The sequence below is a fragment of the Cryptomeria japonica genome, chromosome 4 (assembly GCF_030272615.1).
Source record: "Cryptomeria japonica chromosome 4, Sugi_1.0, whole genome shotgun sequence".
NCBI classification, from domain to species: Eukaryota; Viridiplantae; Streptophyta; class Pinopsida; order Cupressales; family Cupressaceae; genus Cryptomeria; species Cryptomeria japonica.
The window spans coordinates 640422731-640494819 of NC_081408.1; positions in this window are offsets into that span (position 1 = coordinate 640422731).

A 72089-nucleotide genomic window follows, 5' to 3' on the forward strand; every position below is an offset into this window, starting at 1 on the left:
TTCTTTTTAAAGTTTTCTTTTTAACAAATATGCAATGAACTAGATGGAGGAGTAAGTTGATGGTTTTGTTATCTCTAATCTTCACTATTATTTTCATCAATTAGTGAGCTAGGGTTTGAAAAAAATTTAGTGCCCAAAAATTATAAAATATTGAAATGAGAATATTGGAAATAGACATTCTATTCAATTTATTTAGTTGAAATCTAAAAATACCACCTTTGGATGCTAGACATTATGGTATTATTGTGTTGGTGATTTGATTGGCTTGAAAATGCATCCATGTTATTCCTTGCTCATATTTTTCTGCTAAAGATAAAGGGGATTAGGATCAAATGAGATTGATCTCTTTTTTATGTATATTTTGTGATAGTCATAATGTGAGCATATTATTATTCCTTCAAATTATTATTTTGTAGTGACTATCCTAAGATTGGTAATTACCAATTGATAATGTGAATGTTTTATAACATGAACTTGTTGAACCCAAGGCAGGATTGAGAGGGGGGTGACTTAGTCTAAAATCAAAATTAATGTGAAACATAAACAATTAAACAACCACATACATTGAACACATGAGCACCAATATTTTCTACATGGAAAACCCAAATAGGGAAATGCCATAGTGAGCACTTACCAACAAAAATATATCCACTATGTATATATCAAATTACAATGAAAAGAGTTCACTTCTCTAAACCTGCAAACCAAGGCTAACTTCTTTTGAGGGAAGATACAAAAGAGGACTTGAAAACCTGAAGCTAACTATAATAGGGTAAGATAAAAATGCTATGAAAGGAAGTATCTCCTGATCATGGAGTTTTCCTTGAACTTTGCATCAAGCAACCAACATCAGCACACACAACTCAAACCTCAAATAATAACACTCTATCTCATATCTTTGTCAATGTAGTCTTAATAAAACTTACATATCATTCAAACACAACTCTTCTTCTCTTCTATTTATCAAACCTTGCTGACTATCTTCACATCACACATCTATAATCCAAACCTTGTCTCATACTTAACTCAATCTCATTCATCCTTATATACAAGATAGATCATCAAAGCTTGAACCAAGTTAACCTGAGATAAAATAAACCTTCTAGACCAAAAACACACATGTTGATCCACTCCAAGAGAAAGAGGGCAACAAAACACATCTTCCAAAGATCAATTCATTGATCTGTAATCAATAAAACATAACAAACAACATATCAACATGATACCCATCCATATAAGTAATTAACAATGAAAACATATCCTCCAATGCAAATAAATCAAATCCGAATTTCCACATGCTATGGTGAGACTCTATAACACATGAAAAATCTTCCACAAATCATATCCAAATCTAAGGATAGGTCTAACATAGAATATCTCAACTAGCTATGAATAATGCCACAATACTCAAAGAACACAATGATATTTATAGACCACAAAATGTTGGCATGATTGGCGTAACTGATGCCGATGGAGAATGTTGATGAACCGGTAAAGGAATATTGGTAATGATATAGAAATGAACAGATTAAGATTATTGTCTTAATGACTTTGATCAGTTATTTATATTGTCATTGATGGCAAAATATTTTTTCTATGTTTATTTTGTCATCTAAGTCTTTTTGGTCTATTGGAAATGCCTTACTGGTAATGAAGACAGTGACCTGGTAATTAAGACTTTAACTAATAAATGTGGAAATATTTTGATTGGTTCTGGTGATTGGTAATGAGTCGAGTGTTGAGGTTTGGAACATGTATTTATGTCATTTTAATATATATTTGACCAAAATTGTCTCATGCTTTGATTATCGAAAATCATGTTTATCATTTCTTTTATTTTCTGTAGAGTTTAAGAAGGGTTTAAGAACTGGTATTCAATTATTATAATTCGTAATCATTTTGAGTTCCGCGATGTATTACATTATGTTTATAAGTTGGTGATGACGTGGCTGAAATTGTGTGAAGTGTTTGAATGATGTTTTGGCATTAAAGAGAAAAAATCTTGGGAATGTGCAAAGTGTTTAGTGGAATGAGCTAAGGGTTTGAAAGTGTATCATATTGAGGTGCAATGATCATTCAACGGATATATTTGATGATCTGGAATGAGTTGTAATGATCTATGATGATCTATGTTGTAAATTCATTTGAATTTTGTGATATATCTAGGGTTTTGTAACTGACTAAGAAGTAAAGGTTATTTAGAACGATATAGTTGATGTTTGTTGTGTCAGTGAATTGAGGAAAGAGTGTGAAGCCAAACCAATGTGTTGTATCTACACGAGTATAGAAGATTGGAGCTAAATTGGATTTGAGCAAGCAAGCAATTAGTGTTATTTTAAGATCATTCATGTGTTGTTTCCTAATAGTTGTAGCAGTCAAAATCCCTTTACCAGATAGGTTTTAATAGGGAAAAGCTCCTAATAGGGATCATCATAGAAATCCCTTCACTAGGTGACTCCTAACAGGATCTTCTCCTAACAAGGAATCATTGTAAGCTCCTAACTAGGCTAGGTTCCTAACAAGGTGCATTCTAAAAGAGTACACAATTTTTGTGGGTACCAATTCCCACTGTGGTTTTCCCTATTTGGGTTTCCACATGAAAATTTTAGTGTCCTTGCGGTGAATGTTTTTGATGTGTTGATTTGATTTACTTTCAGTTTATGCATGTTGATGAACACTTAATGAGCACGTCTAATAAATTAGTTTAATAGTTGGATATCAGTGATTACCGATAATGGTAAATAGTTTATTACTAGTTTGTGATTGATTTGGTGAATTTTTATCAGTTTAAGTATAAGTTAAGAATTGTTGTTAATAATGATTCACCCGGCCTCTCAGTATATTGAATCCTCTTAGATTAACAATTGGTATCAGAGCATTAGGTCCTCTGTGTGTAGAATCTTAACAACTTGAGGAAAAGATCCTAAGAAGGATGATGAAGAAGGAGGGTCCCAAGTTTACCAAGGACAAGTATCAATGACAAATAAGTATGTGGATTCTACTATGAGTCCCATGACACCTGATGAGCTTAAGGAGCTGCAAGAAAACATCCAGGCACTTGAAGCAATTGTAAGTACTTTGTCTGACTATGAGTATATATATGTTCATGGATTAGAGACTACATTTGAAGTATGGGAGAAGTTAGGTTTGATTTATGGAGGTGATGAACATGTACAAAGGGCTAAGGAAGAAAGTCTTAGAGGTAAATTTGATTATTTGAGAATGGTTGATGGTGAGAATATAGCACAATATGGACAAAGGAATAAGGAAGTTATAGGTGGTATTAAGAGTGTTGGAGGTAAAGTTGAAGAATATATTGTTGTTAGCAAGATGCTTAGAACTCTCTTACCACAATATGCTATTAGGGTATCTGTAATACAAGAGTTGAGATTTATTTCTAATGATAAAGTTACTATTGATTCTCTTATTGGTAAATTGACTGCATTTGAATTAAACATCTTTGATAATAGTGTTTCTAAGCCATCTAAATCTGCTTTTAAGGCTTCTGTAACCAATGCATCTATGAAGAAAGGAAAGGATATTTGTCATAATCATGATTGTTGGTCTAGTCATGGTGGTAGAAGAGGAGATGCTGATGATGAAGATCATTTGATGGAACTTGAGGCACTATTGGCTAAAGATTGCCTAGAGGCATCAATAAGTAAAAAGGTAAACTTCCTCTGAAGTGTTTTTCCTACAATAAGATTAGACACATTGCTACAATTTGTCCTAATAGTGGTAAAAAAGGAAAAGTTTAGGAAATATGAAGGAAAAGTAAAGAAACATTGCTATGTTGCAGTGGATGAAGGTGTGACAGATGAGGAATCTAAGGAAGAGGAAAATGAAGAAATTGTCTTTGTTGCTGTGAAGAAAGATTTGATTGATGAAAAAGATTTGGTATCACACATGGATAGCAGTGATGAATGGATAAAAGATAGTGGTTGCTCACACCACATGGCCGATGATAGAAACAAGTTCTTATCCCTTGAAGAATTTGATGGGGGTGTGGTAAAGTTTGGTAACAACTCACTCGACATTGTTAAAGGTAAACGATCTATCTCATTGAATGAAAAAAGTAATGCAAATGATGTCTATTGGGTAGATGTATTAAAACACAACTTACTAAGTGTTGGACAATTAAATGATAAAGGATATCTTCTTGAATTTAAGAGTGAAGTGTGCAAGATCCTTGGAAGTAAAGTAGAGTTGATTGCTATTGGAAAATAGACTAAAGGTAATATTTTTTATACCAATGTGAATAGTTGTTTGGTGACTAAGGTTGAAGATAGTTGGTTATGGCACAAGAGGTTTTATCATGTGAAATTTGACAATTTGATAAATGTTAGCAAATCAAGTATTGTGAGAGGTATGCCCCAACTTGTGAAATCAAACAATGTATTGTGTAAGGATTGTCAGATGGGTAAGATGAGTTTTGTATCTTTTATGAGAATTTTTTTTCTTCAAAGCATATCCTTGATTTAGTTCATACTGGTCTATGTGGTCCTATGAGGACTAGAATCTATTATAGTGATAAGTACTTTATGACTTTTACTAACAATTTTTTAAAGATGATGTGGACAATTTTTTTGAGAGAAAAGTCTGAGGATTTTAGTAAATTCAAGGCATTTATAAAGCTTTAGTTGAAAAGGAAACCAAGAGGAGTTTGAAATGTCTGAGATCTAATCGGGGAGGTGAGTTCACTTATGATGAGTATGTGAAGTTTTATAATGAAAAAGGAATTAAGAGGCAAATGTCAGCACCCAAAAATCCACAACAAAATGGAATTGCTGAGAGAAGGAACAAGATAATTGTGGAAACTACTAGAATAATGTTGATACAAGGTGCAATACCTAAGATGTTCTGGAGGGAAGCAGTTAGTACACCTATTTATACTTTGAACTGGGTAATTAAGAAAGGTAATGATAAAACACCTTATGAACTTTGGAATGGTAAGATTCCTAATGTCAGCTACTTTAAAATTTTTGGGAGTCAATGTTTTATTAAGAGATGATGTTACTGGAAAATTTGATACTAAGTGTGATGAAGGAATATTTCTTGGATACTCTACCAAGAGTAAAACATTCAAATGTTATAACAAGAGAACTAAGAAGATAGTTGAAAGTGTAAAGGTTAAGGATGATGGATTCTCTGAGAAAGTTGATGAGACCTGTAGATCTGATCCTAAAAATGATGAAGAAAACCTTGTTTTTATAGAACCGGAAGTGTAGAAGAATGATGAACATAACAATGTAGAAATATGTGCTCTATCGGTAAATGAAGAAAGCGATGAAGAAGATGATGAACATGAAGCAGAAGGCACAATACTGGAACCAGCAATGCCCAAGGTATATCAGATTAAATAATTCAGAAGAACAAATTATAGGAGATAAGAATGTTGGTGTATGGACTAGAAGGAAAATTAGAGAAAACTCTTGTCTGATTTCTACTATTGAGCCTAAAATAGTAAGAGAAGCATTGAAGCATGATGATTGTATTAATGCTATGAATGAGGAATTGGATCAAATAGAGAAAAACAAGACATGGACACTTGTTCCCAGACCAAAAGACAAGAATGTTATAGGTATAAAATGGGTTTTTAGAAACAAGTTAAATGAAGATAGCAAGGTTGTAAGGAATAAAGGAAGAATTGTTTGAAAAGGTTATGCACAAGAAGAAGGAGAAGACTATGGTGAAACCTTTGCACTAGTGGCAAGACTGGAAGGTGTAAGAATGTAGCTTGCCTTTGCTACTTTTAAAGGATTTAAGGTATATCAGATGGATGTTAAATCAACTTTTCTGAATGGTATCCTGGAAGAAGAAGTATACATAGAACAACAAAATGGATTTGCATTAAGTGAAGATGAAGATATGGTTTGGAATTTACACAAGGCACTATATGGTTTGAAGTAAGCACCAAGATCATGGTTTGCATACACATTTGATCAAGATAGGATTCTAGCGTACCAGTGAGGACAGTAACATATTTTTAAAGATTGATGGAGACATGATGTTGATGACATAAGTTTTTGTTGATGATATATTTTTTGGTGGTGATGATGATCTATGTATGACTTTTGTTGAGGAAATGAAGAAAGAAATGTAAATTTCTCTTATTGGTGAGATTAATTTTTTTATTGGGTTACAGGTGCAACAACTAGTTGGTGGAATATTTATCTGTCAGACTAAATATGTAAAAGAAGTATTAAATTTTTTTGTCATGGAAGATTGTAAACTAGTTGGTACACCGATGGTGACATGTAAATTAATAATTGTAGTCACATAAATTTGTACACTTAATTAAATGAATACTTAGTATTTATTTGATTATTTAACCATCAATTAATAATTAATTCATCTTAACCCTCTTCTCCTATTAATTAAATAAATTATTCAATTTATTTGATTTAATTCACTTAACCAAATTCAGACCATTAATTAAATAAATAAATCATATTAAATATTCTCTCACATTTAAATAAATTAATATTTATTTAAATTCCCCCAAAATCCCACCTCTCACATTTAAATAAATTAACATTTATTTAAATCACCTTTATCCTCTACCCACTTGCATTTTCCTACAAATGCAAGTTGCACAATTATTTTAAATAAATAATTTATTTAAATCACCTTTATCCTCCACCCACTTGTATTTTCCTACAAAAGCAAGTTGCACAACTATTTTAAATAGATTATTTATTTAAAATCCTATTTATCCTCACCCACTTGAAACCTTTAATGGTTTCCCTTAAAGTCTTCAAACTTGATGGCTTTAAAGTCTTCAAACTTGATGGCTTCCTTCTATAGTATTCTTAAGCCTTTAATGGTTTCCCTTAAAGTCTTCAAACTCGATGGCTTTAAAGTCTTCAAACTTAATGGCTTCCCTTAAAGTCTTCTTAAGACTTTAATGGTTTTCCTTAAAGTCTTCAAGCCTTTAATGGTTTCCCTCAAAGTCTTCAAGCATTTTAATGCTTTATCTTCCTTTTTCTCATTTAAATAAATTAATATTTATTTGAATATTTATCCAAATGCAAATTACACCATTTAATTGAAATAAATGATTTTATTTTAATTGAAAATACCAAAATTTCTCCCACTTGCATTTTCCTACAAAATCCACTTGCATGCCTATACCCCCTTCTAGATTCTTCTAAACCCTTCCTAATTAACCTAATCCATCCCCTAAATATTGTCACATTCCTAAGAAAATTGGAGTCACTTCTCAAAGACTCCAAAGTCTTTGAAAAGCAATTAATGCTTTGTGTGTTCAACAAATTAACCTCTAAAGTCTTCCAAACCACTTATGGCTCTTACATGACCATTAATGGCTAATTCCACTTGCACCCATGGTTAAGGACTTTGACCCCTAACTTAACCCTCATGTAACCCATGTGTCTCTTCAAAGCATTTATTTCTTTGACTAGGGTAACCATCATGTCCCCTCAAGCATTTAATGCTCCTTATCACTCCTCTCAAGCCTCCTCGTGGTGACACTTGTCAACATGGGATTGGGTTGAAAGTCTCACATGGATTGAATATCTTTCAATCCTAACCCTTGTTGAGATTACTCAATCTTAACCCTTCATTTCCCCATTTCTTCTATAAATAGAACCCTTCTCCTCAAGCAAAAGGAAGCATTAGAGTATTGTTGTTATACTGGCATTAGCATAGAGCTTTCTCATAGCATCACTATCTACACTTGCATAGCAATTGCTTATCATATTCAACTATCTTGAATCTCCATATGGCATCCATGGCTTGTGCTAAAAGCTGAGAGCTACACTCATTTGGGACCTGGAGAGGAGAGGAACAAGGGAGGAGCAACTATGAGCATCTTGATTAGCTATTTTATTCTATGTTTATATGCTTTCTATTTCAAACAGATTTTCTAATCCTTTTTGCAGAGCATCAATAATAAACATCAAGTTTCCATAATCCATTAGATATCATCTAGAGTGATTCCAGATTAGATTGTGTATGACTTTTTACATCAACATTTTGGATCACACTCTATGATCGATCATTAGGATGAAATGAGAGCATGTAGAATGAGAAGTTGTATATTGTCTAAATAGGATGATTCACCCTTTGTAGATGAAAAGGAATATAGTTCCATGATTGGTAAGTTGCATTATGTTGTTCATGATAGACCGAATATTGCACATGTTGTTGGATTGGTTGATAGATTTCAGAAAGATCCCAAGGAGACTCACTTGGTAGCAGTGAAAAGGATATTTAGATATTTGAAAGGCATAATGGATTATGGATTATGGTATCCTTATAAAGATGAATTTTCTTTGTAATTGTTTACTGATGCAGATTGGGCAAGCAATGGTGATCGAAAAAGCACTACCGATGGAGCTTTTCTTCTTGTAGGTAGATTGGTTTCTTGGACAAGTAAAAAGAAAACATATGTATTATAGTCAATAGATGAAGCAGAATATGTTGCAAGATCTATGAATTGTACACAGGCAAGCTGGATGATACGTGTTGGAAGGATTTAAGCAAGATATGTTTGAACCGGTGATTATTTATTGTGACAATACTAGTGCTATTAATATTTCAAAAAATCTTGTGTTACATGCAAGAACAAAGCATATAGAATTGAAATATCACTTTCTAAGGGAGAGAGTACATGAGAAGCAAGTTAGAATGGAATATGTGACAAGCAAAGAGCAGTTAGAAAACATCTTCACTAAACCTTTGCCGAAGACAACCTTTGAGTACCTCAAAGGTAAATTAGGGGTTAGACCCCTACATAAGATCAACTAAGACGTATCAATCTAGTGGGCTTAATGAATATTTTCACCGTGGATTGATGAAATGTTGGCTACTTCGCAGCAAGAGCAACTTAGAAGAGATTTGCAGAGATATTGGAGACAATAGCAAGAGGAATGAAGATTGGAGATGGATTTTAACCCTTGAAATTGTTGTCAAAGGGGGAGAAGAGCTATAAGAGAAAGGGGGATAAGTAATATGATTTGGAGGAGAATAATTAGAGCACATGATGTAGTGCAACCAACAGATGAGGTGTAGTAGAAGAAGAGTGAGTGAAGGTAGCAGAGAAGATTATAGTTGATAGTTGAATATGTTGGTGTTACCATTAGTGCCAAAGGGGGAGATTATTGGCAAGATTGGCATAAATGATGTTGATGGAGAATGTTGATGAATCAGTAAAGAATTGTTGGTAATGATATAGTGATGAAGAGATTGAGATTATTGGCTTAATATCTTTAACCAGTTATTTGTATTGTCATTGATAGAAAACTATGTGGCAACTATGTTTTTCATGTTTATTTTCTCATCTAAGTCTTTTTGTGTTAGGATATGAGAACACTGAGATATGGGGGTGAATCAGTGTTCTGCTAGAATCAACAATATTTAACTTTCTAAACCATGCATGTATGTACTAGTAAAAAAATAAGCATATAACAAGAAGCAAATAAACCATCCACATAAATGAACACCATAACAAAAAAAATTTATACATGGAAAACCTTAATGAGGAAAAATCACGGTGGGATTTGTGACCCACAATATCATTTCACTGGCCATATGAAAAGATATTACATAAACAGGGGCTTTCACTTGCAGGAAGGCATACTGCTCATCACTAAAAAGCCTCACTAACTACAAGTTTTTTGCCAAAGTAAATTACTAAAAAATGAACTCAAGAATGCATCTGCTATGCCAGATAGAGTTCTAGTTCTGGTTCTTCTCTATACCAGTTCACAATCTTGAACTATTACCAGTATTACTTCTCCTCCAAGAGTGCTTTCCTAGATATCTATAGATCATTGCATGATACAATGTTCGCATACAAAAATGATCTCCATACATATATTTCGTATCACACAGTTCTGCCATATGTCTATCTTTATACCATCTCTTCAATTCTTAAATTGACCTCACAAACTAACTTATATACCTATTACATATGATATGCCTTATGTCGGCTTACAATACATTTATAAAGAATATTCAATGTCGGCCTCGACAATAGTTACAAAATATTTTACTAAAATAAATCTTTCTTGATGTCGGCTTCCTTAAAGTATTGATGTTGGTGTTGGTGTCAGTGTTGGTGCCAGTGTAGCCCTAAATGCTTCCAATGTTGGTATCTACTGATATATGCCTCCTAGTGTTAGTTTGTGACTTCCATAAAGTCTTGTTGCCTGTTATCTAATCTTGTTACCATCAATGACAACAAAATGAATCCAATGAGTGTCAATTGCCAACATTTTGGTCTACTGGAAATGCCTTACCAGTAATGAAAATAGTGAACATGGAATTAGGACCTTAACCATAAATGTGGAAATGTTTTGATTAGTTCTGGCGATTGGTGATGAGTCAAGTGTTGAGGTTTGGAACATGTATTTTTATCATTGTAATGTATCTTTAATAGGAACCACCTCATGCTTTGATTACTGAAAATCATGTTTATGATTTTTGTTGTATTTTTTGTAAGGTTTAAGAAGGGTTTAAGTGTTGGCAATTTGGAGGAATTGATTATGTGTTGCATTAATGTTTTGTCATTGATGGAAACACTGGTTCTTTTGGTTGTTTACCGGTTTCTAGTTGGTTCCAGTAAAGTGGTTAGATTATGATATTGATCCGATATGTTTTGGTATGGTTTGGTTTGTGGAATTGTTTAAGATCTATCATTCATGCTATTCAAATGTGTATCATGATTAGTTGGCTCAGGATTTGATGACTTGGGAGCTATCATTTATTCTACTAAGCCTTTTGGCTACTGGTAAGGGTTTTACCGATAGAGCTTTGTTGAAGATCTTTTGATGCACATGATAAGTGGTGTTGGTGTGGCTTCTAGATGGATTTTGGGATGATTTTTGTTATCTTGTCCGTGTTCCTGTTGATCGGTGGTGTTGGATTTGGTTTATGGTGACCTATTTTCGGTCTGGTGTTATCTAGGTTATTGACCATTTTATGTAATGTGTTGAAGGATGTTCTTGATGCGTTACCGGTGGGATTTAATGATTGGTTTACAATGTTTTTGGCCTAAGACAACTTGTTTTATCATTTGATTGTGGGTTTATGTTATGAATTTATTATATTGTCTTTTAGGTGGATGACCTAATTGTTTAGGTCCTGGGCTGGTATAAATATGATGTAAGATCTCTTTGTAGATCATAGGAAAAGGTTATGGGATTACTTGTATGAAAATATAGTTGTAATCATATGAAGAAGGTTTGGTCTATCATAGGTGATTGAATTGGGTTGGTAAGAGAGGTTTAAGGCCTTTGGTATTGTTCATAACTAGAACTATTCTCAGGCATAGGAGATGTTATCTTTGTAGTTCATTCAAAATTCCGGATTGTAGTCTATATTTATTTTGTATTTAGTGGGGCTCCTTTTGTGATGAGCAGTGTGCTCTAGGCAGTTGGCCTTCCTACATATGTAGGCCCTTCATATTATAATCACATACTTACTGCATAAGTATTATATGACTGTGGGTAGACTTCCCACCATGGTTTTTCCCATTACCGGGTTTTCAACGTACAAGTCTTGGTGTCATATATTCTAGATGGATGGTAACTATTCTATGACTTATGTTTATGTTTAATTGCTATATCAGTTATTTAGGTATTTGATTTATTCATTCCAGTATCGAGTATGACATTCTATTTATCTCCTCAAATGGAGGTAACAAGGGACATACCTTCATTGTCCGAAATACTCCCAAGAAGAAGGTTGATCTAACCACAACTGGTGAAGACATGCAAATAAGGATGAAGACTAGTGTTGCAAGAAGGAGGAACAATGCAGATCCCAAAGGAAAAGGGAAGATGGGAGAAGAAAGCTTCACTGGAAGCAAGAACATGAGAAGACAACAAAGAAGACCTCCTACTGGTAGAGGACAAGGAAATGTTGTTGGCAATTGACACTCAATTGGTTGGTTTCACTACATTGTCATTGATGGCAACATGGTATTGTGCTTCAGCTTCATGTTTTGGTTCTATGGTTTACCAATAGGCACTTCACAGATATTTCACTGGCATCAGCACCAACATCGGCACCGACTATACTGAAGGATTTCTTTGGTCACCAACAATGCAGGTCGACATGGTTCAACAAAGTTTATCGATATTGGAGGCCGACATATCTTAGATCGAGCATCGACAATTGATTTTATGTAATTATGTTATTTGACCAACATGTAATTTGATATTGTAAATGTCTTTGCAAGCTGACATAAGTCATGTAAATTTGTATAGGGTATATAGGATAGTTTGATAGATCATTCCTTGGATGATAGAGATAGAAGAGATACATGATAGGAGATTATGGATATGTGAATTTAATATGATGCGAAATATATCAGAGAGATCATGTATGTGAGGAAATTCATGTAAGGGTTATTCTGGTAATGGGTTCGGGGTTTCAAACTGGAACAGTCAGAGCTTAAACTGGAACTATATACTAGCATAGAAGATGCTATCTTAGCAATTCACACTTATCCGGATTGTAGTCTATAATTTTATGTAGTTAGTGAGGCTCCTTTTGTGATTGAGGAATGTGCTCTAGGCTGTAAGCCTTCCTGCAAGTGTAGGCCCCTCATATTTTATAATATCTCTTCATATGGCTAGTGAATTGATATTGTGGGTCACAAACACTGTGGTTTTTTCTCTTTGAGGTTTTCCATGTATAAATCTATGTTATGATTCTCATTTATATGATTGGCCTACTAGTTTCTCTACTTCTTTCAATTCTGTATATACTTGTATACCGGTTGGTGTATGTATATTTTAATAAGATAAAAATTATCTTTCCGGTATAACATAGATTCACCCCCCCTCTCAGTCTTATTGGTTTCCAATAATTAGTATCAAAGCCTTGTGCCTCAGAGAAAGTTTAATAGCTTGAGGAAGATCCTGAAATTGGAATCCATAGATATGGCTTTGGAGAAATAGCTTGAGATGGAACTTGAAGAATATGATGTTGAAAGATTAAAGAGGTTAAAGCTACAAGATGAATTAAATTCTACTAAGGAATTCATTCTTGTCCTACAAAAGAGGCTATCATCTATTCAAGCTAGGAGGAAGGAACTTTTGCAAAGTCAAGATGATGAAGAGAAAGATGCACTTAAGGAACAATGTCAGAAATTGAGTTAGAAGAACATGGTTATGAAAAATGAAATGAAAGTTATAACTATGAGGATGTCTAAGGATATTGTGGACAGAAAGAAAAAGGAAGAAAATCTTGTTGTATCCCTGAAGAACAAATTTGAACAATGTGGGAGATTGGTTCATGAGAATGATATGTTCAGAATTGATTTTTTATTAATCCCAGAGTAATGAACAAGATCTTGTGAGACAAATGAAAATTCTAAGAGAGGATTTAACTAGTGCAAGTGAGTATAAAGAAAAATTCAAGATTAGCTCAGCACAGCTAGATGAGTTATTGAAGAGACAAAGGAAGATTGGAGATTCCAGTGGACTTGGATTTGAGCAAGGGAAAAGTTCCAATGCTACTAATGAAGATGAAAACCATAAGGCACTAGTAAGACAATTTAATGCTTATAAATTTAATGGTAGATGTTTTGTTTGCAATAGATTTAGTCACATGGCTAGGCAATGTAGAAACAGAGAAAATCAGAACCCTAATTCTACTCTCGATAAATGTTCTAAATGCAATAATTTTAGTCATAAGAGAGAAGATTTCAAAATGAATGTTAAGGGCTATGCATGTGGAAAATTTGGACATATGGCTAATCAGTGTTGGTCAAGAAATTTTACCAGTTTTAGCAAAGCAATTCAAAAGAACAATGTTACATGTTATGCATGTAATAAGGTTCTACATATTGTTAAGTTTTGTAGAAACAAAAATCCAACGCTTATTAATGGAGAATCAAATGAGAAAGGAAAAGAGAAGGTTAGTGAAATCCGACAAGATCGTACTTGGAGATGGGTTAGGAAGACTGAAGAATAACCATCAAATGTAATGTCCTGGCTACTTATTTGGCAGATTTTGTCATTCTTGCACTAGTAGGTAGCTCATCCAGTAACTAAGGCAGATGCCTTAGGGGTAGGAAAAATTCATGAAGATGTTGCATATACTCTAGATATCGGAGATGATTATATGATATAGATATGTTCTAAGCGAGATATGGTATCTTTCACCAGCAGTCATTTATGTCAATGAAAGATTAGGGTTTTTCTTGGAGATGAAAAGGTTGAATACACTTCATTGTTAATCACCTTGCATTAAGAGCAATTTCAGAGTGATTTTAGAGTGATTAAGAGTGACTAAGTGTGATCAAGGCAATTCAAAGAAATCAGATTTCTTCTTGAGCAATCTGACCAGCGTCTGGAAGAATTTATTGGAGGTTTTTACCGAGAGCGATCAAAAGGTATCTATATTTAACATGGAAGCAGGATCATCATCTATTGATTTATTTGTTGGAAAGCTGACTATAGTAGACATCAAGGACTACCCCAGGCCAATTTTCTAGCAGTATCCACATGTGTCTACCTTGGAAGATTCGGTTGGACAATTTTCTCACGTTCCAAAGGGAATTATTTATGTAGAGGATGTTAGGGCATATATTAACTATCATATCGAGGATTTGGGAACTTTATAAATTAAGGGCATGTATATGAGTAAGCTGATGGGAGAATATGGAAAGATCAAACCGACATTCAAGCATATTGAAGACCTAGGGTTTACCGACATTTTGGATATTCAAAAATTTGAGGATGAGATAATCAAATATGTTCTGAGTAGAGTACATGGGGAATTTAGATGGCTAAATAGACCTTAAAAAATTACCAAGAAATCCATCTAGGAAATCACTAGTTTACCATCAGTTGGGCAACATCCAGACAAGAAGGTTTCAAATAATTTGGTAAGAAAGATCATCGACGCAACATCTGATAAAAGATCCATGAAAGTGAGCATTATCACCGACATCAACATCAAATTTGGTAGCATGGTCATCAGGTATAAGGTAACTCAATCAAATTGATTGAATTTTGTTCCCAGTTCATGCATTTTGGCTGCATACAAAATGATGAGAGAGAATATAAAATTAGATCTACGTGGTTGGACGCTTGATGACATGTTGATAAATCTAGGGAAGATTAAGGGTGAAAAGAAGGGTACATTCTAGTATGACAACTTGATAGTTTTCCTGATGTTATATTTCCTAAATGATACATGTAGTTATGGTAAGAGGCAATGGGCATTTGACATCCCGGTAGGAAGACAATTGAAACAATCAATTGCTGCTTTAGGAAGCTAGAGAGATGACAATGTATGGGGCTATTTTAAAGCATTTCAAAAATCTATGAGGTCTAGGGTAAGGGTACATGAGAATATTGTAGAAAAATATTCTACTAACATATGATTTATGGTAAAGAAGGATGAGACACTCATGGAAGTAGTTAATCTCTGAAAGATTTGGATTGAAGAAATCTTTCAGAGATTAACTGCACAGATTCTTGATGCCTACAGAAAAATGTTGATTGATGTACCAATAGATGAGGCAAAGAAGCCCTATGGTACTGCACATCAAAAAGCTTGGGAGGTTGAAACAGAGTTCAACTAGAAGAAAAGAGAGAAACAGGAAGGAAAGTCAAGCAAATTTGTGCAGAAGGTCACAAAGGACATCAAAGAACTAATTGATGATGTCCCGAAGAAAGGCAGATAGAGGAAGCATCTTGACATTCATATTGAGCCTATTAATAAAAAATCAAAATTTGAGGATGGCCTACCATTGGCATTTAAGAGGGTTGTTAGGAATAAACCAAAGGAAACAAAGGCAGAAGCTAAGAAGCAATTAGTTAGGAAGGTTACAATTGTTAGGACCTGTAGGCAACTGAGAGGGGGGAGGGGGTGAATCAGTTGTCTAATAATTTCATCCCAATCATAACTTAATAAAACTTGATACTTAATACCAGTAAACCAAACTTAATGTCAGCTAATAGATTAACAGTTAATATTAATACCGGTGAAGCTTAATGCATGAAACAAAAAGAGAAACAACATCCACAACACATAACACAAAGATTTGTACGTGGAAACCCTGTAAGTGGAAAAACCACGATGGGAAACCTTACCCACAATTAGATGATACTACTACAAATAGTATGTGTGTATAAATGGGGTCTGCACATGCAAAAAGGCCAGCTGCCTAGAGCTCACTACTCAATCACAAGAAGGGAGTCACACTGACTACAATTGGATGATTAAATCCAATGATAATGTACTACTCAAAGTAGCATCTCCAATGCTACATTTAGCATCAGTTAAGCTTTGATTATCTTCTTTAAACCTTCTTTGAATCTTCAAATGATGTATGCGTGAGTAGCTTTGATTATATTCGCATATACTGAATATCACAATCTTACCATGCCATATTACATTCCAATTCTTAATCTCACAAGTGAGATCTTACATATATACCAAAACCTAAGACCAAATGTGTAGGTTGGCTTACTAAGAATATTACAATAAAATCAATTACAAGTAAGTCAAGATGCGATGCATCATGTCAACTCAACATCAATACTGATTGATTAAACCATCTCCATAATGTGTCATGATGATCTGGAATAAATGCATGTTGGTCCATAACCTAGACCAATTTATTGGTAATAGAAAATGTGTCAACCCAATTAGACCAATAACCAAATCAGCAAAACCAAGTGTCCAAACCATGTCTTCGACATCTCCAAATGATAACAAGTCATCCTCTGTGCCGGTGAACAATATAACCTGTCGGTGAACCAATTACTAGTGAATGTGCATAAGTCACTGAACTTGCCAGTGAACATAACCAAAGATCTTCAGAAAGATAAGTGTTGATAAGTGTTGTCATCAATGAAAAAACCAATGCAACATATCCATAATACCAACAACGATCAAATTACCAACACAAAAGAAAGAACCTAAAGCTACACCTACAGATACATTTGGTACTGCAAAAAGGAAGAAGAAGGATGACACTGATTCAGATAAGGTTCCACCAAAAAATTGTACATAATTAGTAGATGAAATCACTAAAGATGGCATGTTAAAGAATATTCAATTTTACTATGATCACTTAGAGGAGGATGAACGAAGAGAGGTAGAGGAAGCAGTCCTATTATACTTGGATATTTATAAGAAAGCCTTAATAGAAATAGAAAATCAAATAATGGCTGAATTGTATAACATGCTATATCCTAGAAGACTGTTAGCTATGCAATAGGATAAACACATTAAAATTCAAGAGCTATTATCTATCTATGTTACTATTGCTCTTGATGAAATGGAAAAGACACTTGAGGCAGAAGCCAAAAAAAATTTCAATAGAAAACATTCAATAACTACTCTGATGCTAGGAAGAGTAAATGAAATAATAAAGTGATGCAGAGATTGGCAACTAGAAGGTTAGAATACCCAAAATCACCCCTCTATGCCTTGTCCAAGGCCTAATACAACCCCACAACTAGGGTTCTAAACACACTAATGACAACCAATCACCTATTGCACTTCCTAGGGAGGTTTTGGAGTGTTTCACACCTAGGAAAACTCTCCCAAACCTTCCAATCAAGTTTGGAAGTCACCTTTGTGCACTTGGGTCAAGAAACCCCTATTTAAGCCTAGTTCTAGTAGCCTTGGGAGACCGGTATTTCTGACCTTATTCAAAATTCTTTCAAAACACCCTTAGAAAAGTTTGTATATTTGAGTACCCTTTTTGGGCTTACATCCAATTCCAAGAGTTTGAGGATTGACTCAGCTCCAACACCCTAAGAACCTATTGTGGACACAAACCTAATAGGCCTCATTAGGCTTGTTTTCCAAAGCAACCACTCAAGAATGGGCTTGCAAAAATAAAACAATCACTTGGACAAATTCCCCTATCCTATAATGGACCAAATAAATCATCAAAATGGTCTCCAAACACTCCCTTGGTGACTGTTTTCTCTTTCCTCCTTGTAGCCTAGACTAAACACGTTGCCTTATTTAACCTAGGGCTTGGTGGTAACCACACCAACCTTCACTCCCTAATTCCACCATTTTTGGAATATCAATGTAAATTCCCCTAAATTGCATTTTCCAAGAGGCTGTTGAATTCCATAAAGGAATTTGCAAGTTAGGGCCACATCTTGGATGAAACCCTATGAATCAGGGTTTTTAATGATGATTTTTTGTAAATTGATCATTGCTCACTCCAGATGATGCCAAATGGAGTCAAAAAACTTGCATTAGAACTTGCAATTGGGCCACAATACAGCTAGTTCAAAATTCCATGCAATCAAATCCTTTATTAGACCACACTTTACGGAAAACAACAAGAATCAGGCAAAATCTGAGTTTTCTTATTACGTAATTCACCAGATCTTCACATACCTCATCCAACACCAACATGGGTGATCTCAAAGGCCTAAATAGTCCCTCTCCCAATGGCTATAACTTTTTTCAAATGGTTATAGCCATTGGAACCTCTTTTCCATAATCGGTGGAAATGTTGCTTATCAACTTTTTACAATTTTGCAATTTTGATGTTTTTGAAGTACCAAAGTCCCCAATAGACTTTGTAGACCTATCCTAGGCCTAAAAATCCTAAAGACAACCTATCAACATTCTTCCTACACTACATGAACTTCATGGCCTAATTTGGTCTCTAGGTTTATAAATGACCTTAGAGCCAATTGGCCTTACAAATGGGTTCCTTACTACATCAAGAGGATCCAAACTGATCCAACACACCAACCTGGGATCTAAGACCTATCTAGTATTAAAAAAACCAATGGAATCAAGACGTTTCTTAGCATCTTTTAAAATTTGCTTATCAACTTTTTACAATTTTGCATTTTTGACCTTTTTGAAGTGCCAAAGTCTTCAATAGACTTTGTAGACCTATCCTAGGCCTAAAACTACTCAAGGCAACCTCTCAACATGCTTCCTACACTACATGAACCCCATGGCCTAATTTGGTCGCTAGGTCTATAAATGACCTTAGAGTCAGTTGGCCTTACAAATGGGTTCCTTATTACATCAAGAGGATCTAAACTGATCCAACACACCAACCTAAGATCTAAGACTTATCTAGTATTCAAACAACCAATGGAATCAAGAGGGTTCCTTGCACCATACTCCTAGGGCTAGAAAAAAAATTCAAGTCTCTTGAGTTGGCAAATTTAGAACCTTGCATCCATTCTTCTCCAAGGCCTTCTCTGTCATCCAGGTTGCATCTTCTAAGGGTTTGTCCTTTCATTGGACCAGGTACTCATAGCAGGTATGCCTCCTTGTTTTCTTACTCACCCTCTTGTCAAGTACATGTTCAACTTCAAGCTTAGGATGCTTAGGTAGGTCTTGTAATATCTCTTCCCTGCTGGAATCATCTTGACCTAAAACACACACATCAGTAACTAGACCTTTATATGCATATATCTAAAATATTGAAAGTGTTAGAGAAGCCAATGTTAGGAAGAAGATCAATCTGATAGGCATTGTTGCCACATTTTTGGATGATCTTGAAAGGACCCATCTTCTTCATCATCAACTTGGTGTATTTCTCCTTAGGGAGTCTCTCCTTCTTGAGATGAACCATCACCACATCTCCAACCTTAAACTGTAAATCTTGTCTTTCCCTATCTGCTACATGCTTGTATTTTTTTTAGGTTTGTTCCAACCTATCCTTTACTTGTTGGTGTATATCTCTCATCACTTCTGCAAAGTCTTCTTCTTGTTCACTTCTTCTTTCCAAATCCTTCACTTCTCTCAACTCCAGTACACCTCTAGGGTGTGACCCATACACTATTTCAAAGGGACTATGACGAGTGCTCCTATTCACTGAGTCATTATAAGAGAATTCTTCTTGAGGAAGTATTGAATCCCATGTAGCTCCTTAATCCTTAGTTAGACACCTTAATAGGTTTCCAAGTGACCTATTGATGACCTCAGTATGTCCATCAAATTAGGGATGATAGGCTGAAGTAAATGATAGATTGGTACCCAACCGTCTCCAAAGGGTTCACCAAAATGCCCAATAAACATAGAATCTCTATCTGAGATGATTGATAGTGGAAAACCATGTAACCTTACAACCTCCTTGAAGAATATACCTGCTATGTGAGATGCATCATGTGTGGTTTCACAAGGTAGGAAGTGAGCCATTTTTGAAAACCTATCAACAACTACATAGATGTTGTCATAACCTTGTTTGGTCTTTGGGAGTCCTAATACAAAGTCCATTCTGACCGAATCCCATGGCTTGTTTTGTATAAGAAAAGGGGTATACAAAATTGCATTTGAACTACTACCCATGAACTTTTGACAAATCATACAACCTTCCACATACTTTTGATCTCAATTTGCATCCTAGGCCAGAAGGAGAATCTTCTAACCAATTGAAGGGTCTTGTCAATCCCAAAATGACCTACCAATCCCCCTCAATGCTTCTCTTTCACAATGTTTTCTCTCATGGAGCCTTTAGGGTTGCAAAGATTGCTTCCTTTGAAAAGTAGAACTTCCTGCAAAATGAAGTCTGAGAAATCCTTGTGGTACTTGTCACCCATTTCCTTGCACACTTGGTATGCTTCTTTGAAGTCCTCATCTCCTTGGTACATATCCTTCATGGAACTGATTCCTATGTTCTCCAACTGAACCTCCTTCATTGTCAAGTTCCTCCTGCTAAGGGCATTAACCAACTTATTTGGCACTCCTTTCTTGTGCTTGATGGTGAAAGTGAATGCTTGAAGGCATTCCATCCACTTCATATGTTGGTGGTTCAACTTGTCTTGTGTATTTAAGAAGCTCAGAGCACGATTATCAGTATATACTATAAACTCATTTGGAAACAAATAATGCCTCCATTTCCTCAAAGATTGGACCATTGCATACATCTCCAAGTCATAGGTTGAGTAATTTTGTTTGGATTCATTTAATTTTTCACTAAAGAAGGCTACTGGTCTACCATCTTGACTCAAGACTCCTCATATTTCCTTGTTACTTGCATCACATTTTATGGTGAAGACCTTATGGAAATAAGGTAGAGCCAATATAGGTTGCTCTGCTACCCTTCTTTTCAAATACTCATAGGACTTATCTGGTTCACTAGTCCATACAAACTGACATTTTCTACCCCTCTTTATAGTGTCAATCATAGGTGCACATACACCCCTAAAATTCTTAATAAACTTCCTATATAAGCTTGCAAGACCATTAAAACTCTTTAACTCACTAGCATTTCTATGTGTAGGAAAATTGAGGATTTCTTCCACCTTGGATGGATCCATCTTGAGGCTGCTCTTGGAGACCACAAAACCAAGAAACACCAACTCCTCCTGCAAGAAGACATACTTTTGTGAATTGATCTTCAACTGCTCTTCATCTCTATTCTTGCTAAAAATTAGAATATCATCTAGATACACATCAATGAAATGATTGATAAAGAGTTTCAAGACTTTATTCATGAGTCTCATGAATGTACTGGGAGCATTTTAGAGGCCAAATGGCATAACCGACCACTCATAAAGTTCATTTATTTTGAAGGTTGTCTTCCACTTATCTCCCTTTCTTATCCTAATTTTATGGTAGCCACTTTTCACATCCACCTTGGAATAGTACTTGGCTCCTGCTAGACAGTCCATCAAGTCTTCTATCTGAGGCATAGGGAACCTATACCTGATTGTGATCTTATTTATGACTCTTGAATCCGTACATAATCTCCATGTACCTTCTTTCTCTGGGGCCAATAGTGCAGGGATAGCACAAGGGCTAATTATCTTCCTTATGAACCCTTTCTCTAGCATCTCATGTACTTACCTTGTAAGTTCTTCATTCTGATTAGGGGTCAATTTGTATGCTATTTTTTTGGGCAATGTAGATCCTAGTATGAGGTCAATGCAGTGATTTACATCTCTGAAAGGTGGTAGGGTCTCTAGTTTTCTTCCTGCATCTATACCGTTGTATCTTTCCAACAACTCTTTCACCTCTCGAGGACCTCCAATCCTCTCTTGCACCTTGTCTTCTTCTTTCTTCCTCACTTCTTCTCTTGGATTCACCACTATGGAAAAGAATGGGGTATCCTTCTCTTTGATTGTTTGCATAAACTCCTCCTTACCTACTAATATGACACTAGTCACAACATGATTGTTTTTACCATCATCCAGTAGTGGGGTCATAATGTATTGCACACCATCTTTGGTCAACTTGTAGACATTTTTCTTCCCATCATGCTTTGAGTCTACATCATATTTCCATGGCCTTCCTAGGAGAAAATGGAAAGCATCCATCTCTACGACATCACACAAAATCTTGTCTCTATATTCACCTATCTGAAAGTCCACCCAAACTTGTTCACTTACCAAGGCTTGCTTCTCTTTTCTCAACCAGGAGACATTGTAGGGGTAAGAGTGATGGAGTTTCTTCAATCAAAATTTTTCAACCATCTCTATTGAAGCGAGATTATCAGTTGACCCTGAGTCCATAATGAATCTGCATACCTTTCCACTTACCTTGCAAGTAGTTATAAACAATGCCTTCCTCTGTGGTAGCTCCTTGACAATTGGTACCTTCAAGAGGGTCCTTTTGAACATTAGACACTCCCCTTGCTCTAGATCTACATGCCTTGAAGGTGATTTCACACTTTGTTTGTCTTCCTCTTCTTCCAAATGAACTCTTCTTTGTCCAACTTAACTGTTAGAACCTTTCTTTTCCAAACATCTGAATGATTGGTGGCCAACTTGATTACATGTGAAGCATCTTTTGGTGAACATATTAGTTCCTCTACCTCCAAATCTACCTTGGCCATTTGGTCTTCTTCCTCTGAAACTACCCCTATGGCTTAGTTCTCCTTTTAGTTCATAATTACATGACTCTCCTTATGGTTTAGGAGATGTTCCTCTTCCACCAAATCTACCCCTTCCTCTAAAATTTCCTCCTCTTCCTCTACCTTGTTGCTCTCCCTTTCTTCTGAACTTTTCTTCAATTGTTAATGCCATTTGATAGCATTTATGAAGTGTCTTAGGATTGAAGAGACTTAGTTCATCTTGAATTGCATACTTGAGGCCATTCATGTATCTTACCAATTTTTGCTTCTCATTCTCTGGCACCCTTTCTCTTAGGTATAGTTTGCAAAACTCCTTTGTGCATCCACTCACATCCAAATCCTTTTGTCTTAGGCTGTGCAACTTCTTGTGCATTGTCACTTCATAATCCTCAGGTACAAATTTCTTTTTAACCTCTGCAACCATCCTCTTCCATGATGAGATGGGGTTATTCCCTTCTTCTACTCTGTCATTTTGCAAGAAGTTCCACCAACTAAGGGTAGATCCCTTCATCTTAGACTTAGAAGTATTCATATTTTGGTTCTTAGGCACATCTTCACACTAAAAGTGGCTCTCTAAGGCCTCCAACCAATCCAATGACTTCCTCTGGGTTCATCTTCCCAATGAACATAGGTAGGCTTGCTTTTTCGTCTCTGCTACCTACTCTCTCAAGAGCTTCGAGGAAACTTCTATGATTTGCAGGTATCCTCTCTCTTGCCTAAAAAAGGGCATCTTCATCATTACCTTCTTCTTCTTCATTAGAGTCTCCTTCTTTCTTTTCCATCTTACCCTTCAATTTATCCAATTATTTTCTCATCTATTTGTTTGTTGCTACCCGCTCTCTTACCATCTTGGCCAATTTAGCGTTGGTCATCCTTCTCCTATCACTAGTGTCTTCTCCTTTTGACATATTTTCAACCTTCTTCTTCTACCCTCAAGAACCTTCTTGGCTCTAATACCACCTGATGTAGAGATTGGAAACTAGAAGGTTAGAAGACCCAAAATCACCCCTCTATGCCTTTTCCAAGGCCTAATACAACCCCACAACTAGGGTTCTAAACACACTAATGACAACCAATCACCTATTGCACTTCCTAGGGAGGGTTTGGAGTGTTTAATGCCTAGGAAAACTCACCCAAACCTTCCAATCAAGTTTGGAAGTCTCCTTTGTGCACCTGGGTAAAGAAACCCCTATCTAGGCCTAGTTCTAATAGCCCTACCAGACCAGTATTTCCAACCTTATTCAAAATTCTTCGAAAACACCCTTGGAACAAATTGTAGATTTCAGTACCCTTTTGGGGCTTACATCCAATCCCAAGAGATTGAGGATTTGATCTTCTCCAATGCCCCTAAGCACCCACTATGGACACAGACCTAATAGGCCTAATTAGGCTTCTTTTCCAAAGTAACCACTTGAGAATGGGTTTGTAAACCTAAAATCATCACTTTGACATGTTCCTCCATTCTCTAATGGACCAAATCAGTCATCAAACTATTGTTCATTTGGTGGAACTGATTATGTGTTGCATTGATGTTTTGTCATTGATGTCAACACTAGCTATTTGGATGCTTTATCGACACCCTTCTGGTCCTGATAGGTTGAGTGGTTTTTGGTTAACTTGGATCCAGTGTGATCTAGTTAACTCTAGTATAATATGGTGATAGAATTGGCTTGTTAATAATTCTTGTGCTCATATTTGTTCAGTTGGTTTTGGTTTGATGATTGGATGTTATCCTACTTACACGAAAGATTAGTTTTTGGTTCCAGCGAGGGTTTCACCGGAAGATCTTTTGGTGGAGATCTTTGATGAATTACATAATTGGTGTTAGTGTAGCTACTAATGGAGTTTTAGGATGTTGTTGGTAATCTTGTTCGAGACTTGGTGTTTGGAGATCATTGTTGAAGGGTATGGACCTATACTTGATCTAGGTTATGGACCTGTTGGTCTCAAATTCTGATTGCTTTGTTTTCCCTACTCGAATCTTAGATCTCTATCACTTATGGAGAGAAATAATAGGAAACAAAACAAAAGACAACATATAACAAGGTTTATACAAAACCTTCTACACTTCAAGCTTTCACCTAGCTTAGACGAGTTTACCCTTTGTGACTACTTTTCATAACTATGACTGGAGATTTACAGAGAAGACATATACCAATCCCTGCAAACCCTATCACTTTGAACATAAATGAACATAAAAGAAAGGCTTGTAATTATTTTCATTGATCCCCAAGAAGCTTATAGAACCTAGCAAACTATACCAGTGCCTTATCTAGGGCTTCAGAGTCACCTAAGACTAAATGAGAATTCTAAATTGGAATCTACATACATTTCATCATTCTGACTTCACTAAACTTATATATTCCTGACATACATAAATTTTACCTCTATGCTAAACCCAGTTATTAGACTCGAGTAGAATTACTGATTACTATCAGAGAAATTCTAAGTATATTTAATCCCCCTTCTTGAGAGAAAAACCTAAAACATCTCTATGAATTTGCCTTGCAAATCATTCAATTAAATAACCTTGGATTATCTAACCAAACTAGTAAATCAATTATACATACAAGAAGACAATGAGAATCTAGGATCAGAATGCTTTGATCTGTGTATTGATGTCCATCATTGAATTCTACATCACTTAGAATGATCTTTCAAAACTAGAAAGAGAAACCCCCAAATATATTATGCCAGAGCTTTTTAACAAAAATCTTGTGATCCCTCAAAATGAGAAGAAATTGGGACTAAGAAGAAGAGGGAAAAGATTAGATCTCATCAAAACAAGCCAAGTGTCTCCTTGTCCCTATCTGCAAAAATATCTTCTTCATTCCCATGGAAACTACTCTCAAAATATCCCATTTCTATTGAAACTAACCCCATCTCTATATTTCTCATTCTGAGAGCTTTCCGGTGATATATAATACTTCATACTTTGGCCAAAAATAGACCTCTGGGCGAATTAATTCATTTTTATGCCTCCATCATTTAAATTTTTCGAAATTCTTATATAGTTTGCACTATACATTTAAATTTGATTTTTCATCCATTTTTGCCTCTGATTTTTGCTTGACGCCCTGCCACGTGGCATCCTCTAATTTGTCGATAGGATCCACTGGGTGCCACCTTGGATGACACTTCATCACTCCACCACGTGTCCGCCACCAAGTTGCTTGCTCATTGCCACGTGTCTGCCACCTCAGTGCCACTAGACAGGACCTGCGAGCTGGACCACCATGTCATCCTACCACTTGTCTTTCGCCATTTCACGATAGCTAACTGGTGTGCATCTTCGGGCTCTGAAATCACACGAGCCATTAGATCTCCTGGACCTGCTCACTCGTTAACTCTTCGTGATCCACCTGAGTTTTTTGTCATTTCATAGGGCTTAACACGTGAGAATCTCCCCTTCATGAAGTCACGACAGCTGTCAGATTATCTCAAACATGTAGGGTCTTTAACCTTCGCCATTTGAGCATGTGCTTTTTTCTATTTCACGAAGGGTATTCTACGTGCATCTTTCCTTCATGAATCCACACACACTGTTCGATCTCCTCAACTTGCTTGCTGGTTAATTTGCTCCTTAATTGCAAAATTCATCTGCCTTGAGATCTATGCCTACGTGGGGTCCACCTGTCGTCACCTGTCAGCCTCCTTGGTCACCTCGAGAAGCACGCCCACGCGCGTAGGGTTTGCTTGGGCACCCATCAGCACCATTCGTCAAAAGCCTTTAAGGCTTTCACACTATGAATGTGTGAAGCCTTACTTATAAATACCAAAAAAGTTCATTCCCTAGCCAATGTGGGATAATGCACTTACATCTGGGACTGCGATTTTGAAGGTTTTCTGAGACTTTTCATGGCGTTTTTGCATTCTATTGAAGATTTTGATGGTCTTTGTCTACAAGATGCATTTGTTTGAAAGCTTCTCATTGCTTAAATTTCATTCATGGATGCTATCCCACATTTGTTAAAGAGTTTCAAGGGTTCTATGCCATGTTCTATGCTCTTTATACACCACGTAAAGGGGGAAATTACCTTGGACAGCCAAAGCACTTGATAAAACTCCCTTAACCCTCACGCAATCTGCACTCATTTGGGTTTTAAAGAAAAGCCCCTTCCTCAACCACGTGACCTTGCGATTTGCATAAAGGTTTCTAAAATCCTCACACCAAATGTAGGGATTTGGCATTAAACACTGCCAATTTGCATTGCTTAAAACCTTATCATGGTCTATTCCCTTAATCAACTTTAGAATCCAATTGCATTTGACTGATAGTTTTAGCAGCTACCAAAGCCACGTTAAAGAGGAAATGAAGGAGGCACCATCAAGTTCTGGAGTGACTGGCAGGGTCGTGGAGAACAAATCTGCCATATTGCATTTTCTTTGTGTTTGGCAGCCTTCTCAAACACCACGTGAGCTTGGAGATGGGGAGGCACGTGAGGGAGGAGGCTTCTGAAGTTTGTTTGCATTTGCTTTGACTCTTCTGCAATCCCTTCAACAAACACCATGTGAACATGCTTAAAAAACTTTCTACAACCCCTTTGCCAAACACCACATGAGGAATTTGCCCTTTGTTAATTGTTTCCAACGCCTTCTCCATCACCACGTCCGGCAGGGAGATGTGGGGGCATGTGAGGGAGGAGAGGATGCCAGCAGTTTGTTTGCATTTTCTTTGACTCTTCTACAATCTCTTCTTCAACAAAATGATCTGCCATATTGCACTTGTTTGTTTTCAACATGCTGCTCTTTGTTCATAGCAATGTATTGACATGTGGACTGAGGTCTTATGGCTGTCAATGTTTTAAAGCTTCTTTTTATGCATTACTATCATAGACATCTATGGCTGCCTTGGAACCTTCTTGTATGGTCATCGCACTGCTCTTATGATTTTGTACACTATCATGGCCCTCTTATGAACTTTAGCCTTCAAACTTTGTATCATGTCATCGACCTCTTATCTTTGATATTGGTCAATTGTATTTCACTGTAGCTACTCTAAGACTTTATTCAATTGTTATAAGAGTGTTCTTACATAGTGGTCTTAATGACAAGTTGTCTTAGAAGGCTACACTGTTATTCATGCTTAATGTAAAGCAATGTATTCTTAAGACATGATTTCCTTCATTTGAGCTACATTGTTAAACCTTGAATTCACAGTGTCTTTAACCTTGAAATATTCAAATGGCTGCTACCCATATGAACTTCACTTGATTGTGACTTGTGAATTGCATCATTATTTGAATATTCTGAAATTCCCTCAGTAAACAAAAATCGCCAATAAAATCAATGTACAGGCATGAGCCAGGTCGGGCCCCAAAGTGGGTATGACTAAAAAAAAATTCATTTTCATGCAACTGACCTCTAAAATGCCTCATGAACCTTAAACATACCTTTGGAATTGATCAGCACCATTTTCAGATCATCAAACGGAGTTTCGCAACTTTCAGGCCCTTACGCCACATTTTCACATTTAATCATGAAGACATAATTTTAAAACCAATCAAAACACCTTTCTGGACCTCGCCATCTGACAAGCATGTACTCTAATATACAAGGATGAACTCTACCAAATGGTTTCTCAAGATGAAACTTGAGTGAAGAGATGTTAATTGTTGAAAATGACCAATTGGCTTTGTCGGCACTACGGACCTGATGAAGTCAATGTTCTGGCAACACATGATGCCTTTCTCAAAAATATCAAACGACCTCTGTAGACCCTCAATTTTAAAACACAGGTACCTTGAAGTACATATTAAATCTTTGAATTCTTAGTTCAATCAAAAGACTAGTTGGGTGCAAATAATGCGCTCGTGAAAATGGCTACTTCAACTGATATAGCAATGAAAGTGCAGAAGACTAAAAATGATGGCTCACTAAACCCTTTTGAAAACCGATCAAACGGATTGGTAGGAGCCTGAAAATAGAAACATATCTTTTCATTTATACCAATAATAGCCTAGAACAAGCATTTTGTCATGACACTCAAAGAGGCAACTTTTGTACTTATGCAAAATAGGTCTCCGACTAGCAGCTGAAACAGGGACTTGTCAAAACATACAAACTGCAAACGGATTTGGCTTTGACAACTGAGCAAATGGATTCATAAGGACTTGAAATTTGGCAAGATAACTCACATTTATGAATATAATTGAATTCAATTTGAAATTCCTCATGATGATCAACAAGGCAAAAGATGTAAATACTCAAAGTAGGCTACTTGGTAAAATATGCATATGTACCTAAAATACACTTTCAGCTCACCCCTCGAAATGGGTACCTAATAAATTGATCCAAGCTGAATTCTGAAAGTTGCACAACACTTAACTAACCAAATGAAAGGTGTAGGACATGTCTTCTGAGCCTTACCCTTTGAAAATCAACTGGCTCCATTTTGCCCTCTCTCTAACTAGGCCACCTGAACTGACTCATTTGGAAATGCAGAGAAAAATTTTGAAATGGGCCCCTCAAATTCACTCAAATTTAATGAGTCCCAATAGGACCGACATTAATGTAACGTGTGAATAAGAATTATTGTTTTATTTCTGGGATGTCTTATATGCTGGATATTATTTGTTTTAGTCTAAATCCAACATGGTTTTTAATAAAGTAATTGGTTTATTATCTGGTAGCTAACCTGATTGTGTATGGTCGAGGGTTTGTATATATAAGATGTAAGATCTCAGTGTAGATCATCATGGTTATTTGAAAGAGGTCATGGTCAAGGAATGTAATATGAAAATAATGTAATATCATTCAGATAGAGGAGTTGGTCAATCAATGGAGATCAATTGGGTTTGTAAGAGGATTTAGTCCTCTGGTATTGAGCTTAATCGGAACTATACTTAGGCATAGGAGATGCTATCTTTTGTAGTTCAACACTTCTCTGGATTGTAGTTTGGATTTGTATGCAGATAGTGAGACTCTTTTTGTGATGAGCAGTGTGCTCTAGGCTGTTGGCCTTCCTGCAAGTGGAGGCCACTTCATTGTAAATTCACATACTTACTACAGAAGTATTATTTGACTATGGGTAGGCTTCCCACCATGGTTTTCCCTTTACCGAGTTTTCCACATACAAATCTTGGTGTTGTGTGGATGCCTTTTATTCTATGATTATTGTTTATGCTTAATTGGATTAACTGATGTTCTGGTATTATTATTTTAATTCATAATGCATTCGGTAATCTGTGACCAAGGATTTACCCCCACTCTCTATTGTCTTCCAGTTATCTGAACTGTCTAATAGAAAATGGTCTCCATACACTCCCTTGGTGACTATTTTCTCTTTCCTCCTTGTAGCCTAGACTAAACACATTGTCCTATTTAGCCTAGGGCTTGGTGGTGGTAACCACACCAACCTTCACTCCCCAATTCCACCCTTTTGGAATCTCAATGTACACTCCCCTAACTTGTATTTTCAAATAGGCCATTGAATTCCATAATGGAATTTGCATGTTAGGGCAACATCTTGGATGAAACCCTATGAACCGTGGTTTTGAATGAATTTTTTTTCATAAATTGATCACTGCTCGCTCCACACGAGGCCAAATGGAGTTAGACCAATTGCATTAGAACCTACGCTCATGCCACAATACAACCACTTCAAAATTTCATGCAATCAAATCCTTCATCAAACCATATTGTACGAAAAACAACAAGAATTGGGCAAAATCTAAAATTTCTTATTGTGCAATCCACCAGATCTTCACATACCTTATCCAACACCAACATGGATGATCTTAGAGGCCTAAATAGTCCTTTCCCCAATAGCTATAACTATTTTCAAATGGTTATGACTGTTGGAACCTCTTTTCCACAATCGGTGGAACTGTTGCTTAGCAAATTTTTACAATTTTGCATTTTGACCTTTTTGAAGTGCCAAAGTCCCCAATGGAATTTGTATACCTATCCTAGGCCTAAAGATACTCAAGAAAACCTATCAACATGCTTCCTAAACTACATGAACCCCATGGCCTAATTTGGTCTCTAGGTTTATAAATGACCTTAGAGCCAATTGGCCTTACAAATGGGTTCCTTGTTACATCAAGAGGATCCAAATTGATCCAACACACCAACCTACGATCTAAGACTTATCTAGTATTCAAACAACCAATGGAATCAAGAGGGTACCTTGCACCATAAAGGAGACTCAAAAAGCATGGGATAATTTTTTTGGAGAAAATGTGGGTTTCTTTACTTCATCGAAAACTAGGGAAGACATTGTAGATACCCTAGTTGAAGGAAAAGGAAAGGGGATTATGGGTACTTCACCCTTATTTTTGATAAATATTCAGATACTGGAAATTGAGCCCCCAGTAAATATAGATGTACAGAAAAATATTGAGATACCAATTAATACAGAGAGTGAACCAATTAATATTGTACATGATACTAATATTGAGGATAATATACCTCTAGATACATATGTATAGGTTGAGGTTACTGTTCCTATAGAGGAACCAACAGTTACACTGACTGCACCAAGTGGTGAAGCCACCAATGCAAATGAGGAGGTTATAAAGGATAAATTTTTAGAAGAGAAGGAAGGGAAATCTAACAGGGAACTAGTTGTTGGTCCATCATTATTGTCAATTGACACTTCACATGCAGAAAAGAAAAACATCACAAAAATGAGTTCCACCGAACCAATGATGGAGGGATCCATATATAAAGGGATTATTGATCAATTAATCACTATTTCAAATAGATTGTTCTCGGAGTGTAAGATTAAAAATAAAGCGAGCCCATCCGGAAAGCTTAAGGTAATCACTAAGAATATTGCAATGGACTTTCAATCCTTACAAAAAATCTCAAACTGACAAGCACTAGAAAGGTTTACTTAGGCTAAGAGAGCTACATTTGATCTGGTAATTGAAACTGAGAAGAAAATGATTGAGGAGAAGCTAATATTAATAGAAAAATATTTGAAGAAATGTACAAATAGTAGAGGGTATGTTGTAAAACTGAAATACTTACAGCTAATGTGGGTAAAATGATAAAAGAGATTTAGGAAAAAAATGCAACTATAGATAACTCTTTTGATGGACTGATTTCATTAACTACATCAATTGATGATCAAATTTTGATTTTAGAGAGCCAAATTTATGTTCTTGAGAAGGAAAGAGATAATAATTAGAAGAGCTAGAAGTTTGAGAGGCTTGGTGAGTCCTTGATTGGATTCATTCTATGTACACAAGAAAGAATGCATGGATATGGTAGGAAAGCCCACACCGGCAGAGGTAAATAAAAAAAGGTCTTTTGAATATTTATTGAGTGGAATTGTATCTATTTCTGACACTTTCAGAACTAGCTGGGATACTTATCTTGAGCTACTGGAGAAGGCTTATATGGAAATTTTGAAATTTGTCAAGCTCCAGTAAGACATTTTTGGGGATATTCATTGTACAGTTCTTATTCTTTGACATTCCTTTTTAAACTTTTGATGTCATTATTATCAAAGGGGGGAGTAGTATGGATGTGAAAAAGAACAAATATAGTTGTATACATTATAGGGACTTATGAAGTCATGGATTTTTGGAGATATGGAGTATTTTGCATATTCAGCTCAGGGGGAGAAGGGCAAGATGAAACCCTGACCATTTTTCACATGAGTGTTGCCATCAATGCCAAAGGGGGAGATTGTTGGCAATTGACACTCAATTGGTTGTTTTCACTATATTGTCATTGATGGAAACATGGTATTGTGTTTTGGCTTGATGTTTTGGTTCTATGGTGTACCGAAAGGAACCTCACATATACTTCACTAACACTAGCATCAATAGGACAAAATGATTTCTTTGGTCACCAACAATGTAGGATGACATGGTTCAACAAAGGTTATCATTATTAGAGGCTGACATATCTTGGATCTGACATCGACAATTGATTTTATGCATTTATTTTATCTGGCTGACATGTAATTTTATATTATAAATATCTTTGTAAGCCAACATAAGGCATGTAAATTTGTATAGAGTATATAGGACAGTTTGATAGATCATTCTTTGGACTATAGAGATAGAAGAGACATATGATAGGGTATTATAGATATGTGAATGTAATATGATGCAAAATATATCAGAGAGATCATGTATGTGAGGAAATTCATGTAAGGGTTATTTCGATAAAGGGTTTGGGGTTTCAGATCGGAATAGACAGAGCTTAAACCGAAACTATATACTGGCACAAAAGATACTATCTTAGTAGTTCACACTTATTTGGATTGTAGTCTATAATTTTATGTAGTCAATGAGGCTCCTTTTGTGATTGAGTAGTGTGCTCTAGGTCGTAAGCTTTCTTGCAAGTGCAAGCCTCTCATATTTTGTAATATCTTTTCATATGGCCAGTGAATTGATATTATGGATCACAAATCCTACCATGGTTATTTCTCTTTTAGGTTTTTCACATATAAATCTGTGTGTTATGATTCTCATTTATGTGATTGGCATATTGGTTGCTTTACTTCTTTCAATTATGTATGTACTGGTATATCGGTTGGTTTATGCATGTTGTAATAAGACTTAAAATTATCATATTGGTATAACACTGATTCACCCCCCTCTCATTGTTATTGGTTTCCACCAAATTCTACCACCCACTAGACAAAGTAAGTGTTATAAAATAAGAGATCAAATGTAAGAGCTGGAGAGCGTGGACAATCCAGGATCCATCCCCGAAGAAGTAGAAATGGAGATGCCAAACAGGTAAGATCTCCCCATGCATGACAGCATAAGTTTGTAAGTTATAAACCTTCCTTCTCTGATTATTGCTTTACACTTAATGGTTACCTTGAGAGGGCAGAAGAATGTAGAAAGGGATCTAGAAGGAACAATCTAGGATCTCATAGATATCATGCAAATGAGAAAAATGTATCCAGGAGTAGATACATGAATATTTTCTCTCTCAGTTATACATATAGTGTTTGTTATAACTACAATGGATTTGGCCATATAGAGTTTGAATGTAGGAAGGAGGACTTGTAGTAATATGAAAGTTGATATAGCAGCTATGCTCAACATAGAAATGGATATAGAGCATATGGAGGTCAAAGACCTGCATGAAACCAAAGGAGAAATGTTCATGCATGATCAAGAGGATCATTGGTTCTAGTAGCCGATTACAATAGCATGGTCAGAAGAAGATGGTCAAATCGGTTTGACAGAAGGACCCAAAATCATGTGTTTAGCATGAAAATTATTTACTTCTATAGAAAAGTCTCTTGTCATGTGGCAAAATATGGCAAAGCAAAGATCCATCAGCAAAATAAAGTAAGATCTTCTCCCAAGACTAAAAGTAAGAAAGAGAGTGAAACCAAGAAGATTTGGAGGAAGAAAGAAGAAAGTAGGACCATGGACCGACACTATGCATTCCATGCACTGGTGAAATCTCCTAAGGCTTAAAGGAGATGAAAGATCTTAGGGGGGTCTCTTACTGATCACATCATTCATCCTCTTGATTGAAAAGGACAAAGGAGATGACAAGTTGTTATCGGTAAGAATTAAAAGTTGAGATAGGTGGTTGTGTGGTTACTACCCTTGACTACACACTCATACGTGTGTCTAACAATTGGTATCTTAACACAAGAGGACTGAGGTTGATGGTCGGGGTGTCCCTTTGGAGACATTGGAATAGGCTAGGAAACTCGTATGTGTAGTATGTTACTGATATGAATGCTAACAGGTACATACAAGTTATGTAAGATAATTTGTTTTGAGATCGTTGCATTAGCTCCTATGGCATGGAATGAGGAGTTTATGTCTCAAGTGGTGTTGGTGATGACCTAAATGACATATGTTGGCCCGGTTGTTAATTGTGTATGCTTGCATTGTTAGTGGGCTAATAGGTTTGATTTATGGCATGATGATGATATAGTATGGCATTGTGTACATCCAGGACCATGCCACAGGCTGTGGTAGATATAGTGGAGCTGATAGATCATTAGATTGATCACATATGCACAACTCAATCGATATATGGTAAAAATTGGAGCTCTAGTTTTGGACCTAACCGACAATGTGGACTTGAGATGCATGATTCAGGGGGAGTTGACAACCATGTTTTTCTGATTTATATCAGATTTGCTAGATAGAGAGGGCGTGCAAGTGTCTATGGCTATACTAGCATGTTTATGTCTTTGGAGCTATCTAAGATTATGAGATATTTCAATGCCTATTCAATTGAAATCACAACCGGATTACTGAGAGTGTTGCTCACTAAGAGGGAAAGTTACATGCACAAGATAACATGCATTTGGTATCAAAAGAGATATAATTGGTATCAGTGTTATCTTCAACACTTGATATCAACATTTTGGAGTCAGAATGGCTTCTACATATCTAGGAGAGATGATGCATTTTGATTGGTAGGTATGTTGTATTCACTAACACATGGGCCTTCAATTGGTTTCAGTCTTGCATATACACTTGGTTGTTCAGAAATTTGTGTCAGTTGATGGTCGAGCCCTCCATCTCAAATACTGTGATTTGAGAGGATGAAAATTATGAAGGTTAAAGGAGAAGATACATCTGGTAGAGAAAAAGGGGAGAAAAATATCTATTAGTGCCTGGTAGACACAAGGAAGAGAGAAACTCTAATAGTGCCCTTTGCCATTGTTGTTAAAGGGGGAGAAAGATTTTGTAGTATGTCAGATACTACATGTGTTGACATCAATGCCAAAGGGGGAGATTGTTGGCATTGTATTGTCATTGATGTCAACCGGTATAGGATGGAAACTAGTATGGGAGAGTTATGTGCAATACCTATCACTGATGCATATCATATGTGATGTCTTTGATGTCACCTAGCTTAGCAGGTCACCGATAAAAGAGAGAATGTCACCTAGCACAATCACCATTAGAGTCACTGGTACACAAGTTAGTGTTTGACTTGTGTTGAAGATATGGACAGGAGCTTGGTATATTATAACAACCAATAATTGATGACATTTATAAGAGAGAAATATGTTGGTCGGTTAATTGTGATGAAGAGGGGAAATGTTATCTAAATCACATCAACATTAGAGGTGAAGTATGTGTAGGCCATCAATATGTCATGTCAATAAAAATCAACAAGACTCCCACTAGATAAAGATGCAATCACCATTTGAAGAGATGACTGATAGTGAATGTGCCCCAATCAGAACACTATCAATGTTTGAAGATATGTTTCTCAAATAGGGAAGCCACATTGGTGCATTGTAGGATGCAGATGACAAGGATCCACTTCCAATGGTAATATGGGCTTATCACCTATTATGCATGCAATGCATCATAGTCCTTTGGGATAAGAGAGAAGAGTAGAAGGTAGGTGATCAAAGGCTCACACCGGATGAATTGGTGAAGCACTAAGTTGCCTTAGGTGCATAAGATTAGGGATAAGCACCAGATCAGCTAGGCAGACATGATGAGTTACTGGTACAAAGATTGAAGGATATGGTTGTCACTTTGACAAACATGTTAATAGCATAACTAGTCTATTGATGAAGAAGGAAAGGTCTACCAGTTGTAGACAGAGGATGTTGTTGGAATGTAGATGAAGTTTTGTGCCACCAGTGTGCATGGTATCTTACCAATATACATGTAGAAGATACTACTGGTATAGATGTAAATCGGTAAGTAGACAATGTGCAGAAGTGGAAGGCTCCCATCTGTTGAAGATGTGTATATGGTAGGTTAGAAAGTGTACTAACTAGTTGAGTGGTCCACCAAAAGAGAAGTAGAGTGCAAGGTTGAAAGAAGAATGGTTGGGGTATAACCAACAGGGTCTATGAACCAATAGATGAACTCGGTTGCGTGGTTGGTCGGTGACCCTATCCAAACCAACATAGCCAACCTAGCAAAGGTGGATGCTAACAAAGCGACCACATGGAGGTGAAGTGGCATGCATGTACATGTTGGTGAAAGTGTTGTTGGTGAGGTAGGTGGTGACTGATCGACACCAATGTTGATAATGTGTTTCACATGTCAAAAAGCAAAAGAGTATGGCTTGAGACTGATTAGAGGACAAAGATTAGATTTGATGACTTCATGACCAAGGGCGAGTGTGCAGATGCTGATCAGGGTAGGTGAATCTATCTGCATGATCACTTCATAGGTATTTGACAAGTGCAGAATGAAGGAGTCATGTTTTCTAAACTTAGCAAACATGTATTAGAAGTCGTGTGATTGGTGCAGTCTGATTGATCTATTGTAGGAGGTTGATCTTTGGATAAAGATATAATTAGATTTGGTTTTCCTTGAGGTTGATGAAGAAACCCTAACCGCTTGAAGTTTGAATTGGTTTTTGGTGGGAAGACTTGTTTATAAATATGCAAGTTAAAATCGATGAAAGTGGTTGCTACTAAATGAGAGGTTGTTACTGCATGAGAGAAGAAATCAGTCAAGTGGTCAATGAGTATGAGAGGAGAGACTATGTGATAGAGAGAATCGGCTCGAAGAGTTTAACCTGCAAGAATGAGGAAACTAGTAGCCTGCGCTTAAGTCTGACAAAGGAGTACACCGATTTGTGACTAAATCAACAGAGAAGAGTTATAGAATATTGCAAAGAAGGAAAGCTGAGAACTGGTAGGAATTAGATGGTAGACATCTAACTAATTTATCAAGAGTGGTGGTGGATAGCAGTAGTGTGGTAGAGAGAAAAGAGAATGGATAGAGAGTTGAATTGGCAGAGAGCAGAACTGGCAGATAAGAAGAAGAGGCTAAACTGGAAAGGGTACAACAAAGAGTAAGGTGCAATAGAGAGTGGATTGCAGTAGGAGATAAGGTTGCTACAGAGAAAAGGTGAATAAAGAACCGATAAAGATCAATGTAGAGGTGAACCGATGGAGAGACATACATGAGAGTTACAAAGTTCTTTTGTAACAAGAATATTACTTTTGTAATTGATTATATTTAGAGAAGATCAATGAGTTGGAGCTCGGTGTAGGGGTTGGTGATCCTTAGGTTGGTGCCCTAAAATCAGGGGCTAGTGCTCCATGGGTTGGTGCCATAAAGAAAGAGTGGTACTCCTTGGGCTGGTGCCCTAAATGTTGTAACCAAATGTTTAATTGTGAGGCTGGATTGGAGAAGTAGTCTCCAACAACATTTCTCATTGAGGTTTTTCCCATATTGGGTTTTCCTCATACATCTGGTGTTATTTGATGTCCCTTTTATGTGTGGTGGCATTTGTGTTATCCTCCCATCTAGTTGGCATGTCTTCTTTATGTTAGATCTATTAACCAATATACATACATAGGATAGAAAAGGGAAAAGTTTGGAAACCACTGATTCACCCCTCCCCCATCTTAATGACATCTAGTGTTCAATATTTTTTTATGTGTTGATTAGAAACTCTTGAAAATGTAGGTCTTTTTGATGTTCACTTTGCTTATATTGGTCTTCATTTATGTTGGTGTAAATAATTATTCATCATGAATATTATTACACCTTACTTAAGTTTACTTAGGAAATGTATTTCATAGTAGTTTTGGTATAACACACTTGGGTGTATGTGCCACATTGGGATAGTGTGTGTAGGAGAATTTCCATCTTTTATGGTGTGATCTTGTTACTACTCTATCATATACACTTATTGTGAAGTGATAATTCCACCTTTGGTGGGTGATCCATCTCATGTGGAATATTTTATTGTTTCTCCTACCTACCACACCTATTTCCTACCTACCCTTGTTTCTTATTGAGCTACATGTCATGTTTGTGTGCTCGTGTATCCATATAGCCTTACCTATATATATAGGCTGATATTCATTGTAAGAACGACAATTGATCTATGTATTGATGAGAATACAATTTATTCTTATCTTATATTGTGTTTCTCTATTTGTATTTTCCATTGCCTCTAGATCTTGGCAAAATCTCACATGGTATCAGAGCCATTATAGTGTCATTGCTTTGCTAATTGAGAGAAATTTGATGCAATTTGGGGTTTGGAGCTTTCTATTGCAGGTTATTATTGAAGATTGATGGGTCAAATATGAGGGAACCATTAGATTGAGGAGGTCCAAGAAAGTCCATTTTGTCTTTTGTTTCATCCAAATCGTGCTTTAGAGGCCAAATCTACAGGAATTTGAAGTTTGAAGTTGGGACGGAAATTCTCGAGAAATTATAATTTTGCAGGCAATTTTCAAATAGTGATATCTCACTCATCTGGACTCCTTTTTTCAAGCAATTTTTTTTTATTTTGGAGCATAATTGTGTGATGTATATAGTGGTGTAGGATTTTTTTCTAATTTTCAGATACAGGTTTTTCTAAAATTGTGAAATCCCAATTTTTACAACTTTGGAGGCTTCGTTTGGGCTCATATGGACTCCTTTTCAGGTGCTATTTTTTTTAAAGTGCATGATTTTTCATCTACTTTCATATTATGCCATTTGTTTGCAGTGATTTTGTGTAGAATTTTACTTTAGCATTTGGTCATTTATTTGACCTATTTGGTACTTGTATTTTGCTTGGATCTTAGATTAGATCACTAGCAGTATTTGTTGAAGTCTCTTATATCTCATTTTGAGAGGTTGTAAAGTTAACATCAGAAGTCCACCTTGCTTTGTTTTTGCAAGTGGCACATTGTACACACACTAAGTATAAAGTGCCAAATCATGATTTTTGGGGGGGTTTCTTGATTGAGTAATTTGTGGGGGTGTCTTATGTGATTGTGCCTCTCTCTGTCTTGTATCTTTTCATTTTGGTCTATGGGTTCTCCTAAATTTCCACTTTTAACTCCTCATAATTATGCTTCATGGAAAATTCATGCATGGATTAAACTTATGGAAAAAAGACTAACTCATCATATTGATGGAACTATTGTTGCTCCCATTGATCCTAAGACTGATCCTATTGGTCACTTGGATTGGCTCACTAAAAATATGATGGCAATTGGAACCTTAAGAAAATATGTATCAAAGGATCTCATTTTTCAAATTGATAAATGTACTCTAATCAACGATGCTTGGAAAAAGTTTCAAGATTTGTATGGTCAAGTTGATGAGATTAGGGGATATCAAATTGATAGTGATCTCACCATGTTAGATCCCAAAAAAATTGATACTATACATGATTATGTCACTAAGGAAAAAGAGTTGAGGGAAAAACTCAAGGATTGTGGCATTGATAAGGATACTCAATTGATCTTCAATTTTATGGGCAATCTTCCACAAGAATTTTCAACATTTGTTTCTAGTTTCCAAACCCATAGGATGACAATGGGTTCAAGCTACACAATGCCTACATTTGATGCTTTCGCTGAAATGTTGATGATGGAGAAAACTAAGTTGATAAGCATGGGCATTCTTAAGGCATCTAAGTCTCAAGAATTAGTGGAAAATCAAGGGAATAAAGAAAATCAAGCAAAGGACAACTCAAACAAGAAGAAATGGCAATAAAAGCCTAAGGACAAAGCACCACCTTCTCCACAACAAGGAAATTCATCCTCTTCCAAGAGGTACAATTCACCTAAGAAGGAGAGATGTACTTGTTCCTATTATAAAAAGTTTGCTCATGAGGAGCATCATTGCCATTCTAAGAAGATTTATGAGCTCACACACATCCTCAAAAAGCATAACATTGATTTGCCTAATGTCTACAAGTAGGATGATTCATCAACTTCCACTTCCACACATTCAAAAGGAAAAGGGCAAGCATTCATGGCTTCTACAAGTAGGAAGACTCACTCTTTTGGGACATGAAAAAGGAAAATCTCTTTATGCTACTACAAGTCATGATTTAGGGAGATGGCTTCTAGATTGAGGGGCTTCTCCTCATATGGCATCTTCACAGTCTATGTTCTCTACATTTGAGCCTTGCACCATGCCACAAATTTTGATGGGAAATAATACATACATAGATGTGATTGGAAAAGGATCTATTTCCATTAGGGATAGCTCCTTCAATGATGTTTTGTGTGTACCCCATTTGACAAACAATCTCCTTTCCATCTATCAAATCACACATGGCACAACTAATAGAATTATGGAGTTCACACCTGAGTCAATTTTCATTACAGACTTGGAGACTAGAGCTATCATTATGATTGGGGTGGTTGATCTTGCATCTCGGTTATACTTTTAGATTTTATTGATAATAATAATTTCACATATGATGATTCTACACATGATGATCACACTTCTTGTGATGATTCATATTTTGAGAACTTTGGGTACTTGAACTTGGGGATTCTCACATGTGACTCCATTCTTGAGCCATGTGTTTCATCTCCTCCTATTGATATCACATCACCTATTGGACTTGATGATGTAGATAGTTTGATAGTTTTGCCTTCATGTGATTCAGTGTAGTAAGATATAAATTGTCTTCTAGCTTCAGTTTCATGGGATGATTACTTGATAGACATTGCAGGTTTGTTTGTGGAGTCCTACATTGCAGATTTGGGAGAAATCATTGATGATATTCATCTTCTCTTTGATGAAGATGATCCTTCTTCTATTGTTGAAAGGGAACACTCTGGCCCTATTGTTCATTCTCTACACGATCATTATTTTGAGGTTTCCATGATTGTGGATACTTATGTACACTAGTTGGACGAGATCTCTAATGGGCTGGGGTTAGGGGTAGACTAGCCTAGTCTATGCTCTTGAATCCTTTCCTTGGATCACCTAGTTTTCTATAAACACCCTAGGGTCTCTAGGACTTCCCTTTTCTTGAGGAATCCCCTAACCTTTCCCAATCCACCCACCAATGAGTTGCAATGCTGCTCCTGAGGTCTCACCTACTCATGAGACTCAAAACCCCTTACTATGGCTAATAAGGGCTAAGCCTGTTCCACACCTTCCAAGGTCTTAGCAAGGTTGTATCAGGTCTATTTCGTGGTCTTTCCACCCATTCATGAGCCCCCAAGAGGTTTCAAGATTCCAACCCCTTACCGATTTCACTATTTTGTGTTTTTGCCTTGAAAATAGGGCTACAACGATTAGGACCAATTAGACCTCCTAACCAGTCTTCTAGGGCTCCCTCTCACAAATGGTGCACAAACAACCCAATCTCCCAAAATGGACTACCATTCATTTGGCAAGGACTCATGGATTTTCTATGTTTTAGGCCTCCAAGTGTTCGTACACTGTCCAAGGTGGATTTTAAGGGTTTTAAGGGTTTTTGTGAGGGTTTTTAGGGTCTGCCTGGTTCATAGTGAGTGTTTTGAGTTTTACCTACCTTGTTTGGATTGGAGTAATCTCCTCCTCCACACCAATGATGCTTCACTCACTCCTCTACACCTCCTCAAAAGGATGTACTCTCCACTAACCAACCTTGCGCTCCAAGACCTCTGCAATTTGACCTCTCCTAACTGGGCACTGTCCAGTCTCGCCTAAGAGTGGGTCTTTGCTTGGCCTCCCTAAATTTTCAAGGGCCCTTCTTACATGGGACTATAGTAAAGGGTCTTTACTCTCATTCCCCATGGTCTCATGGTGATTCCACAATGGGGAATGGAGTTAAGACTTCATTTACAAAAACCAGTCCAAAACTGGACACCAAGACTGCAATTTACAAACTATTGACAAACACACTCAACCGGTAAACAAAAAAATAGTCTAATCACTCACAATGGAATTCATTACACCATGGAAGACATTTCACATAGTTTTACACACAAATCAATCCATTAGTTTGCTTGGTAACTTCATTCAATCTAACTGGTAAACAACAAACAGTCATAGTCAAGCTCTTCTTGCTTGGGCCGTACAATCTCTGATATCAAACCCATTAATTTAGGGTTTGAAAATACTTATACTACCCATACCTTAGTTGGTGTGCCAAAATTAGGTCTCTTCATGCACAACAAGGGTCTATGACCATTTTTGGTGGAAAAGTTGCTTGACAACTTTTAAAAGTTGTCATGCATCTTTTGAGCAACTTTGCCATTGTTTCTTTTCATGACTCCTAAGCCTATTTTGGGCTATCCTAAGGACATCAACATGCCAATAAGGCCTAACACACATTATAGGCACACTCAACCTCTCCTACACAAGAAATCATAACAAAAACACTAAGGACCTAAAACTAGGACCTAGTCTAGCACACATGAGCTCATGGCTCTTGTTCATGTACAATTGCTTATAAAGAAGCATAACATCAACAAGAAAAAGAAAGAGAAAGAGTTTGGAATGGTGCTCCTGCACCATATTCCCCCTCTACACACAACTAAGAAATAGAAGAAGAGATGAGAGCTGGGTCTATTCCAAGTGTCTTGAACCTGCTCTCCTCCACCCATGTAGCTTCAGATACTGGTTGGTCTACCCATTTCACTAAGTGCTCCATGTAGAACTAGTGTCTAGTAGACTTCTTCACCCTTGATTCCAAGATCTCCTCTACATCCAAGTCTTGTAATACCTTAGCTTGGTTCTTAGTCTGCCCTGCTATCTCTCCCTTGTACATTACTAGGCCAGCAACATTAAAGACTGCTGAAATGGCTAAGTCTGAAGGTAAATCAGCCTTATAGGCATTCTCACCATATTTTGCCAAAATTTGACAAGGTCCTACTCTCTTCATCTGCAGTTTGGTAGGCTTACCACTTTGCATCCTAGCTTTGCTCAAATGGACCATCACATAGTCACCCACCTTGAACTGAACTTCTCTCCTTTTCTCATCCACTTTAGCTTTTAGTTTTTGAGTGGATTCAAGGATGGCCTTCTTAACTTTCTCTTGAACTTCCTTGATGGTTTGAGTGAAGTCCTCTGCTTGCCCACTCTTCATTTCCAACCTACCAAGGTCTCTTAACTCACATACTCCCCTTGGATGTCTGCCATAGACAACCTCAAAAGGGCTTCTACCAGTGGTCCTATTCACACTATCATTATATGCATACTCTGCTTGAGGAATGATAAGGTCCCATGTCTGACCATACTCCTTAGTTAGACACCTCAAAAAAATTGCCCAACACCCTATTAATGACTTCAGTTTGACCATATGTTTGTGGATGGTAAGTCGAGCTAAATGACAAGTTAGTTCCTAGTCTCTTCCATAGTGTTTGCCAAAAATGACCCATGAACTTGCTATCCCTATCTGAAACAATGCTTAAAGGGAGTCCATGAATCCTAACAATCTCTTTGAAGAAAAGATGTGCAACATAGCTAGCATCACATGTAGTTTTACATGGAATGAAATGACTCATCTTGGAAAATCTATCTACTACCACATAGATGTTGTCCATACCTATTTTAGTCTTGGGAAGTCCTACTACAAAGTCCATACTTATACATTCCCAAGGTCTGTTAGGGACCAACAATGGTTGATAAAGACCAGCATTGCTTGATCCTCCTTTTGCTTTTTGGCATACTCCACATTGCTCTACATACCTTTTCACATCCCTTGGCAACTTAGGCCAATAATAGTATCTCTGTACTAAATCCAAGGTTTTGTTAATCTCAAAGTGTCCACTCAAACTACCATTATGTTTCTCTTAGCTAAGGTTCTCCCTCATAGATCCTCTTGGTACACACAACTGATTACCTTTGAACAAGAGACCATTTTGGAGAGTGTAATCTGCATACTCACCATGGAAATGGTTCTCAAACTCTTTGCAAACCTTGTAAGTTGATGAGAAATCTTCATCTCCTTCATAGAGGTCTTTGAAACCTTCTATTCCTATGCTTTGCAATTGTAACTCTTGAACTATCAACAACTTCCTGCTCAATGCATCTGCCACCTTATTAAGTTGCCCCTTCTTATGCTTGATGGTGAAGGTGAAGGATTGGAGGTATTCCATCCATTTTAGATGTCTATTGCTTAGCTTCTCTTGAGTGTTGATGTAACTCAATGCCTGATTGTTTGTGAACACTACAAATTCTTTTGGGAGTAGGTAATGCCTCCATTTCTTTAGAGACTGGACTATTGCATACAACTCTAGGTCATAGGTTGAGTACTTCTTCCTTTCTTCATTAAGATTCTCATTGAAGAATGCCACAAGTCTTCCCTCTTGACTCAACACACCACCTACTGCAATTCCACTTGCATCACACTCCAAAGTGAATAGCTTATCAAATGTAGGTAGGAGAAGGATAGGTTTTGTGGCTACTTCTTGCTTCAACAATTGAAATGCTTTGTCAGCCTAAGAGCTCCTTTAATGGTGTCAAGGACTGGTGCACATATACCACTAAAATTCCTTACAAACTTCCTATAGAATTGGGCTAATCCATGGAAACTTCTAACTTTAGTCCCTATTTTAGGTGCAGGCCAATTCAAGATTCCCTCCACTTTGCTTGGATCCATCTTCAAATTTTCCTTAGACACCACAAATCCTAGGTAAACCAACTCTTGCTTCAAGAAGTCACACTTCTCTAGGTTGATGGATAGTTTCTCCTCATGCAACCTCTCTAAGACTAACCTCAAATGCTCAAGGTGCTCCTCTTTGGTTCTGCTATAGATGAGAATGTCATCTAGGTACACCACCACAAATTTGCCTGTGAAATCCTTCAACACTTCAATCATCAACCTCATGAAGGTTCTTGGAGCATTGGTGAGTCCAAATGGCATCACAAGCCATTCATACAATCCTTCTATGGTTTTGAAAGTAGTCTTCCACTCATCACCCTCCTTAATTCTTATCTAGTGATAACCACTTTTAAGGTCTATCTTAGTAAAATACATAGCCCCTCCTAAATAGTCCATTAGATCCTCTATTCTAGGAATAGGAAACCTATACCTTATGGTGATCCTATTGATTTCTCTTGAGTCAGTGCAAAGTCTCCACTTACCTCCTATTTTTGATGCTAGCACTACCAGGACTGCACATGGGCTGATGCTCTTCTTAATCAATCCTTGTTCCAATAACTCTTGCACTTGCCTTGCCACCTCCTTATTCTGATTAGGTGTGAGCTTATATGCAGCCTTGTTAGGTAAGGATGCACTGGGAAGAAAGTCTATTTGATGGCTTATAGACCTTCTAGGTGGGAGTGTTGCAGGTGTTCCATCACTCACTATGTCCTTATGCTCTTGCAACATTTGCTTTACCTCCTTGGGTACTTCTGCCTGCAACTTGTCTTCTTCCTCCTTTGGCTTCACAAAGATGGCACACTTCACTATCTCCTCCTCATGTAGCAAGTTTAAAAACTCTTTACCGGTAGCCAATAAAACACTAGGTGTTCTTGAAGTTCCCTCTTCATTCTCTATCAAAGACTGAATCTTGAAGGTCTTGCTATCCTTCTTAAAGGAAATGGAGTTCTCCTCTCTATCATAGATCACCTTCCTATCAAATTTCCAGGGTCTTCCTAGCAATAAGTGACATGCATCCATAAGTAACACATCACAAAGGATCTTATCCTTGTATCCTCCAATAGAAAACTCTACCCAAGTCTACTCATTGACTAGCACACTCTACTCATGATTCAACCATGTCACCTTGTATGGGTTAGTGTGGGGTATCCTTGTGAGTTTCAGCTTCCTAACTACTTCTAATATGATATTGTCAGTTGAGTCTGAATCAACTATCACCTTGCACACTTTACCAAGAATCTTGCATCTCACCCTAAACAATGCTCTCCTATGCTTAGGTTCATTCTTCTCTGGCTATCTTATCAAGACCCCGTTGAACATCAGATTTTCTCCAATCTTTGATTCTATATGGTCCACCTCAGGTGTCTTGTTTCTTGAAGAGTCTTCATGTGCATAAGAAACCCTCTTTCCACTACTTGATGATGTAGGCTTGTCAGGGAATCTATATGTTGGGTGTCCCAATTGTCCACAATTGTAACACTTCATTGCTGCAAAGAAGGAGTTACCTCTACTTGGACCACCTTGTGCACCTCTTCCTCTAGAATTTCCCCCTCTAGGATTGGTTTCACTACCATGTTCAGTCAACTTGGCTTCTCCTTGGTTCCTCTACTCATTTGTCTTGCTTTGATAACCACCTCGGTGACTCACTTGATCTCTACCTCTGCCTCTACCCCTACTATTGGAGTCTCCTTTCCTTTTGTTCCTCTCTTCTACCTTGGTAGCAAGTTGACGACACTTCTGGATAGTAGTAGGAGTCCATAGGCTTATCTCCTCTTGAATGTTCCACTTTAGGCCACTTAGATACCTAGCCACCTTAATGGATTCATCTTCTTGGACTTTGGACCTAAGACATAGCTTTTGAAACTCCTTTGTGTAGGAGGCCACATCAAGATCCTTCTTCTTCAATCCATGTCTCTTCTTATGAAGTTGGACTTCATAATCCTCTGGTAAGTAGTTCTCCTTAATATTACCCACCATAGCTTTCCAATTTGCAATAGGTAGCTTTCCCATACTAACTCTTTCTTCTTGCAGGTACTTCCACCATGTCAAAGTTGCTCCCCTTCATCTTGATATGGCAACTTTAACCTTGTGAGCCTCTATCACTCCCTCACACTCAAAGTGGTTTTCCATGCCCTCAATCCATTCCATAATAGTGTCTATGTCCATTCTTCCACTAAAATATGGCAATCCTTCAAAAGCCTTGGTGTTCAAAGCCTTAATAGCTTTTACAAATGGTTCTTCATTGAATAAGGGATTTGGTTCAGGGATAATGTCATCTATGTCTATAGTTTTCTTGCCTTTAGCCTCAGTGTCTTCATCCCAAGGTCCTTGTGTCCTCTGATCCACCACTTCCTGTAGTTTATCCCTTATCTCACTCATAGCTTCTTGAAGGAGTCTATTCTTCCCCTTCTTCTCTTCCACCTCTCCAGCTAGCTCTGCATTAGTAACCATTTTTCTCTCCCCTACTAATTCAACACTATATAGAGACATACATAGTCCAACAAGTCTTTAACTCGCTTTGATACCAATCTAATGGGCTGGGGTTAGGGATAGACTAGCCTAGTCTATGCTCTTGGATCCTTTCCTTGTATCACCTGGTGTTCTCTGCACACCCTAGGGTCTTTAGGACTTCCCTTTGCTTGAGGAATCTCCTAACCTTGCCCAATCCACCCACCAATGAGTTGCAATGCTACTCCTAAGGTCTCACCTACTCATGAGACTCAAAACCCCTTACTATGGCTAATAAGGGCTAAACTTGTTCCACACCTTCCAAGGTCTTAGCAAGGTTGTATTAGGTCTATTTCATGATCTTTCCACCCATTCATGAGCCCACAAGAGGTTTTAGGATTCCAACCCCTTACCGATTTCACTATTTTGTGTTTTTGCCTTCAAATAGGGCTACAAGGATTAGGACCAATTAGGCCTCCTAACCGGTCTTCTAGGGCTCCCTCTCACAAATGGTGCACAAACAACCCAATCTCCCAAAATGGACTACCATTCATTTGGCAAGGAATCATGGATTTTCTAGGTTTTAGGCCTCCAAGTGTTCATACATTGTCCTAGGTGGATTTTAAGGTTTTTAAGGGTTTTTGTGAGGGTTTTTAGGGTCTGCTTGGGTCACAGTGAGTGTTTTGAGGTTTAGCCACCTTGTTTGGATTGGTGGAAGCTTCTCCTTCACACCAATGATGCTTCACTCACTCCTCTGCACCTCCTCCAAAGGATGCACTTTCCACTAACCAACCTTGCTCTCCAAGACCTCTACAATTTGACCTCTCCTAACTGGGCACTGTCCAGTCTCGCCTAGGAGTGGGTCTTTACTTGGACTCCCTGGATTTTCAAGGGCCTTCTTGCATGGGACTATAGTACAGGGTCTTCATTCTCATTCCCCATGGTTTCATGGTGATTCCACAGCGGGGAATGGAGTTAAGACTTCATTTGCACAAACCAGTCAAAAACTAGACACTAAGACTACAATTTACAAACTATTTACAAACACACTCAACCGGTAAACAAAAAGATAATATAATCACTCACAATGGAAGTATTTACACCATGGAAGACATTTCACAAATTTTTGCACACAAATCAATCCATTAGTTTTCTCGGTAACTTCATTCAATTTGACTGGTAACCAACAAACAGTCATAGTCAAGCTCTTCTTGCTTGGGACATACAATCTCTGACATCCAACCCATTAATTTAGGGTTTACAAATACTTATACTACCCATAGATCATTCGATGTGCCAAAATTAGGGCTCTCCATGCACAACAAGGGTATATGACCATTTTTGGTGGAAAAGTTGCTTGACAACTTTTAAAAGTTGTCATGCAACTTTTGCATCTTTTGAGCAACTTTGCCATTGTTGCTTTTCATGACTCCTAAGCCTATTTTGGGCTATCCTAAGGACATCAACATGCTAATAAGGCCTAACACACATTCCAGGAACATTCAACCTCTCTTGCAGAAGAAATCATAACAAAAACACTAAGGACCTAAAACTAGGACCTAGTCTAGCACACATGAGCTCATGGCTCTTTTTCATGAACAATGGCTTCTAAAGAAGCATAACATCAACAAGACAAAGAAAGAGAAATAGTTTGGAAGGGTTCTCCTACACCAGTCTCTTTATCTCTTGAGGAGATATGTGAGTCTTTGGATCATGTTCTACTTTCATCTCCACTAGATCTTGGAGTGCCTTTTTCAGCCATGTGGAGCAATTCACCACCTTTGGAGGGGGTATCTGTCAACATCAACATGGGGACACTCGAGCAGTTTTTAGAGACTTCATTCATCATGAATTTTTTTCATACATCTTCCCTTCATGTTTAGGGTTAATTCATGGATACACCTTTGGTTTTGTTTCTTCTTAAGGGGAGGAATGTTGTTCAACGTTCATGGAGCAATTTATTCATACATCATTGAGCTTCTATTATTGGTGTAGATTCTACATTGAGGGGGGCTTCCTAGCTTCTCTTCTTCTCTCTTATGGGGGTGACTTTTTCCTCACATATGGTTTGGTTCCTCACATTCTTCCATGAGAGTTATCTTGTATATATTTCATCTCTCTTTTGGGGGAGGGCTTTTTCCCATTGGGTTTTTCTCTCTTTCCCCGCTTTATGAGAGATTTCATTGATTGGTTTGGATGCATTTGCATTTGTACATGGGTACCTAACATGGCCTAGTAGTTGGGACCCATCTTGCATTGCTTAGTTGCATTGTAGACTTAATTGCATTCCCCTAAGTTTCACTTAAATGGGGGTGTTGGTGTAAATAATTATTCATCATGGACATTATTACACCTTACTTAAGTTTACCTAGCAAATGCATTTGATAGTAGTTTGGGTATGAGACACTTGGGTGTTTGTGCCACATTGGGATAGTGTGTGTTTTATAATTTCCACCTTTTATGGTGTGATCATGTTACTACTCTATCATATCCACTTATTGTGGAGTGATAATTCCACCTTCGGTGGGTGATCCACCTCATGTGGAATATTTTATTGTTTCTCCTACCGACCACACCTATTTCCTACCTACCCTTGTTTCTTATTGAGTCACATGTCATGTTTGTGTGTTCACATATCCATATAGCCTTCCCTATATATACAGGCTCATATTCATAGTAAGAACAATGATTGATCTATCTATTGATGAGAATACAATTTATTCTTATCCTATATTGTGTTTCTCTATTTGTGCTTTCCATGGGCTCTAGATCTTGGTAAAATCTCACAATTTATATACAGCCATTTCTCTATGTGATCTTTTCTCTTAGGAAATGAGGATGCCTAATGCACATGAAGTGGGATGTTATATTTGTATATGAGTACATTGATGTATCTTTTTTATGATGATATATGATGTATTTGTACATGACTACAAATATATACAATGTATTTACACATGAACACATTGATATAGTTGTATTGTTGATATATAATGTATTTGTAAATGAGTAAACTGGTTTATTTGTATTGGTGATATACAATGTATTTGAACATGAGTACATTATTGTAGTTGGATTATTTTGTTCACCTCAATTTGGAGGGCTATCAATTATCGATTTAGAAAATAAATTCCTTGAATCTAAAAAATCTTTATTATATTTTGAGAATGGGATTATTCTTCACCTCTCACTTAAACCATGGTAGGGTATGGCCCTAAGTGTTCAAACAAGTAGGGGGTAAGAAAAGAGAATGCATAGGGTAATAATGGCTAACTATATATGTTGGGACCGACGTTTCATGCCTAGGACGTGCAAAATGAGAAATTCTCCTTGTGGCTACTTTTCATTGAATGAAACTCACGATTTTTTTGCCAACTAAAAAATCATTGACCTTAAAAGACTGATCCAAATCTTGTAAATATGAGATAGGATTTTGTAGGAATCCCTCACGCAACCCTAGAGGTTCAAACAAATCATTCATAAGTACCATGGATTCTGAGATATGGTCTGTCAAATTTTGACAATTTTTCGTAGTTACAATGCTCAAGGGACGACATCGGTAAGGTATGGCCCTGACCATTCAACCAAGTGGAGGAGTAATATAGGAGCATTCCTAGAGTAATAATGCCTAATCAAACATACTGGGACTAAGGGTTCACACCCACGATATGAAGAACGATAAATTAGTCCTGTGGCAACTTTTCATTGAATGAAACTGGCGATTTTTTTGCCAACTGAAAAATCCCTATCCTAAAAAGAATGCTCTAAATATTATAAATCATAGATATGATTTTATAGGAAACCCTCATGCAATCATATAGGTTGAAATATATCATTCGTAGGTGCCATGGTTTCTAAGATATAGTCTGTTAAATTTTGATAATTTTTCACACTTAGGGTGCTCAAGGGACGACATCAGTAGGGTATGGCCCTGAGTGTTTGACCAAGTGGGAGGGTAGAATAGAAGCATTCCTAGGGTAAGAATGCCTAACTGGACATGTAGGGACCGACGGTTTACATGTACAAAGAGAAGAATGAGAAATTTGCCACATGGCAACATTTCATTGAATGAAACTAATGATTGTTTTGCCAACTGAAACATTTGTTGTCCTTACAAGACCACTCTGAATCTTGTAAATCAAAGACATGATTTTGTAGGTAGATTTAATGCAACAATATATGTTCAAATGGATCATTCACAGGTACCACAATTTTTAAAATATGGCTTGTCAAATTTTAATAATTTTTTGCACTTAAGGCACTCAAGGGACAACATTGGTAGGCTATGGCCCTGAGTGTTTGGCTGAGTGGGGGGGTAAACTAGGAGCATGCCTAGGGTAAGAATGCCTAACTGTATGTGTTGGGATTAATGGTTCACACCCACGACATGCAAAACAAGAAATTATGATGCAGAGGTCGGCACCAGTAAGGTGACAAACCCACACACACACCTTGGTCTTTCTTTGCCTATGCTCTTTCTCAAGGCCTCAACCAATCTCCGAATATGTAATTTTATTCTTACCCATATCAAGGGATGGTAAAACACTTCTACACCCTTCCTAATTCTTACTAATACCTCCCACAACAACACTTTGCAATACAAGTTTGAATATTGGTCCTTGAGGCTTAAACAAGCCTACAGACTAGTAGCCCTATTTTACTGATTTTTTGGACTCTTCTCCAAATTATACCAAACAACACCCCCCAAAAATTTAGGTTTTAGATACCCTTTTGGGACTACTATCAGACTCCAAAGGATTAGGTTTCCACCCTATTCTTGTACTCTTCAACACCTACTTGGGTCTCCGGAAGGATCTAACTCTTCATAGGGTTTCTCTTATGTCCAAATGTTCCAAATCCATAAATTAACTCATTATCTCATCATTATTCGTTGATTTCTTAATGAATCTCATTCTATTCTAATCTAAACCTTCAAACAATTTATACTAGGGCTTGGTGGTAAAATTACCAACCCAACTCCTTTGACCTCACCCCTCTGGAATCTCAAAATACATGGCACTAACTATGTAGTCATGCAAGAGTGATTGAGACCTCAAGGCCCTACAAAGTTCTTGATATGAGTTAACTCAAATATGCTCCATCCCTCGAGATTTTCATCTCATAAGGTGATTTGATTATAGTGAGTTAGAATACTTGGCTTTAGCCGTATTCACTTGGGTTGATCTCATTGTTGACTTGATGATGATTTTTACATTTGATAACTTTATGTGTTGTCATTGATGGCACACACATATGTTCTAATTGTCATAGTCATATTTGTATAGCAGTTAAGGTAAACTAGTACTATTGAGTCATTGTATTGTTAACAGGTATATTATGTATAAAGAAGTCTAATTAGTATGAACATGTCTAAATTAGTATATGTAGACAACCGGTATATGCAGATAAGACAATCAGTTTTGATCAGTTCCACAGTTACCAGTTTTGAGATGTAGCAGAGAGGGACAAGGAGGCACATGGAGACAATCACCTCATATGAATTTACGTGATTCAGTCTGTGAGTTTGAAGTAGTCAATACTTAACTAGTATCAATGTTCTAATTGGTTTCCCAGTTTGTGTGTTGAGTTATCACTGGTAATGATGTGTTACCATCGACCGACACTTTGGTGGTGGTTTCTGTCATGTTAAGGAAGATTATCTAGATTCATTAAACTTAGGAAATTGTGTCAAGTTTCCGGAGCCGACCTGAATTCTAATATCTATAAAAAGACATTGTGATGAGTTATTTCATATAGAAGATACAAGCTATGTTATGAGTTGGAGTTGATGCGATTTGTTGAAGGTATTGCAGGGTATGTCGGTGATATAGTAGTGTATGCGCAAAAAAGGATCTAAACAAGAAGAAGGTGCTATTCTTAGATCATTCCCACTATTGTTCTCTAACAACTACAATAGTAAAATCCCTTAACTGGGTAAACTCTAACAAGGTGATTCATTAACTTGGATCTAAATCCTCCACTGAGGTTACCTTTAACTAGGTATAGCTCCTAACAGGGCTTGAGATCTTTAACAGGATCTACTCCTAATAGAGCATTTGTAGACCTTAACCAATCAGTTATCTATTTCTGCAGATAGTTAACTTGTGAGTTCCATTTCACCATGGTTTTTCCCAATTGGGTTTTCCATGTATAAATATTTGTGTTATGGTGAATGTTTTGATTGTGGTGAATTCTTTTATAACACTGTGGATTACATGCAAATTCATTGGTAAATTGATTAAGTGTATTTATGGGTCTGTAATTAAAGTGTTACTATTTTTGCTTTCACCGATTCACCCCCTCTCAGTGCTTTATAAGTTTATCAATTGGTATCAGAGCCTAACTTCCTTAAGGCTTAACCGCTTGGAATGAAACCCTAAAGTCATTATGGGGGATATAAGTTATAGAGAGATGGCTAGAGAACTTGCTAAAACTAGGGATGAGCTAGAAACCCTGAGAGACAAATTCAAGGCTTCACAAGCACAAAGGAAAGAAATGACTGAGCAATTATTGGAGATCTCTGACAACAACTCTTTAGATGAGGTGAACATTGATACACTAGTTGACGAAGTGGAAAAAATTAACCTAAGGAGAGAACTTGAAGCCCTTACAATCTGTATGAGTTAAGAACTTGAAGCTAGGAGGACAGCTAAAGACCAGATCAAAGAGAAAGATCATAAGATCTCTAAGATCAAGAAGGAGAAGGCAACTTTGTATGAACACTGGCATGAGGAGAAAGAAGAAAAATAAGAATTACAATCAGATCTTGAAATAACAATGTCTCTTAGAGAGACCCCGATGAAAAGGAATGAAGATCTTACAAAGGAGCTTACTGAAGCCAATGAGAAGCTTGATAAATTCAACAAGAGTTATTCTATGCTGGATGAACAGATCCAATCTCAAAGGATGAAAGGTGATACATTCGGGTTAGGATACAATACATTTGAGAAGGGTGAATCTTTTGGTGCCAAGAGCAACATGCAGGAAGGTAAAACTGCTCCTAAGGCTAAGAATCCTACCAGTAAGAAAGATTACAAACCTGTTTGCTTTAACTGCCATAAACCAGGACACACTGCTAATGTTTGTAGAAGTAGATCTGATGGTAATATTGGTTATAGACCTAATACTAGCTATGTGCCTAGAATATTTGAAGGTTATTGTTATACATGAAAAATATATGGGCATAGATCATTTGAATGTAGATATGACACAAACAATTGTGCACCTCACATGAATCCAAGACCTATTGGTGATTGGAGAAGGAATATCATTGATCGAAGGAACACAAATTGGCAAAGACACTATGTTAACCAGTCTAGTTCTTATGAGATGGAAAAGAGAGTCAATGTGACTTGATCAATTTGCAACAACTTCGGACATGTGGCTATGAACTACAGAAGAAGAACAAGAAGGGGCAATGCAGGACCTTGGAGAACATTTGGAATGGCCTGCTATCATTGTCATAAATTGGGACACATTGCTAAGTTTTACAGAACAAAGAAAAACCAACCGGTAAGTCACAAAATAGATCGAAAAGGAAAGAAAAAGGTTGATGTTGAAGAAACCAGAGACGAGATGAATAGGACCTAGAAGAAGAAAAGTGATGACAAAGCATCAGAGGATCCTAATACTTGACCTAGTGTGGAGAATCCTACACCAGCAAATTGAGCTTTTCAACAAGATTAGGGGGAGCATATCGGTAAATCCATTTCTGAACCCCTTGAAGAATGTATAGTAAGTAAATTTTGCATTTTGAGTTGGAAGATGAGAATTTTGATATTGCTATCAATTGATCAATCAGTTAGTATACCTACTGGTAAAGGAAAGATATGTTAAGTGGTAAATAGGGTTTTTCAACCTATTGGTAGTGCAATAAATACAGTGGGTAAAGTTAATAAAAAGCAATTTATCTAAGTCATTTATTCCTTATGGAGGCTGTTGAACTAAGAGAAGAAGAGATGGAGAAAATGGGCTATGAAGTCAGTTATGACTTGTTGATCAGTTATGCCAACAACCTTCTGACATCAGCTAAGGATACAAAGAAGAAGAGAATGGGTACTTATCAAGAAAGGATTGCACAGACATAGCCCAGTAGTGTGAAAGGGAAAAAGAAGAAAGGTGAGCAAGCAACTTATGTGTCAACTGATACAAGAGTAACAAGGAGTGTTCAAACCAAGAAGGAACCATATCCTAAGGTGTATATAAAGAAGCCAACTGCCACTAGAAAGAGAGGCAAACATCTCATCTTACAAGAAGAATCTGAGGAAACTGAGTCTGAGGAAGAAAAGAAGAAGTTGAAGGCAACCGATACGAAATCTAAATCAGTAGGGGAAATCGCTAAGCCAAATATGCCTATTGATATTACATCTTTCAAGTCAATGAGTCATTTTGAGAGGACTCTAAAAAACATTAAAGAGAAAGAAATTTAATAATGTAAAAGAGTATTTTGACTCTTTTGATGAAGTTCAGAAAAAAGAAGTGGTACAAGAAGTAATCAATCACTTATGTTAATATAACTAGTTACCACATGGAATTCATAAGGAAATTTCTTATTCTTTAAATTCAATTTTGGAAAATAAATGGAAGATGATTATTGATCAAGATCAAGAGATTGTAGATAGAATTTTCGTTCAATATTTTTTTGAATTATCTCATGAAGAACTATTAGAAATGCTTACTAAAAATAAAGGACAATTTCATTCAAAAACAAGGAGACTGAAACTATTGGAGGGAAAAACTTTAGGAAGTAGAAGATGATACTCATCGAGCTGCTAAAGTTATTTGGTAGATGAATGAACAGTTGAAAAAATATCACAATAAACCTAATTAGACTGATACTGGAGCTCGACCAGAAATGGACACCAAAGAAATAGTTTTACCAAATGAAGTCTATAATGACAAGGATAAGGGTGACACTATTTCACCACCTGTCATCTTCTTTGTGGATGAAACTGAAGATGTTCAAGATATCGTTGATACAACGGGTACCTATAATGAATTTGTTAAATAAAAAGAACAGGATCTGGATATGATTAAGGAACAAAAAGCAAAGGAAGCACCGACTACTAAACAAAGTGTGGACATGCAACCACCACTGGTCATTACACCAACATAGAAGGAATAGACAAAGACAGGGAAAGAGAAACTAGAGAAAAAAGATGAAGAGAAGCAAACAAAGAAGAAGAAGAAAACCTTGATTGATGATGATGATGATGAATCCATCAGCAATATGGATAATTTGAGTGCCTCTGAATTAATGGATATTGCTACTGCTAGGCAATCTAGAGCACATAAGAAGAGGTTGAAAGAGCAGAAATGAGAAGCAGAGACCATTCAAACTGCTATTGACATTTTGTCAAGTCTCCTATCAGAGACTGATATAGGTAATCTACCCACCCCTATTTCTAAGCCTGGACAATTAGTTGTTGATGTCAGTGAACAACTAAAATCACTTGAAGAGTCAGCTCATGCTTTAGTAGAAAAAATATTAGAGGAAGAAAAGGGGAAAAAATTGATTTCAAAAATTGACAAAGGCAAGGTTGCTCTAATAGTGAACAAATATCTTTTGAAAACCGAAATAGAAACTGGTGGTAATATTTTGGCCACTATATCTAAAGTATCATTATTTTGTTCTGACTTAAATAAAAAGAGAGAAGATACATAGAAGGAACTAGAAAGGATAAGTGATTCTTACATACTGATACATGATTCCGCTTTGAATTTTGGTAAATTTGTTGATGCCTTACAACACATATTAGAAGTTTATGATTTTTAACAGGTGAAGCAGATAAGATCCTTGAAGGAGCTGAAGAATCACCTAATTCCAAAAGTTGAAATCCTACAAAGATCATACAAGGATTCTGAAGCAATTTTGGCTACCTAGAGATGAGCACTATTGAAGCTATGGAAGAATCTGCTACACAAATTTTGACACATGCTGAAATCATTGAGACACTGTTAGAAACATGGGACAATGACCTTAAAAAATTGAAGTTTCATTTCAGTGATATTTTCTTGAGAATTGCATTGTAAAGACTTCAAAACTCTTATATCTCTATATATATGCAGTTTTTTTGATGACAAATTTTGATGTAATGTATGCAATTTACTTTTCTGTTTGGCATTGTTGTCAAAGAGGGAGTAGAATTAGTTTAAGAGTCAAAATTTTGTATGTATTGCTAAGGGGGAGTGTGTGTCAAGGAGTCAATTTTTTTTTGCACACTTAGTTGACAAAATTTTCCTAAGTGTTGCCATCAATGCCAAAGGGGGAGATTGTTGGCTTGATGATGATTTTTGTATTTGATGACTTTATTTATTGTCATTGATCACACACACATATGTTCTAATTTTCATAGTCATCTTTGTATACCAGTTAAGGTAAACTGATACTATTGAGTCATTGTATTGTTAATCAGTATCTTATGTATAAATAAGTCTAACTAGTATAAAGATGTCTAAACCAGTATATGTAACAGTTGGTACATGCAGATAAGACAATCGGTTTTGATCAGTTCCATAGTTGCCAGTTTTGAGATGCAACAAAGAGAGACAAGAAGGCGCATGGAGACAATCACCTAGTATGAATTCAAGTGATTCGGTCTGTGAGTTTGAAGTGGTCAACACTTAACCGATATCGGTGTTCTAACTGATTTCCTAGTTTGTGTGTTGAGTTATCACCGGTTGTGATGTGTAACCATCGACTGACACTTTGGCGGTGATTTGTTTCATGTTAAGGAAGATTATATAGATTCATTGAACCTAGGAAATTGTGTCAAGGTTCAGGAGCCGACATGAAATCTAATGTATATAAAAAGACATTGTGATGAGTTATTTCATATAGAAGATACAAGTTATGTTATGAGTTGGAGTTGATGCGATTTGTTGAAGGTATTGCAGAGTATGTTGATGATGCAGTAGTGTATGCATAGAAAAGGATCTAAACAAGCAGAAGATGCTATTCTTAGATCATTCCCATTATTGTTCTCTAACAACTACAATAGTAAAATCCCTTAACCAGGTAAGCTCTACCAAGCTTCATTGTATAAATCCTCTAACAAGGTGATTCATTAACTTGGATCTAAATCCTCCACCGAGGTTACCTTTAACTAGGTATATCTCCTAATAGTGCTTGAGATCTTTAACAAGATCTTCTCCTAACAGAGCATTTGTAGACCTTAACTAGTCAATTATCTATTTCTATAGATAGTTAACTTGTGAGTTCCATCTCACCATGGTTTTTCCCAGTTGGGTTTTCCACATATCAATATTTGTGTTATGGTAAATGTTTTAATTGTGGTGAATATTTTTATAAAACTTTGGATTACATGCAAAGTTATTGGTAAATTGATTAAGTGTTTTTACCGATCTATAATTAAAGTGTTACTATTTTTGCTTTCATTGATTCACCCCCCTTCTTAGTGCTTTATAAGTTTATCACTCTTCTCACTAGCCCCCTCAAGTCTTTGAGAAGGGAGGCCCTCTAAAGGATTTAATTGATTGAAAGTAACAAAAGCACAAAAAGAGTGGGTTTGGGTTTTTGGTCACCCAATTAAGGGGAGAGAATATACCTACCACTTTTGAGACACATAATACAAGTGTTTTTTTTAACCTTGAAATCAATGATTTTCTATCATATATTTGGAGATGTTGCTCCAAATAAGCACAATCTAAATTGTTCTCTTTAATCTTGCAAGTAAATGTTGATTGTGAAATTTAACCTTTGTAAGAAAATAGAAAGTTTGTCTTGTTCTTTTTTAGTACCCAAATTGAAATGTGAACTTTAACTTGCAACAGAAATGTTTGAAGTTTGTTGTAAATTTTATCCTTGCAAGTGTGGTTATTTTTAATTTCCCAAATGAAGAGATTGTTAGGTCCTGGAGATGACTGAGAGGGGGGGTGGTGAGTCCATTGTCAAATAAATTTGAACCAAAAACTTATTAACCAACTTAATGCTTAATACCGGTAAACTAGTTAAGTATGTCGGTAGATAGTGTTAACAGTAAATGGCTATACCGGTAAGGATTAATGCATGAAACATAAACATAAAGTCATCCACAACACATGACACCAATATTGTACGTGGAAACCCTGTAAGGGGAAAAACCACGGTGGGAAATCTTACCCACAATCAGATGATACTACTATAGATAGTATGTGTACATAAATGGGGTCTGCACATGTAGAAAGGCCAACAACCTAGAGCTCACTGCTCAATCACAAAATGGGAGTCACACTGACTATAGTTGGATGGTTAAATCCAATAAGAATGTACTACTCAAAATAGCATCTTCATATGCTAGATTCAATACCGATGTAATGCTGATATGCTTCTACAAAAACCTAACTTCACCTTCAAATGATGTCTTCGTGTATATCCCTGCTTGATCTCGCATATACCTTCACTTAATTCTTTTCGCATTCCACACTTGATCTTACAAATAAGATCTTACATTTATACCATACCCTAAGACCAATTTTAGTAGGTCGGCTCTACAAGATATTACAATAAAAATATTTTACAAACAATATAATATCTGATGCAATAACCGATTGAACATGTCAGCTTAATGCATTTACAACAATAATAAATCATCTCCATAGCGTGCCATGCTGATCTGGAAAAGATAAACCTACTGGTGTAGCCCTAGATAACCTGGACCTATTTGTTGGTAAAAGCAAATATGCAAATATGAATATACCAATGATTATTTCTTCAAAATAAAGTGTCCACATGATGTCTTTGACATTACCAAGTGTCTTCCATATCGTTCCAGGTACCGGTGAACAATATATCCTACCAGTGAACCATATACCAGTAACTGTTGCACAGTTTACTTGCTTGCCAGTGAATGTTGCTAGATCTCCAGAGTAGGTGTAATAGTAGGTGTTGACATCAATGACAAAACCATACCAAAATACCAATAGAGATATGGTTCTTTTTAGAGCACCAATTAAATATTGTGAGGTTCTTTTTGTTAGATAGTTCAAATAACTGGAAGACAATTGAGAGGGGGGGGGGGTTGAATCAGTTGTCTCAGATTACCAGAACCCAAAAGATCAATACTGGAATGCATAAACTAATTACTGAAATAGAAGATGAACCAATTAAGCATAAACAACAATTAGAGAATGAATACCATCCACATGACACCAATATTTGTACATGGAAAACCCGGTAAAGAGAAAAACAATGGTGGGAAGCCTACCCATAGTTAGATAATGCTTTTGCAGTAAGTATGCAAATTATGATTGAGGGGCCTACACTTGTGGGAAGGCCAACAACCTAGAACACACTGCTCATCACAAAAGGAGTCTCATTGACTACAAAGAAATCTAGACTACAAGCCAAAAGAAGGAATGAATTGCAAAGATAGCATCTCCTATGCTTGAGTACAGTTCCAGTTAAGCTCAATACCAAAGGACTAAATCCTCTTACATAAACCCAACTCGATCTCTAATGATCAACCAAATCCTCTGCTTGAATGATTAATACATTATTCAGTCATTACATCCTCACACATGATCTACAATGAGATCTTACATCATATATATACAAACCCTCAACCATAAACAATCAGGTCGACCACCAAACAATAAACAAATTACATAATTAAAAAACATGTCGGCCTGAGACCAAACAAATAATATCCAACCCATAAGACATCCCAGAAACACATTGAGAGGTCCAATCCACATGTTACATTAAGTCGGTCTATAACCTAGATAAGTTGGGACCCAATATAGGTACACAAATGCTAAAGCAATGATCCCAATCTACCAAGTCTCAAACATGATCACCATCAGTATCTTGAATCTCCACTAGAAGCTGCACCAACACTACTTATGCATATCATCAAAGATCTTCAATAAAGTCTACCGTAAAACCCTTGCCAAAACCACAAACCAAGCTTTCCAGCAAAATAGGATAGCATCCGATCACCAGATCAAAACCAACTGACTAAACATGAACTTGAGTAGCATGAATAAGACAATTCCATAACCCAAACATACTAGAGCATCTCAGATCTAATCCAACTAGAAACCACACAACCTACTAGGACTAGAAAGGTGCCAGTAAAGCAACCAAAATAGCTAGTGTTGACATCAATGACAAAACATCAATGCAACACATAATCAATTCCTCCAAATGGCCAAAAGTCTTTGGCATTGATGGCAACACTAGATGTGAAAAAATCCAAGTACCAAAAAATGCCAAACAAGTCTTTCCCAATGGAAGAAAACCAACAATCTCCCACTCAAATATATAGCAATGAAGTTCTCAAACAAAGACCAAACTCCCCCTGTGAATGATATCTCTGTAAAGCTCCATTTTTCACAGATATCTCTCCCCCTTTGACATTAATGCCAGAAATCTGACAAAAATATCAAAGAAAAAACCAAAAACCACTGAATCACAAGGCTAACTAATCCTCCTGAATAGTAGCATCACCACATCCATCTAGAATGAATAATATCTCTGATAATGCATATCGAATTAATACCAAAAAGTATCAAACAGTTTTCTGTCGTAGGAGCATAAACCCCTAACTTGTCCCTGAGGTACTTTAATGATTATCTAGGCAAAATTTTAGTGAAAATGTCTGCAATCTTCTCTTTAGTGTTCACGTAAACCAATCTGACCTCATTTTCTTCCACCTTCTCCTTCAAAAAGTTATACTTGATAGATATGTGCTTTGTCTTAGAGTGAAATACTAGATTCTTTGATATGTCAATAGTAGCAGAGTTATCACAGTGAATAAGTACTAGTCCAATGCAATGCACTTTAATATCCTTCAACATTTTCTTCATCCATAGAACTTGTGTACAGTTAACAGTAGCAACAACATACTCAACTTCAATAGTAGATAGAGAAGTACATGATTGTTTCTTACTGATCCATGAAACCAATTTCTTTCCAAGAAAGAAAGCTCCATTGGAAGTACTTTTCCAATCATCAACACTCCTGCCCAATCAACATCTGTATATGCACATAAAGTAAAGTCATCATCCTTAGGGTACCATTAACCATATTTTGATTTACCTTGCAAATATCTAAAAATTCTTTTCACTGCACTCACATGATTTTCTCTAGGATCACTCTGACATCTTGATAGAATACAAACAACATTTATTATGTCAGGCCTAGTCTGAGTCAAATATAGCAGACTTCTAATCATATATTTGTATCTTGTAGGATTTATCGATGCAGAGTCATCTTTCCCTATCATTTTGTCACTTGTAACCATAGGAGTACTTACCGGTTTAGAGTCTTCCATACCAAATTTCTTCAACAAATCCCTAACATACTTAGTTTTATAGATGAAAATACCTTTATCATTCTAAGTAATCTGCAAACCTAAGAAAAATTTCATTTACCCAATCATAGACATTTCAAATTCTTTCTCCATATTTTTAGAAAATTCCATACACAACTTATCTTCACCTCCAAAAATAATGTCATCAACAAAAACTTCAATAATCACTATATCATCATCAGTAACTTTATAATATAGATTACTGTCAGCATTACCTTTAGTGAAACCAAGCTTCAAAAGATATTTATCTAACCTTGCATACCAAGCTCTAGGTGCCTGTTTCAATCCATATAAAGCTTTCCTTAACCTAAAAACCATGTTTTTATCATCTGAAAGTGAAAAATCATCAGGTTTCTCAATATGGATGTCCTCATCAAGATCCCCATTCAAAAATGAACACTTAACATCCATCTGATAAACCTTGTAGTTCTTATGTGCAACATAGTCATGAAATAATCTTATAGCTTCAATCCTAGCTGCAGGTGCAAAAGTTTCACCATAATCAATTCCTTCCTTCTAAGAATATCCTTTACAAACCAAACTAGATGTATTCCTTACAACTTGACCATCTTCATTCAATTTATTCCTAAATGTTGGCATTGTGTTATCATTGATGTCAACTAGTATAGGATGACTACTTGTATAAGTGATGTATGTGCAACACTGTCATGGATGAGTACAAGATGAGATATCTTTGATATCACCTTGTGTTGCAGAACATTGGTAAGGTAAGGAAGAGAATTTCATTTAGATGAATGACCACCGAAGTCATCGGTACACAAGTTAGTGTTTGACTTGTGTGGATGAAATGGATACGTTACTGGTATAGTGTATCACTGACAAGGAAAGTATGTAAACTGGTAAGTGTTGTGTTGATAGTGAGTACTGGCCAACTGACAAGCTCATGACCAGTGTACAAGCAGGATGAGCAAGGTGCTTGAGCTGTTGTTTGTGATGAAGAGGCAAAATTTTATCTAAATCACATCAACATAGAAGGAGAAGGATCAATAGGTCACCAATATGTTGTGTTGATGTAGAACAACAAGACTCCCACTAGATAGGGATGCAATCACCATTTGAAGAGATGACTAATAGTGAGTATGCCCAATTGGATCTCTTGTGCATTTTTGAATATATGCCGCTCAAACAGGGGAGCCACATTGGTGCATTGCAGGATGCAGATGACAAGGATCTACTCCCACCGGTAAGTGGAGCTTATGTCCTATTATGAAAAGTGTGCATCATAGTTCTGTGAGATAAGTGAGAAGAGTTAAAAGAAGGTGTTTGAAAGTTGACACCCGATCTACTAGTGAATCAAAGGAATGCTACAAGTGCACGAAATTAGGGATATGCACTGGACTGACAGAGAAGGCATGATTAAGTTTCTAGAAAAGATGAAGAGTGATGGTTTTGTCACCTTGACAAATTGGCTGAGATGATGTCTGGTCTGATGATGAAGAAGGAAAAGTGGAGCAGTTGCAAATAGAGAATGCAATCGGTATACAGATACTTTAGATGATATCAGTCTAAGGTTGATGACATGGTGTCATCAGGATGGCTACCGGTGATCATGACAACCGGTAAGGAAGCAAAGAGGCTAAGTTATGTGCTCCTACCTGATGTGAATGAGCATGCTATGGATAGACATGTCTAGTGATTGGCTAGGGTGTTCCACCAACAAATCAATAAAGTGCAAACATGAAGGGTAACCGATAAAGTGTGAGATACCGATAGGGTTAGTGAACCAACAAAAAAGAAGGACCGATTGAGTTTTTGGTCAATGATCCTGTCTAAACCAACAAAGAGGACCAAGCTAAGGTGGATGTCAAAAAAGATGCCACATGGAGTCAAGGTGGAAAACATGCATGCAATGGTATATGGAGTGTACATTGAAAAGTTGTTATAGAGTTGGTTGACTTTAATTGTAGACCTCGTAAACCATGGGAGGTGTTGTAGAGATGTTGTAGAGGTGTTTAGCTTGAGGAAGGTTGAACTGAGGTGATCAATGCAGAGTGTCCATGTGCAGGATGAGGTTGGTGATGAAATCTATGAACCATTAATGGTGATTGATCTTGTGTCTCACTGACTGACTGTCTGTGTTTGATAAACATAGCAAGCATGTTTTGGAAGACATGTTAATGGCAGTGATGTGCACATAGTTGTCTTAGAGATTAGATCGAATGATATCTGAATAGATTCAATATGCCTCGTGATCAGTGGAAAAAACCCTAAGGCACCAAGTTTGAATGTTGTTCTTGGCGGGAAAGTCTGAATACAAATATGTGGGCCAAAGACAGATTTGATGATGCCTCAGAAAGAGATGCTGCCAAGTGATGCACAAGGCTGAATAGAGAAGTAGATATAGTGTGATATCTATAGAGGATCATAGAGGTCAAGCAATAGGGAGACAACCAGTAATAGGTTTTGGTGAAGGTTTAACCGGTGAGGTTAAAGCAACTGACACGCTGCTAGATGGGAGAGGATATAACAGCTGCAAAGTGATTGAGTGTTGCATGAGAAAAGTTAGATCAGTCAAAGTAAAAATAGCAGAAGAATATAGCAACTGAGTGAGTGAAGGTTAAACTAGTGAAAGGGCTTAACAAAAGATTTAACTAGTAAGGTTAAAGCAATCGGTTAGCAGCAAGAGTGTATCAGAGAAGATACCTAGTAGGTTCTAGTATCGACAGGAAGACAATAGAGAGTGATGAAGTGTAGAGAAGTGAAGGAGAGATCCAACAAGGAAGAAGCAGAGAAAGGTAACCGATAGAGTTTATCGGCAAGGCAAAAACAAATGAGAGAAATAGATAAAAGTGAACTGATGTAGCAAAGAGGGCATCTCACCGGCAGAGTGAAGTGTATGAAATGGTTACAAGATTCACTTGTAATAGGATAAATACTTTTGCAATTGATGTTATTATTAAGGTCACTGAGTTGTAGATTGATGTAGGGGTTGTAGCCCATAAATCAGTTAGGGGTTGATGCTCCTTGGGCTGGTACCCTAAACGATCAGGGGTTGGTGCCCTAAAATTTGTAACAAATTTCATTCTGAGGTTGGATTGGAGCAGTAGTCTCCAACAATATTTCTCACCGAGGTTTTTCCCATCTTGGGTTTTCCTCATATATGCTAGTGTTATGTGATGTCCCTCTTGTGTGAATGTATTTGTGTTTAGTCTCCTCACTAACCGGTAAGTCTGCACTGAGTTAGATTTGATAACCGGTATGCTCACATAGGATAGTTAAAGGGGAAAGTTTCAGAACCACTGATTCATCCCCCCTCTTAGTGGTGCATTGTGTCTAACAATTGGTATTAGAGCCTAGGTTCCCAATTAGACAAGATTTCTCTAGCTTGGGTAGATTTTGGCTTAAGGACACAATGGTTTTTTTAGTGTCAATCCCTACTCCTGTTTTTGATGGTTCAAACTATTCTATTTGGAGTTGTAGAATGGAAGTCTACCCATCCTCTCTTGGGTTTGATGTGTGGATGTTTGTTGTAAATAGATGCCCTAGTAAAGTCAGTCCTCCCTCCAAGGACACTGAAGGTTTAGGAAGTGGTGCCGGTGAATGCTCCACTAGCAAGAATGTCCCCCACAATGACATTTTGTTTGTATCCTCAAATGGAGAAAACAAGGGACAAACCTTTGTAGTTAAAAGTGTTCCCCGAAAGAAGGTTGATCTAAATACAACCGGTGAGTACTTGGAGACAAGAATGAAGACTGGTGTTGCAAGAAGGAGGAACAATGCAGATCCCAAAGGTAAAGGGAAAATGGGAGAAGACAACTTCACCAGAAGAAGGAAAATGAGAATACATCAAAGAAGACCTTCTACTGGTAGAAGACAAGGAAGTGCTACCACCCATAGGACAAAGCAAGTGTGGGAGAAGAAGAGATCAGATGGAAGAGATGCACAGAATGGAAAACCTAGGATCCATCCCCAAAGAAGCAGAAATGAAGATACTAAACCGGTAAGATCTCCCCATGCATGGCAGAATAAATTTGTAACTCATATGCCATCCTTCTCCAGTTATTGCTTTGCATGCAATGGTCATGGCCATAGGGCAAAAGAATGTAGAAAGAGATCTAGAAGGAATAATCTAGCATCTCATAGACATCATGCATATGAGAAAAATGTATCCAGGAGTAGATACATACATGTCCCCTCACCCGATTATACAAATAGTGTTTGTTATAACTACAATGGAATTGGCCATAGAGAGGTTGAATGCAGGAAGAGGAACTTGCAGTCATATGGAGGTCAATACAACAACTATGCTCTATAGAAAAGTGGATACAAAGTGTATAATAGTCAAACTTGCATGGAACTAAAGAGGAAATGTCCCTACAAGAGCAAGAGGTCCATAAGTTTTGGTTGCCAGTCACAACAACATGACCAGAAGGAGATGGCCAAATCAGTATGCTAAAAGATTTCCCAATCATGAAGCTGGGATGGATGTTGTATGTTACTATAACACTATTTCTTATAGTGATGTAGAGTCTAGAAAAGAAAAGACCCATCAAAAAAATATGGTAAGACCCGCTCCCAAGACTAAAAATGGGAAGAAGAATGAGACCAAGCAAGTTTGGAGGAAGAAGAACATGGACTAACACTGTGCATTCAATGCACATGTGATATCTCCTAAGGCATAAAGGAAATGTAGGACCTTAGGGGGAGTAGCATATTGAACTAGATCATTCACCCCCTCAGTGAAGAAGGATACTTGGAAGAACAAGGTGCTATCGGTATGAAAGATGGAAATGAGAAGATTTGTGTGTGTAGGTTCTGCCTTGGCTACACACGTATAGATCAAAGTTGGATCACTATTGCATGTGTCAATGGATGGAGATTAATAATTGGAATCAGATGCCAAGTGACACAAAATGTTAGGAGTTACAAGAAGGCTATATAGGAGTAATGTTGGATCGGTACAGGAAACTGATATGTGCAGGATGTTACAGGCATGAATGCTAAAAAAATACTTGTAGGTTATGTAAGACAATGAGGTTGGAGATCATTGCATTAGACCTGGTAGCATGGTATGAGGTGTTTATGTCTCACGTGGTGTTGATAAAGACCTGAATGAAATATTTTGGCCCGATGGTTGATACAAATGACTACAATCCGAAAGAAGGAATGAACTACAAAGATAACATCTCCTATGCCTGAGTACAGTTCTGGTTAAGCTCAATATCGGAGGACTAAATACTCTTACATAAAGCCAACTCGATCTCCAATGATCGACCAAATCCTCTACCTGAATGATTAATACATTATTCACTCATTACATCCCCACACATGATCTACAATGAGATCTTACATCATATATATACAAAACCTTGACCATAAACAATCAGGTCGACCACCAGACAATAAACCAATTACATAATTACAAAACATGTCATCCTAAGACCAAATAAATAATATCCAACCCATAAGACATTCCAGAAACACATCGAGAGGTCCAATCCACATGTTACATCATTAAACCGGTACATAACCTAGATAAACCGGGACCCAATATAGGTCCACACACTAAAGCAATGATCCTGATCCACCAAGTCTCATAAATGATCACCATCAGTATCTTGAATCTCCACTAGAATCCACACCAACACCACTTATGCATATCATCAAAGATCTTCAATAAAGATCTATCGTGAAACCCTCGCCAGAACCACAAACCAAGCTTGCAAGCAAAACAAGACAGAATCCGATCACCAGATCAAATCCAACTGACTAAACATGAACCTGAGTAGCATGACCTAAACATACCAGAGAATAATAGATCATGCTAGATCTAATCCAACTAGAAACCACACAACCTACCAGGACCAGAAGGGTGCCAGTAAAGAAGCCAAAATAGCTAGTGTTGACATCAATGACAAAACATCAATGCAACACATAATCAATTCCTCCAAATGGCCAAAACTTTTTACCCTAAAGAGGAAATGAGTTCAATTCTAACCAACTTTAGAAAAAAAGTTGAGAAATTAAAATCAAATCCTAATTTAACTCCTTCAAACTTGCATCAAATTTTTAAAACCGACAAGAGGAAAAAGTTAGTGAAATATCAAATCTCTTGGTGGGCTTCCACAAGCCTAATTTCAAACTTGGGTTACAATTTTTTATCTCTGTCTCAGATGCGCAAAAAATAGAGATTATATGCACAAAAGTATATGTCAAATGTGCTAAAATAACAGTTAAATGCATGACATAAACAATCATATGCATGAAAACATATATCAAATGTGCTAAAATAGCAGCCAAATGCAGGATAGAGACAGTCAGACGTGCTAAAAGAATAGTTAGACGTGCAATAAAAACCATCAAATGTGCAAGACTATGGTGAAATTTTTCTGGGGCTGAGCCTGCAAAAAAATATTAGAAAATTTGAATTTCCAGGGATCCAACTCCATGGTAGGTGCCAATTAATGTATGCCAAAAATGTGGTCTTCCACTTGCAAGGGGGAAAGCACTTCAAACACACTAATGAAGCATTGCATTAGATTTTAGAAATCAAAACACATGAATAGATTAAAAACTCTAAAATTTCCTCATTGTCCTCTATCTCTAAAGATCTCTAAGATTCAAGGTGGCCCTCACTTGGAAGAGCACTTGAGCCTCAAGATGACAACCTAGAGAATGAGTTATATGAAAAGTGCTACTAGAATCGAAATGGATGCAACTAGGATTCTAGTGAGTGCTAAGAGATGAAGATGAAGATGAAGGATGCAAGCTAGGTGATTAGGAGACAAAGTATATTACAAATTGAAAGCTAAGTATGCTATGTGAGTTAATTAAACTAAGATGAGAATGCAAAAATTATAAAAGAAGTGAAATTAAGCTAGGATGAAAGATTAAAATGCAACTAAATGAAGCTAAACTATGTGCTATGGATGCTTGATGTTGATGCTCGGTGATGACAAAGAGAGCTTCTTAACCTGAAATGTGACTATAATTTTGATGCACAAAAGACTTGATGAACTAAAGAAGGAATGAGCTTTATTTATAGGGAAAATAGAGAAATGGATGGTTGAGATTGAGTAATCTCAATAAGGGCTAGGATTGAAAGTTATCAGTCCATGGGATGGATTCAATTCAATCCCAAGTTGACAAATGTCACCTTGAGAGGGCTTGAGGGGATGCTAAACACACATTAGATGCTAAGAAAGCAATCAAGGATAACCTCAAGGAGTGACATCATTGGATAATGTCATTAACCAGGGAGGCATGCTATTACCCAAGAGCTAAACTAGTCTTGTGCAACATGGGAAAATGGTTAAAGGGACAACCATCATGGCTAAGGAGTGTGGGCTTGTAAGAGGCATTACATGCCTTTTAAAGACTTTGGAGGCTAACTTGATCCAAGAGGAAAACAACTAGTGGTTTATGTAAGAGCCTTACATGTTTGGAAGACTCAACAAGTTAACTTGTTGAGATAGATAAAGTCTTAAATGCATTTGGAAGACTTTATTCCAAATTTGGAGAAGTGACTCCCCCAAATTTAGGGAAAGGACATGATTAGGATAGGATTAGAAGGATTCTAGAAGAATGATTAGGGGAATGTAGGAGAATGCAAGTGGGTGAGGAAAATAGGTATTTTTAGTTAAATTAAAATGATTTAATTTAGCCAAAAGGGATGCAACTTGCATTTGTAGGATTTTGCAAGTGGGGGGACTATTCACAAATAAATAATGATTTATTTATTTGCAAAGGGGATTTTCAATTAAATGTGAATTTAATCAAAAGGGGGAAAAGTGATTTTAATCAAATAAATAAGATTTATTTAATCAAATGGCTAAGGGTACTTAATCAAACCTGTTTAATTAATAGATTAGGCTAGAAGAATGAGATTTAATCAAATATCTAATTTGATTAAAATGTCAATTAGAAGAATAGGGATTGAATTTAATTAATTGGAATAATTAGGGATAATTAAATGAATAAAATTCACTTAATTCATTGTGCAACTTTTAGGTGTCTACAATATTATTAATAAGAGATTTTTTTTTTTTACCGTAGCTTGCATCTAAGGAGTCAGTTTATTTAATTATTATAGGTGATGGAAGATATGACTTAATTTATTTTTCTTCATTTTGTTCTATTTTTCAAGAATTTGCTTTTAAAAGTTTATTATGCTTTTTTTTTTTACTTTTTTTTGGCAAAGCATAACTTTTGTTTATAGAATTATTTGTTTTGGGGGAGTTCACTTTTTTGGTTTTAGTTAACTTTGAGAATTTTCTAGCTTTAAATGCTTAAATTGTAGGCAAACAATTTGAGAAGTTCATCGAGATTCTTCATACTAACGATGGGGGTGAATATATTAACAATAAGTTTGAATAGTTTTGTGGTTCAAAAGGGATCAACATGCAACATAGTTCCTTACAATACTTAGTAGAATGGTTCATAGAATACAAGAACAGGTCTTTGAATGAGATGACAACTTATATGTTTCATTCCAAATATTTGGCACTTCAGTATTGGGCAAAGGCCATCAACTATGTGTGTTACATCTAGATATGGGTTTCTCACAAAGATGAGAAGGGGGTAAATACTTTTCAAGCTTAAATAGGTTGAAAACCCATAGTTAATCACTTTATAGTGTTTAGTTCTCTTACATGGGACCACATTTCAATAGAGAAATGTAAGGCTATAGATCCATAGAGAAATCCTTATATATTTGTTGGGTACCTAGATAATGTCATAGGTTATAGGATTCTCCATCCCAACACTCATGATTTTTTCGTTGAGAGGTGTGTTTGTTTTGAGGAGAGTCTTGGTTCTTGTCATTCCACTTCTACATCCAACATCACATTTGAGACATTGTATCATGATGATAGCTCTTTAGAGTATCTTAATCCTCCTAATCTTGATGATGAATCTTCTTCCTTCACTTTAGATGGTGACAATGATGATGAGGATTCACATTCAGAGGGTGATGATTCTCCCTCATACTCTCCAGCCATGACACTTGTATGGGCTTTTCAAACATTGGAGTCACTAGGTGATTGAGTTGGCGATCCATTTGATATTATAATAACAATGTCATAATTTTAGCAGTCTCCACATCTCTTTGTTGCTTTAGCTTCCGATCCATAATTTTTTTAAGAAGCTTCTAGTGTACACAAGTGGGATGTTGTAATGTAGGAAGAGTTCAATTCCTTAGAAAGGAACCACACATTAGATCCTTTACCTCTTCACAAGGGAAGAAAACTTAGCAAGCTCCACATCTCTTTGCTTCTTCAACTTTTGATCCATAATGTTTTTATAATCTTCTAGTGTACACAAGTGGGATTTTGTAATGTAGGAAGAGTTCAATTCCTTAGAAAGGAACC